Source organism: Crocuta crocuta, unplaced genomic scaffold (assembly GCF_008692635.1).
Source record: "Crocuta crocuta isolate KB4526 unplaced genomic scaffold, BGI_CrCroc_1.0 scaffold110, whole genome shotgun sequence".
In the NCBI taxonomy this organism is placed as follows: domain Eukaryota; kingdom Metazoa; phylum Chordata; class Mammalia; order Carnivora; family Hyaenidae; genus Crocuta; species Crocuta crocuta.
In genome coordinates this window covers 370,356-440,665 of record NW_027527386.1, presented here as the reverse complement: position 1 = coordinate 440,665, position 70,310 = coordinate 370,356, and the positions used below count along the sequence as shown (strand labels likewise).

The 70,310-nt window shown below is 47.0% G+C and overlaps 4 protein-coding genes across 5 annotated transcripts in view; all 4 read right to left on the bottom strand.

The window, feature by feature from the left end:
- CD70 (CD70 molecule) overlaps positions 1-2,031 on the bottom strand; it is a 2,349-nt gene extending 318 nt beyond the window's left edge. Inside the window, exons 1-3 of the mRNA XM_077751936.1 lie at positions 1,864-2,031; positions 1,140-1,173; positions 1-137 (exon numbers count right to left, since the gene is read on the bottom strand). The exon at positions 1-137 is cut by the window's left edge and continues 318 nt beyond it. Of these exons, the coding sequence (XP_077608062.1) occupies positions 1-137; positions 1,140-1,173; positions 1,864-2,031 (339 nt within the window). The remainder of the gene's footprint in view (positions 138-1,139; positions 1,174-1,863) is intronic.
- A 24,839-nt stretch (positions 2,032-26,870) lies between these two features.
- On the bottom strand, positions 26,871-31,685 carry TNFSF14 (TNF superfamily member 14). 2 transcript variants are annotated; one of them, XM_077751917.1, is made up of 4 exons: positions 31,363-31,685; positions 29,793-29,829; positions 29,487-29,528; positions 26,871-28,542 (listed from the first exon to the last, which is right to left on the bottom strand). In XM_077751917.1, exons 1-4 carry the CDS (start codon positions 31,582-31,584, stop codon positions 28,115-28,117), a joined length of 729 nt encoding a protein of 242 aa, XP_077608043.1. In that variant the 5' UTR covers positions 31,585-31,685; the 3' UTR covers positions 26,871-28,114. The 2 variants fall into 2 exon arrangements, with proteins under 2 accessions (XP_077608043.1, XP_077608053.1); XM_077751927.1 differs by lacking the exon at positions 29,487-29,528.
- A 4,724-nt stretch (positions 31,686-36,409) lies between these two features.
- LOC144241861 (complement C3 alpha chain-like) lies at positions 36,410-47,853 on the bottom strand. Its single transcript, XM_077776546.1, has 13 exons — positions 47,793-47,853; positions 46,793-46,891; positions 44,504-44,660; positions 42,660-42,823; positions 41,078-41,236; positions 40,875-40,934; positions 40,666-40,756; positions 40,499-40,550; positions 38,810-38,897; positions 38,639-38,728; positions 36,989-37,094; positions 36,709-36,798; positions 36,410-36,529 (listed from the first exon to the last, which is right to left on the bottom strand). The coding sequence occupies exons 1-13, from the start codon at positions 47,808-47,810 to the stop codon at positions 36,426-36,428; spliced, it is 1,278 nt and encodes a 425-aa protein (XP_077632672.1). The 5' UTR covers positions 47,811-47,853; the 3' UTR covers positions 36,410-36,425.
- A 459-nt stretch (positions 47,854-48,312) lies between these two features.
- On the bottom strand, positions 48,313-66,498 carry LOC144220143 (complement C3-like). Its single transcript, XM_077750345.1, has 12 exons — positions 66,394-66,498; positions 65,805-65,997; positions 65,304-65,466; positions 65,135-65,205; positions 63,856-63,985; positions 63,532-63,603; positions 63,195-63,392; positions 55,212-55,320; positions 54,847-54,932; positions 49,920-50,062; positions 49,608-49,820; positions 48,313-48,348 (listed from the first exon to the last, which is right to left on the bottom strand). Exons 1-12 carry the CDS (start codon positions 66,462-66,464, stop codon positions 48,313-48,315), a joined length of 1,485 nt encoding a protein of 494 aa, XP_077606471.1. The 5' UTR covers positions 66,465-66,498.
- Positions 66,499-70,310: the final 3,812 nt, after the last annotated feature.

The following is a 70,310-nucleotide window of genomic DNA, read 5'->3' as shown; positions in this document are numbered from 1 at the left end:
CACTTGGATGTGCAGCCTGTAGATTCCATCGCGCTGGACACACAGCTGCCCGTTGTCGTCCAGCCTCAGTCCATTCACGAAGGAGCGGCCCAGGGCTGGGCCTCCGAACCAGTGCAGTGTGATTTTCTGCCGCTGTCCTGGACGGAGGGATGTGGGGAGGACAGACGTTTAGGGAAACAGTGCTATCGACCAAATGTCTAAAATTGCTTTGTTGAAACCTAACCCCCAAGGTGATGGCGTCGGGTGGGGCCTTTGGGAGGGGATGAGACTGCGAGGCTGGAGCCCTCTCCCCCCTTTCCGAGCTGTGGAGACACGGTGAGAAGATGCCTGTCTAGAAACCAGAGAGCGGGTTCTCACCGAAGCTGCCGGTGCCTGGATATTGGGCTTCCAGCTTCCAGAACCACGAGGAAGAAACGCCTGCTGTTAACTACTCAGCCTACGTAAGCATTCTAGCAGCCAGAATGGAAAGTGCCAGAGAAGAAAAAGAGGAACAGGTTTCACTCCATTACAGAATGGAATGAACACGGCATCCAGACCTCTGGGGATGAGTGGGAAAGACCCCACGGTGGCGAGGCTTAGAAGGAGGACGGGCGGGAAATGATCTCCCCATGGGCCGCCAAATGGCGGGCTCCGTCACCACCTCTTTGCTCTAAGGCTGCCTTCTCAGGGACACCGTGCCCACGGTTGATGGCAAAACTAACCCAGGCGCTCCCGGATCCTGCCTAATTTTTCTGCAAAACATATCATAGACGTGCTGTACTCTGCTCGCCACACTACACATTTTCCGTGTTCATTCATTTACTGTCTGAGCCTATGGGCAGAAGGGAAGCACCCATCTCTTTTCTGTTGTGGGACCTAGAACGGTGGCTGCTCGGTTAGTGTCTGGGGTGGGTGGATGGAGGCACCTGGTGACTTTGATGAGAGGCCTTTTGGTTTCTTATAAAACTTGAGGAATTGAGAGAAGTAGTCAGGTAGCAGAGACCCAGAAACGCACTGCCTCACCTCCCTCCCTCCCTCCCCGTTCCCCCTTTCTCTCTTTGCCGTCCCCCTCCCTCCCTCCTCCTTTTTCTCTCCCTTTCTCTAGTTCTCTCTTTATCTCAATTTCTCTTTCTCCCGTCTACACATGCACACGGGGTTACCTGTGTGATTCAGCTGGAGCTCAGCCATGTCCCGCTGATAGANACGTTTTCTGCCCCCCCCCCACGGTGCCCCCACCAAGACCAAGACGTTTCTTTCCTCTGCTCATCTTCTCACCCACTTCTCAAACAGTTGGACTGAGTTGTGACTTTTTTAAAAAGATCTTTTAAAGAGGAAGTAACTTTGAACTAACTGCCTACACCTGCTCCCTTGNCTTGTGGTGGGTGCGCAGGGCTCCCAGGTGAGCCGTGCGGGTTGCCCTGCCCTTGGAGGCCCGGAGCCCACCCCTTCCCCGCTTTGTGAAGCCCCCAGCAGCGGCTGAGTCAGCCGGGTGGGGAACACCAAAGACGAGTCATTTTACATGCCCGCATCGGATGCTCCTTTCCTAGCAGCNCAGGGCCCCGCCGCCCTCCCCCCCCCCGCCCCCCCTCCAGCCCAGGGCTCCTGGGCAGCCGTGCCGAACAGCCGGCTAGGTCTCTATCCCTTCCCACCCAGATCTTCCGGGACGATTTTTATCCATCTCATTTTGATTTTTACTGATTTATTTTTGGGTCGGTTGTCCGCCTGCGCCCAAACGCACCGTCCCTCTGCCTGGATCCCAGTCTCTTCCTGGTTGTTCACCGCTCTCCGCTGCGCCCCCACAAAGCCGGCCGCACCCCGAGGTCCCCAGGCTCCGCAGAGCGGGTGGGAGGTTTGCATCTTTCTCCTCCTCCCCTTTCTACTCACCGCAGGTGACTCGGGCTGGCCGCGCAGCTGGATGCACAGGAAGCAGTATGCCACCACGCCGGTAAGGGACAGGATCAGGGCCAGGCGCAGCACGGACGTCCAGGGCAGGCGGGGCACCGGGCAGCCAGAGCCCTCCTCCGGCACCATGATTCGCAGCCAGCGCCGCATGGGCCCTGTGCGGGCGGAGCGCGGGGCGAGCCAGGGAGCCGGGAGCACAGGAAACCTCAGCGCACAGCCTGGAGGCCTCGGCCTGCCCGAACCTGCCGAAGACCCGCCCCACCCCACTCTGGGGATGTCCGGCAAAGGGGAGGGATTTCGTTGTTCACCGAGCAGGGAAATCCCCACCTCCGGCATTTGCTCACCCCCAGCTCGCGGAGGGGTGTGCCAGGGATCTGACCTCCCCACCGTGCCCTCCAGTCTTCTTGTTTGGCTTCTTATCCCCACCTTTCTCAGATTCATTCATTCATTCGTTGGTTCGTTCGTTCATTCATTCGTTCACTCATTCAACAAACCTTCATTGAGCATCCCCTATGGACCAGATGCTGTTCCGGGCACCAGGGGTCCAACCAGCAGCCAGAGAGATGTCAGGGAGGCTCCCCAAATATCCAGGTGCTTCTTTCGAGTTTCTCAGCCGCCCTGCACGGACGGGGCCGCGTGGCTGACCTGCCGCCAGGAAGAGAGTAGAAGCAGCTGAGTGGTCACTCGGGTGGCCGGCTCTCATAAACACCCCACGTCTCCCTTCAGTTTTCTCTTCCTCTCAGAGGTCGCCTGTGCCTGACGGCTGCGGTGGGTTGAACAGTGTCCCTCTCCCCCAAATTCGTGTCCACCCAGACCCTCGGTTGGTATGTGACCTCACTGGGGCACGGGGGGGCCTGCATCCAGTGAATGGCAAGTTCGTAAGGAAAGGAGAGGGCGCACAGAGACACAGAAGGATGATGGCCATGCGACCATGGCAGCGGACGTCAGAGAGATTGATTCATCTACAAGCCAGCGAGCCCCAAGGATTGCCCCGAAACGCCAGACACCGGGGAGAGGCAAGGAAGGATCCTTTCCGAAAGCCTTCAGAGGGAGTGAGGTCTGTGGACGCCTTCATTTCAGACATCTGGTCTGTAGAACTGTGACAGGATAAATATCTTTCGTTCTAAGCCGCCCCATTTGTGGTGCTTTGTTGTGGCCACCACAGAATCCAGTAACAATGGGGACCCCCTCCGCCCCGGGTGGCTCAGTCGGTTGAGCGTCAGACGTCGGCTCAGGTGGTGATCTCAAGGTTGGCGAGTTGGAGCCCCGCATGGGGCTTGCTGCTTCCCTCTTCTCTACAGTCGGCGCTGAGCCCACTTCGAATCCTCTGCCTCCCCTCTCCACCCCGCTTCTCCCCTGCTTGCGCTCTCTCTTTCAAAAACAAACAAACAAACAAACAAACATTGAAAAGAAAGAACCCAGTAATAATGGAACAGCCACAAGATGTTGAGAGATCACCTGGGCTTATACGATTGTGCCAATAGCAGTCCATATCGGTGACTCTGACCCCTCCCTGGCCCCGCAGGAAAGCGGCTTCAGCTGCAATTGACGAATGCCTGCGGCTGTGTTCTCTGAAGCTTTACCTGTAGACCCCGGAATTGGAAAATTTCATCCCAAAGTGAGGAGTCATGGAAGCCTGGTCTGGGGGATGAGGACAGGACAGATGTCAGAGCCTGAGCCAGCCGCGCAGGCTGATACGGGGCGGGGGTGGGGGAGGGGCAGGTGAAAGAAAGAAAGGAGTCAAACATGTCCAGAATCCTTGGGACGCAGGTGATTGGGGATCTTCAACTACTAAAGGAATTCCCTTCCCTGAAGCCCTAGGATTATGTCTGGCGGTTCAGCTGGCCCCCAACTCAAGCTTTCCTGAACATAGCGGCATGATCCTAGGAATTCTTTCCCACCTTCTTTCTTACTGTAAGATACCCCTGCTGGGTTCTAAAGTCTAGCTTCACCCACTAACTAACCGCATCTCCAGATCTTTCCAGTTCCCATTATGCATGTTCCCCTCAATGGACTTTTGATGGCTTCCTGCGGTCTGACTGTTGTCCCTTCCCCGCCTCCAGACCAGCCATGGTGGAAATAATTGCTACAGAGGGTGTGGTCAAGTACGTGGAGTCTGTAGTCCCCCAACGCACCTGGATTCCAGTCTCCAAAACGTTACATTTTAGCTTTGAGGTTTTGGGAAACTCATGCCGTCATTTGCTTTTAAGGCGAACGTTCCCATCCATAAGTGGGCCATGATAAGTTTCAAAGGAAAGACGTGTGAAGGCCGTAGCATCGTGCAAGCATATAGCAAATGCTCAGAGAAGGCCCGCTCCCGATTTGGTTATTTTCTCCTGTGAAATATGCATTAGAAGAACGACTGAGGACAAACAGATGATTCGCCAAGAAAGGAATTAAAGTGGCATATAAACACAGAAAAAGGGTATCAGCTTCTCTGCGCAATAAAATGCAAATCACATCCATCACTGATTGACAGAAAAGCTTAAAAGATGGAGTAACGTGAAGTAAATTCCAGCTGCGTCAAAGATTCAAGTGTAAAAACGAAAAAAAAACCCCAAAAACAAACCCAAACCATAAAAATGCCAAACGTGTGGCAAATGCATAAAAATTCATACTGGCACAGTGATTTGTCAAGAAAACAGCCGGAGTACCTGGGTGGCTCAGTCGGTTGGGTGACTGACTTTAGCTCAGGTCATGATCTCGCAGTTTGTGAGTTCAAGCCCTGCCTCAGACTCTGTGCTGACAACTCAGAGCCTGGAGCCTGCTGGGGGTTCTGTGTCTCCCTCTCTCTCTGCCCCTCCCCTGCTCGTGCTCTTTTTCTCTGTCTCAGAAGTAAACATTAAAATTTTTTTTTTTAAAAAACTAAGAAGGCATAAAAGAGAATGATGCTCTATTTCACATATAAGTGAATAATCCCTCCATTAAAAATACCAAGTTAAATGGCACACACATGGAAGATAAGGAGCAAGAGAAGAAAAGGAAAGGTTGGTAAGACATTGATGGTGATTGATTTCCTTTAAAGTATTAATATCTTACAAGCGATGGCTTTAAGAAATGACTAATATTTTCTAGAAAGATGAAACAGAAAAAGCAGCCAGCTTGTAAGAGAAATGCATGTGCACATGAAACAGCATCGAAATATACACTCTCTTCTCAGGACACAAAAATTTGGAAGTTAACAGCATGTGGAATACACTCTTTCGTTTTCATCTGTGACTTGGTAAAAGATCAAAGCACTGGATGATTTGCCGCATTGCGAGAGCGTGGCTGGGAAACATCCTCACCCCTGGACGCGGGGATGTGAGATGGATCCAATGTTTTGTAAGGACGGCAAAATTAGTCAAGATACCAGAATGCAACTTCCCTTTCTGCCATCAGTTTTTCTTCACAGATTTTCCTCCCTTATTATTTTTTAAATGTTTATTTTTGAGAAAGAGAGAGAGAGAGGGAGAGAGCGAGCGAGAGCGTGAGCAGGGGAGGAGCAGAGAAGAAAGGGAGACAGAATCCGAAGCAGCCTCCAGACTCTGTCAGCATAGAGCCCAATACTGGGCTCCAAACCACGCAAGAACCGTGAGATCATGACCTGAGCCCAAGCCGGACACTTAACCGACTGAGCCACCCAGGCGCCCCTTGAGGCTTTTCTTTCCTTTCGTTAAGTACGCTCTCACACATTACAAAAGCAGATGATCACACATAAATTAGACGGTGGTGCAATTTGTAATAATAAAAGGGAAAACACCACCAACCCAAAGACACATTGTTACCGAGGGCTCATGCCTGTGCGAAACAGGGTCACCTTTCTGAACCTTCACATGGCTGCAAGCGAGTCTAGCTTTGACTTCCATCTTCCACAGCCACAGAGCTAGAGAGGGATGTAGCCAGCTGAATTCACCAGTGCAGAGGTTGGGGGAGGGTGTGCCTGAGTTCGATCCTACATTTGCATTCACACACCCCCGGGCCCCGGGGATTTTCCCCCCCGGCTGCTCTGAATTACTGGGCTGGGACCTTTGGGAGGCTCCATCGATCGAATGCTGTCCCGACGGTGTAGTTGTGCTGGGGGTGGTGTGGGATGTTTGAGGAAGTTCTGAAACAAGAGCTTCCCTCTCTTCAAGCAAAAGGGTGGCTCCCTCCCCTCGCCAGCTAGCTCTCTACCTCCCGTAGCTACTTCTCTTCTGACTAAGCGAGGGAGGGAAGGGACTAGAGGCCTCCGGGAGCAGGGGGCGGGGGAACGATCTGGATGCTGGGAAGTAAGATCACTTCTGAGCTTTGCCTTTTCCAAAACGTCACGGAGTTGGAATGGTACAGTGTGTAGCCTTTTCAGGTCGGCTTCTTTCACTCCATAGCACGCATCTACGTTCCCTCCGTGTCTTTTCTCTTTAGCGCTAAATACTGTGACATTGTCTGGATGTTCCATAGTTTCTTTGTCCCTTCACCTCCTGAACATGTGCTTCCAAGTTTGGGCAATTATGAATAAAACTGTGTGCAGGTTTCGTGTGGACGTAAGTTTCTCAACTCCTTTGGGGGAAATACTAAGGGGTGTGCTTGTGGACGCGAATGGTAGGAGTCAAACGATCCTCCAAAATCACCCCAGGCTCCTTTCCACCGTGGCTGGATTCTAAGGAGGCAAAATGGGGAGCTGCTGTGCAGGACCTCAGCCAGGAAGCGGCACTGTGTCCCTTCCACTGTATTTTTTTGGCGAAGGCAAATCAGAAGATCAACCCAGACTCAAGGAAACGGGAAGTAGTAGACTCCGCGACTTGATGGGAGAAGTGACACATATATACAGAGATACAGGGACGGGAGAATGTTTGGGGCGCATTTCTTGAGGCGGGTCTACCAGAAAGCCAAAGCTTAAACCTGAACAACAAACGAATGTGGTTTTTAAACCTTTTTAATTTTTTTTACCAGCTTTATTGAGGTATGATTGACAACTATAAATTGTATTCATTTAGGTTGTATGATGTGATTTTTTAAAAAAGGTGTACAATGAGTTAATACACATTTACATTGTGAAATGACCACCACCCTCAAGTTAATAAACACATCTATCACCTCACAGTTACTATCTTTTTGTTTTTTGTGTGGTGAGAATGTTTATTATCTATTCCCTTAGGAAATTTTGAGCAGGCAGCACAGTGCTAGGCAATATGGTAATCATACTGCATGTTAGAGTCCCCAGAGCTTACTTATCTCATTATTGAAATGCATCCGGCTCATTTCACTTAGCATAACGTCCTAAAGATTCATCACCTTGCCACTAACAACTTGACCTAGTCTCAGTTTCAGTGTTCTGGGTCTGTGAAAAGCTGGACCGCCTACCCCCAGATTTCTTGAAGACTCTGAACAGGTGATTATACCATCTGTGTGATCCAGATGTGATCAGCAGGAGAGCTGTGGCATGGGGGGGGGTCACCCTCTTGTTTTGAAGATAGGTTTTCAGTGACAAGGAAATGGAAAGTTGACCATTTGATTACCTTTGTTGTGAAAAGTACTTTTCTTGGAGAATAAGATGTTTGGAAATGTTTGTTTGCTCACTTGGTTTAGGCACTCAGTGAAGCCATCAGGACCAGACCCAGACTCTGTCTTTTTGTTATTGCCACCATCGGTGTAAAGGTTTATTTTTATTTATTTGTTTGTTTTTACATTGTTTTTAAAATTTATTTTCTTATAGTTTATTGTCAAGTTGGTTTCCATATAACACCCATTGCTCATCCCAACAAGTGCCCTCCTCCATGCCCATCAACCCACTTCCCCCTCTCACCTACCCCCCATCAACCTTCAGTTTGTTCTCAGTATTTAAGAATGTTTATTTTATTAAAAATTTTTAATGTTTATTCTTTTGAGAGAGAGAGAGAGACAGAGACAGAGCATGAGCAGGGGAGGGTCAGAGAGAGGGAGACACAGAAGCAGAAGAAGGCACCAGGTTCTGAGCCATCATCACAGAGCCTGAGGCGGGGCTCGAACTCACAGACTGAGAGATCATGACCTGAGCCGAAGTTGGACGCTCAATCGACTGAGCCACCCAGGAACCCCAAAGAAATCTTATTTTTAATGGAGGCATGATACACACAATCAAATTCACCCATTTTAAGTGTACAGTGTGATGGTTTTATCAAATGTATAACGTCCTAGAACAATACCACGATCGAGACCTTGAACCCTTCTGTTGCCCTAGAAGGTTACTCCATGACCCTTCTGTATTTGCTCTTTCTAATCCACCCCTAGACAACCACCCATCTACATTCTGCCACTCTGACTTTGCTTTTTCTAAAATTTCATACAAATGGAATCCCGCAGGATGTACTCTTTTGTGCTTGACATATTTCTCTTAGCATAATGTTTTTGATTCATCCATAATATTATGTGTATCAATATTCTGTGCCTTTTTATTGCTGAGTCGTATTCCATTCATTTGTGCATTCACCAGCTGATGGGCATTTGTGTTGTTTTCAGTTTGGGGCTATTATGGATAACGATGCTGTGAGCATTGTGTGTGGGTCTTTATGTGGTCATGGAATAATTTCTCTAGGAGGGAGACTGCAGGTCATATGATAGGAGTATGTTCGCCTTGGTGAGGAATTGCCAAGTGTTTTCCTAAGTGACCATCTCATCTGGAGTTCCAGTTGTTCCATACTCTTAACGATACTTGGTCTGGTTGGTCATGTTTGAGCCATTCTAATGGCAACGTGTGTCATTTAAGTTTGTACTTCCTTGATGTCTGGTGATATTGGCCGTTTTTTCATATGACCTTTTGCCATCTGTATATCTTCCTTAAGACATTAGCAGTCCAAATTTTTGGCATTTTTTTTTTTTTGGCTGAGGTTTTGTCTTCTAATTATTGAGTTGTAACATTTATTGATATATGGTAGGTACACATTCCTTTCTAGACGTANGTTCCTTCTAATCCTCCTATACCTGCAAACATATGGTATTTGTCCTTCTCTGCCTGACTGATTTCAAAGAGCAAATGTTTTTAACTTTTGTATGTTCCACTGGATCTCTGTTTTGTGGTTCATGCTTTTAGTGTCACTAAGCATTTGCTATTTATTTATTTTTTTAACGTTTTTTATTTATTTGTGAGAGAGAGAGAGGGAGGGGGAGACAGAGAGAGAGACAGAGCATGAGTTGAGGAGGGGCAGAGAGAGAGGGAGACACAGAATCTAAAGCAGGCTCTCTCTGAGCTGTCAGCACAGAGCCTGATACAGGGCTTGAACCCACAAACCATGAGACCATGACCTGAGCTGAAGTCAGACGCTTAACTGCCGGAGCCCCCTGGCGCCCATGATGGATCTTGTCTTGGGGAACGTTCAGTCAATAACTATTTAATAAGCACTTACTCTGTGACAGGCACTGGGGATACAACGGTGAAGAAAACAAAGTTTCTAATCTATGGAATTTATGTTCAAGCATGTTTTAGACAAAGAGCATCAAGTGCTATGGGTGTCCTACTCACACCCCCTTTGCTAGGCCATGGCACTCAATCCCCAGCTGCTATGGGCATTGGCTGCTAACGACACCTTTGTATTTTTTTTCTCCACAGATTGACCTTGTCTGACAGATGTTGCTTTGCTAGAAGGTGCTATGAAAGTTGTTTTCACCCCACCTTGGGGACAGATCTTGGCCAAAACCCAAAAATTTAGGGATATACTAGCGCACACCTTCTGTGTGTCTGGGTGGGAAAGTCTTTGGGGGTTTGCCACGCTCCAGAGCTCCCTATGAGATCAGGCTGAGGCAGTCTCTAATCTCGCAGCCACATCTCTATGGCCAGCTTCTCCTCCTGCCCTATTCTGCTTCCTTCACACTTCTACAGGGTTTTCCTGAGAGACCTCCCTCCATAAACCATATGCACAAAAATTCTCACCTCAGGATATGGTCTTAGGGAGCCCAAGCAAAAACATGGGATGCCAAAAGTGATCCTAAAGAAGGACTCTGAAAGCGATTTTGGAATAGGGTACCCCGCTGGTCAGGTGTTGACGAGAACCCCACCACTGGTGACAGCGGCATTGCTGAGCTCCTCCCCCACTCCCGGCCTCAGGCAGTGCGTTAATACTCTCACTCGTGACAAACTGAGATGTGATACAGGAGGAAGGGGGTGCAGTAATTCGTGCCATGTCTCTGGTGTTTGAGAGGTAGGGGGAAAAATAACTAAAAAGACTGTGGAATTGGGTAGCTACTGCTGAGTAACACTGATGCTTTGAAGAGAGAGAAGAGCAGGCTCAGATATGTTAATGACCAATTCATGGTGCAGTGCAAGAGTCCGGGGGCCTCCTTGGCAGCTTTTGGAAAGGTCCTCACCTGTAGCGAAGGTCAGGTAGAGCTGGGCATGAAACTCACAACACACTGGTAAGGGTTGCAGAATGTCAGCGAAGGTGGTTTTGCTATTGAAGCAAGTTTCCAATATCAAAGTGAGCATCCTGATGGAGAATGAGTAGGACACTGAGACTTACAAATCCCCAGGCAGGTGGAGTCGCACATCAAACTCCACATTCCCCTGAGTCTCTGGACCCACAAGAGTGGTCCCATCCCTGTTGTTGCAGAGTCTTAAATAAGGCTGCTGTCTTGCAGGGCACCCTCTTTTAATATGTCCCCTCCCTTCGAAGAACCTTCCCCACCTTCTCTCCTGGCCACCGGGTCAACACTAGGGTCAAATGGTAGCCTCGCTTGAATGGGCCAGTGTGTTCCTGCTAAGGATGGAGATGGATTTTTTTTTTTTTTTTGGCCATTAAAATGCTTTTATTGAAGCAATATTCATGATAGCCAAGACATGGAAACAATCTAAGATGAATGGGTAAGGAAGGTGTATCATATAAATATTATGGAATTACTTCTCAGTCATCAAAAAGAAGTCGTCCTGCCATTTGTGACCACATGGATGGTCCATGAAGTTATTAGGCGAAGTGAAATAAGTCAGACAGAGAAACAGAAATACTTCATAATTCCACTTATATGAGGTACCTAAAATAGTCATAGAAACAGAGATTAGAATGGGGGTTGCCAGAGGGAGAGGGGAGGGTATAGGAAGATATTTGTTAAAGGGCACAAATTTCCAGTAATAAGATGAACAGTGCTATCTTAATGTGTTAAACATTTTTTTAACATTTATTTATTTTTGAAGCAGAGGGAGACAGAGCACAAGTAAGGGAGGGACAGAGAGAGAAGGAGACACAGACCTCAAGCAGGCTCCAGGCTCTAAGCTGTCAGCACAGAGCCCAACGTGGGGCTCGAACTCACAGACTGCGAGATCGTGACCTGAGCCGAAGTTTGATGCTCAACCAACTGAGCCACCCAGGCGCCCCTGATTTGGGTTTTAGATTGTCTTTTCCTGATGCTCAGTGAAGCTGGACACCTTTTCAGATGTTTATAGGCCATTTGGATATCATTTTCAGTGAAACATCTGTTCTAGTCTTTTGCTCATTTTCCAATGGATTGTTGAAGGACTAGGGAGTGTGGTGCACTCAGATAGGTCACAGAAGCCCCAGACCCTTTCCACACACCTTATCCTGTGGATCTCTTCCATCTGGCTGTTCCCAAGTTATGTTCTTTTACAATAAAGTAGTAGCCTAATAAGTAAACTATTTCTTCGAGTTATGTGTGAGCCACTCTAGCAAATTTTAATGGAACCCAAGGAGAGGTCACTGGAACCTCTGATCTATAGCCAGTAGGTCAGATTGGCATCTGAAGTTAGGGATGGCCTTGCGGGATGCTGTCTTCAGGTAGATAGTGTTAGAATTTCGTGGAATTGCAGGACACCCAGCTGGTATCTGAGAATTGCTTCGGAAGTGCCATGAGTGTGGTAGCAGGGTGAGAGTAAAGGAGAAACATAGGACGAAAACCGAGTTTTCCCAGAACATAGACATGCATATGAAGAAAGCCAGAGATTGAAGTGAGGCATCTATAAGTCAAAGAAAAACCAAGGATGGCACAAGAAGCTGGAAGAAATTAGGAAAGATCTTCCCTTGCGGTCTTCACAGGGATCGCGGCCCTGCTGAGACTTGGGCATTGGATTTCTGGACTCTACCACCGTGACAGAACAAATCCCTGTTGTTTGAAGCCACCGAGTTTGTGGTCCTTTGTTATGGTGGCCCTAGGAAACAATATAATGAACAATATGGTGGAAAAGGCATATTTATAGCACAATCGGTAGCAGCTATAACCATGTGAATTTGCATCTTCACAGGGCAGGATTCAATGACAAAATCAGTTTCTCTGTAACCAGCAGAATTTCATGTTACATGTTTCAAAGATTTCAGCTAATGAAGGGATCATTAATATTTGTCTCCTTTGATACAACTTCATGGCCTGTTTTTGGATCTTCAGTATCACAACCTCTTTGTTTTTCTGAATGAATCCCGAAACTCTCCCTCTCCCCTCATGTTACGTTGCAATCTTTGTCAAATGTATTAGGCTTTGAGGTTGACTTGTGAGTATAAGGCAAATCTGAGAAATAGTGTTGAAGGGAATATTCAGTCCCTGGGAATAAACAGCTTCTGGTTTGAGTTAAAAAACTCATTTGTGAGGTTCTCAGATTCCTGGTGAAAGGGCAGCCTTCTCCTTTCTTCCTGCGATGCACTGTAGCTCTTACAGATGGCACATTCTGGTTTCAAAGTTTTGATATGATCTCTTCTTTTTTCTTGCCTAATTGCTCTGGCTAGAACGTCCAGTACCATGTTGAATAGAACTGGCAAAAGTAAGCATCCTTGTCTTATTCTTGATCTTTCACTATTAAGGATGATATTAGCTGTGGGTTTTTCATAGATAGCCTTTATTATGTTAAGGGCATTCCCTTGTATTCTTTGTTTATTGAGTGTTTTGGTCATAAAAGGGTGCTGGATTTTGTCAAAAGCTTTTTTTTTTTTTTTTTTGGCATCACTTGGGATGATAATACATTTTTCCTTCTTCGCTTTACCAATTTGGTATATTACACAGCTTGATGTTTCTGTGTTGAACCACTCTTGGATTCTGGAAATAAATCCCATGTGTTCATGGGTATGCAATCCTGTTAATATGCTGCTGGCTTTGGTTTACTAGTATTTTGTCGTGGGCTTTTACATCTATATTCACAAGGGATGCTGGTCTGTAGTTTTCTTTTCTTGTGATGCCATTGTTTGGTTTTGGAAGCAAGGTAAAGCTGTTCTCAGAATTAGTTAAGAAGTGTTCTCTTCTTTTCAATTGTGATTTTGGAAGAATTTTAGAGAGATTGGTGTTTATTCTTCATTAAATATTTGGTAGAATTCCTTTTATTTTTGTAAAATCAATGACCCCACATTCATTTCTGATTTTGGTAATTTGAGTCTTTCCTCTCTCTCCCTCATGAATCTAGCTAACTGTTTGTCAATTTTGCTGATCTTTTCAAATAATCAAGTTTTGATTTTATTCATTCTCTGTTGTTTTTCTATTCTCTATTTTACTTATGTCTGCTCTAACCTTTATTTTTTTCCCTTTCTTCTGATAGCTGGTTGTAATTTGCCCCTCTTTTTCTAATTTCTTAAGGGATGCAGTGAAGTTATTTAAACACATTTTTTTAATGTTTATTTTTGAGAGACAGAACATGAGTGGGGGAGGAGCAGAGAGAGAGGGAGACACAGAATCTGAAGGATCTGAGCTGTCAGCACAGAGCTCCACACGGGGCTCAAACTCACGACCGTGAGATCATGATCTGAGCCGAAGTCAGACGCTCAACCGACTGAGCCACCCAGACACCCCTGCAGTAATGTTATTGACTTGAGATCTTTTCTTTACATCTATAAATTTCCCTCTTAGTACTGTTTTTGCTGCATCCTATATATTTTGGTATGTTGTATTTTAATTTTCACTTATTTTGAGACATTTTCTAACTTCTCTTATGATTTATTCCTTGACACATTAGTTGTTTAAAATTGTATTGCTTAGTTTCTACATATTTGTGAAATTTCTAGTTTGTCTTTTGTTATTCAATTCTAGTTTCATTCTATTGTGATTCAAAAAGAATACACGGTTTCAATCCTTTAAAGTTTATTAAGATTTGTTCTGTGGTATAACGTATGGTCTATCCTGAATAATGTTCAATGTGCACTTGAGAAGGATGTGTATTCTCTTAGTGTTAGGCCAAGTGCTCTGTATATGTGTGAGGTCTAATTGGCTTATTGCATTAAGTCTTCTATTTCCTTATTGATTTTCTATCTGCGTGTTATAGTTATTGTTGAGAGTGGTGTGTTAAAGTCTCCAAATGTCATTGTCAAACCATCTAGTCTTGCTTTGATTCTTTCAAAATTTGCTTCATATATTTTGTGTCTCCTCTTTAAATCATTGTTACATTGTTTTGCTGTTTTGAACCTTTACCAATTTATAATGTCCTTCTTTATGTCTTGTGATCTTTTTGATTTGAGGTCTATTTCGTTTGACAATAGTATAAGCCTCCCCAGCTCTCCTTCAGAACAACTCGGATGAAATATATTTTCCCTTTTACTTTCAACCTTTGTATGTTTTCGCATCTAAATGGAGTCTCTTGTTGACAGGTGGACTGTGGTTGTTTTTTTTCTTCTTCTTTTTTGCAAATGTGCCAAACGCCGCCTTTTAATAGGAAAGTGTAATTCATTTACATTTTAAAGCACTTACTGATAGGGAAGGATTTCCTTGTTTTCTGTATGTCTTATATGTTTTTTTCTCATTTCCTCCTTTTTTGAGTTTCAATTAATTTTTTTGTAGTGTACCAATTTGATTTATCTTATTTTCCCCTTCTTCCTTCCTTCCTCCCTTTCTGTTTCTTTTCTTAAAAATTTTATTCTCTTAATGATTATCTTGGGGATTACAATTAACATTTTAACCTCATAGCAACCAGTTTTAATAATACCAACTTATTTCCAAGAGTATAAAAATACTTTGCTCCTACACATATCTGTCCCTCCCTCTATATTGTTATTGTCACAGATTGTGTTTTTACTTGTTGCGTTCTCTCAACAATATGATTATTGTTTTGTACATTTGCCTTTTAAATGAGAATTTGGTTTAACATTAAAAATAAATTATTATAATTCATTACATGAGTATAATAAAGGGAGAAAAACATTATCTCAAAAGATACAGAGGAAGCATTTAATAAATTCAGCATTTTTTAATGATAAAAACTTGCAGCGATCCACAACTAGAGTATTCTTTTTGTAAGTTTATTTATTTATTTTGAGAGAGAAAGCACGAGTGGGGAAGGGGCAGAAGAGAGAGGGGGAGAGAGGGGATCCCAAGCAGGCTTGGAGCCTGATGTGGGGTTCGAATTCATAAACTGCGAGATCATGACCTGAGGTGAAGTCAGACGCTTAACCTACGGAGGCACCCAGGCGCCCCTAGAACTAGAGTATTCTTAATCTGCTAAAGAATATCAACAAAATATCTAAAACATTATACTTAAAGATGGGTAAATGAAATTGGGATTGCTATCACCACTTACTAATATTGCACTGAGGCTCTAGCCAGTATAATAAAACAAAGAGACAAAAGGATTGAAAAAGAAGAAATAAAAGTCATTACTTAGATTACATTATTGTGCGGGTAGAAAACTGAAAGATCCTATATATAGATTTAATTAATTAATTAATTAATTTAGTGTGTATTATTGAGAGACAGAGAGAGACAGAGCATGAGCATGGAAGGGGCAGAGAGAATGGGAGACATAGAATCTGAAGCAGCTCCAGGCTCCAGGCCCTTAGCACAGAGCCCGACACGGAGCTCGAACCCACAAACCGTGAGATCATGACCTGAGCCAATGTCGGACGCTTAACCGACTGAGCCACCAGGTGCCCCAGATTTAATAAAAGAGTTTACCAAGATCACTGGATATAAAATCAAAATACAAAAATCAGTGGCATTTCCATGTACAAACATCTCTAAAAAAAAAGACACTTAAAAATTATGCCATCTACAAGGACATCAAAAAACATCAAATACTTGTGACTAAATCTAAGGAAAGTAGTGCAAGAATTCTACACACAAAAGTCTAAGACATTACCGAGGAAATTAAGTAAAGTCTAAATAAAAAGAAAAATACACTATGATCACAGATTGGAAAACTTCATATTGTGAAAATATTAATTCTACACCAATATCTATTGATCTAGAGATTCAGTGCAATCTCATCAGGGTGTGTATGTGTGTGTGTATGTGTGAGTGGGTGATACTGATTCAAAAAATACACAGAAATGCAAATGACCCAAAATAGCCTGGACAGGAGAACCTGGGTGGCTCAGTTGGTTGAGCGTCCAACTTCAGTTCAGGTCACGATCTCACAGGTCATGGGTTCCAGCCCCACGTTGGGCTCTGTGCTGATGGCTCAGGGCCTGGAGCCTGTTTCCCATTCTGTGTCTCCCTCTCTGTCTGCCCCTCCCCTGCTTACACTCTGTCTCTCTCTGTCTCTCAAAAATAAATAAACATTTAAAAAATGGCCTGGATGATCTTCAAGAAGAAAAACAAAATGGAGAGATAGCCTTTCAGATAGTAAGACCTATCAGGAGGCTACAGTAATCAGACAATGTGTTGAGCATAGGAAAACCCATTCCTAGGTACCCACTCAGCACGAATGGCCACTAAAATGCACAAGAATGCACTAATTTTACTTATAAACTCATATGCAAAAGTTCTAAGAAAAATGCTAGTGAGCATCCAGTAAAGATTAAAAAAAAAACAAAAACAATGAGCATAAGGAAAAGGTGCTGAGTGTCACTAATCATCGGCGAAACCATCAGCGAAATGCAGATCAAAGCCACGGTGAGATACCATCCCCTAGTGTCAGGATGGCTACAATCATCCAACATAAAACCCCAGAAGAAAGGTAACAGTCCCTGTTGAGGATATGGAGAAGTTGAGACCCTTGCGCACTATTGGTGGTGGGAATGCAAAATGGCGCCATTGCCACGGAAAGTGGTATGGAGGTTTCTTAAATACTGAACGTAGAACTACCTTACCTTCCAGTGATCCTACTTCTGGGGGTATAAACCCCCAATAATTGAAACTGGGATCTCCAAGACACACTTACACTTCCATGTTCACTGAAACATTATTTACAGAAGGAAAGCCGTGGAAACAACCCAAGCCATGAAATGGATAAAAGACAATATTTTTCAGGCTTAAGAAAGAAGTTGGTTCTGCCACTTACTGCATGAAATTAGGCAGACACAAAAGAACAAAGATGATTCCACTTACACGAGGGATCTGGTAACCAAATGTGTAGAGATAGAAAGTAGACTAATGTCACCAGGTGCTGGAGGGCAGTATGGGGAGATGGTGTTTAATTATAGAGGATGAATAAGTCCTAGGAACCTAATATAAAGCATAATGCATATAGTTAACAATACTGTAATGTTTAATTAAAAAATTTTTAAAGAGGACAGATCTTATAGTGACTGTTATCACACACACACACATGCGCACAAACACACAAAGAAGGAAAGAAGAAACTTTTAGAAGTGGTGGTTAAGCTTATAACATTGTGGTGACAGTTTCAAGGGTGTTTACTTGTCTTTAAACTCATCAATATGTACATACATACATAGCATTTTTGCATGTCAATCAGACCTCAGTGAAAAAATAGATGTAGGGTTTGTTTAAGCGACTAAAAAAGAAAGTGGACTCACAATTCTTTGTTATTGTTTGCTTCTTATGATGCTTGAGTTGGTTTTTGTTCTTTTGGTGAGTAATTCCACTTCTGGAAGAGTAGAAAAATATTTTTATCGAAACAAGGTTTGTGATCAAATAAATGTTTTTACATCTGTAAGGTTATCTGTGATTTTAAGTAAACATTGCACGTTAAAAAAAAAAAGTTACCCCCAAATCTTACTTGACTGCTGTGCAGAGAATGGCCTGTAGGAGGCGAAAGTGGATACAGGCAGCCTGTAAGAGGCTTCTGGAGATGAAACACCCAAGAGCCTTAGACTCTGACAGATTAAATCTCTTTATTAGGATGTTTAAGAAAATGGCCAAAAGAATAAGAACAGGATACGTTGTTTCTGAACTAAGTAGAAGAAAAACTGTACTGAGGGAGGAAAAAAACCAACCCAAAGTAAGGCAAGGAGGAAGAGTAAAAGAAATATAGAAAAGGAGGGACAGTCAGAAATCCCAAAATAAATCCAAACCCATCAGTAACTGGAATGAACACAGATACTCTATATCTCCATCACCTGATAACAGTGGGCATGAGCTGGCCAGCGCTGTAGAAAACCTGAAAGGTAGGCGGTCTGGGTCGAGATTCGTCTGGTGCCAGTGGGAAATCCACGGCAAGATTTGGAGACCTGGAATAAAAAAGAGTGTAAAGTATTTTACGAATCACTTTATGCTGATTACACTCTGAAGTGATTAACATTCTGGATGCTTTGTTAAGTGAAATATATTATTAAAATTCACCATGCTTAAACTCTTCATTGTGGCTGCTAGAGAAAAATTATAGAGATGCTCACATTATGTTTGCATTGGACAGCATTGGTCTAAATACTCAAATTAAAATAACAAACACTGTTATTTAAACATAAAAGATGTAACAAGTGGCTAGTTAAAGGACATGAACAGCTAGAGAGAAAATTGATTTAGCCCCATTAGTAACAGACAGCACAGAGTTTAATGTAAAAAGAGTTCAATGTAAAAAAAGTTATAACTAAGTCTCTGCCATGGAAATATAACAGTTTTAATGTGCATGCACCTTAAAACAGCCTCAAATAAATGAAGCAAAACCTGACAGAACTACTCAAACGTGGATGGAATGAATTGAGGTGTGCTGTTAGTGTAAAATGCTCCGCCAAAAACTGAAGACCTGGAGTGGGGGGGAAAAAAGACAGAAGAATGTGAAATAGCTTGTATTGATAATTATACCACTGAAGCGGGAGATTTTAAAAACACCTGTCTTGTCCATTGATAGCTCAAGCAGACAAAAAGTAAGAATATAGATTTGGATAACGCAACGAGCAAGCTTGATCTCATGGTCACATATATGGAGCATGTACTGAGCCACTGCAAAATACACTGTAAAAAATCCTTAGGGAGCTGGTAGGAACGTAAAAATGGTCCAGTCACACAAAACGGTATGGTGATTCCACAAGAAAGTAAAAATAGAATTACCATTTAATCCAGCAATTCCATTTCTGGGTATATATCCAAAAGAATTGAAAGCAGGAACTCAGATATTTGCACATTCATGTTCATAGCAGGATTATTCACAATGGCCAAAAGGTCGAACGACCCAAATGTCCAGCAAGAGATGAAAGGATGAACACAATGTGGTCCATCCACACAATTAAGCGTTAAAAAGGAAGGACATTCTGACACCTGCTAACATGTGGATGGACCTTGAGGACATTATGCTCAGTTACATAAGTCAGTCACAGAAAAATCAAATACTATATGATCCCACTAAAACGAAATATTTAGAGTGGCCAAATTCATAGAGACAGAAAACAGAATAAAGTTGCCAGGGTAGGGTTGGGTGGGGAGTTACTGTTTCATGCGGACAGATTCTCAGGTTTGGGAGGATGAAAAAGTTCTGGAGGGGATGACGGCACAACATGAATGTACCTCATGCTGGTGAACTATACACTTAAAAATGGCTTAAATAGTAAGCTTTATGCTGTGTATATTTTACCACAATTAAAAATAAAAATAATTAAAAGTGCTTAGAGAATCTCTCTCTCTCCTCCTTCCCTCCCTTCTTTCCACCTCCTTTTTTTCTTTTTTTTAATGAGTCATTAAGAAGCTTTGTAGTTTTCAAGGATGATTGTGGACATATTTTTCATTGCTACCAACAGGCGATAAGCAGAAATGAGAAGCCCCAAAATTATGGAAAAGGCAAAAGGCAGAAAATGTTTATTAACCAAACAGGACACATGGAATGCAGTGTTTTCATATCTAGGTGAAAAAAGTTAACTTACATGTTACAACATGTAAGTTGTAATTTACCAAAGGAAAATTTTAGATGAAAATCTGCAGCCTTAAATGAAAATCAGTGAGCTCGATATTGAATTGAGAGTCAGAAAAGAACAGAATAAACCTATAGAAAGCATAAGGAAGGAAATAGCTAAAATAAGGGTAGAAACTTTAGAAAATAAACATAATAAAAAGGCCAAGATTTAGTTTTTTGAAAAGAAGAAAAGATGAACATCTGGTGACACTGATCAAGGAAAAATCAAGAAAAGAAATCAGAATTATTTATGATGAAAAAGTGAACATAGTGACAGAGGCTACAGAGGTTGGAAAGGCAATAAGAAGAAACGAGGAATGATTTTATTCATCAGTATGACATCTATTCACCCATAATTGTGAAAATGTAGATAAAATACCCAAATTTCTAGAAAAATGTAACATAAAAAACCAAGTCAAGAAGAAATACGAAGTCTAAAACAATTAAAAGTCATTAAAGAAATTGGATAACAAACTAAAGCCTTCCTCCTCCACACATACAAACCCTTCTCACAAATAAAATGCCAGATCCAGATGTTTTTACAAGTGAATTCTACTGAATATCTGTGTGACTCATAATGCTAACTGTGGGCAATTCAATTCCAGCATGTAGAACAGAAACATACCCAGTTGTTTTTTTTTTTTCTAATGAGTCCAGCATTGCCTTAATACCAAAACCTGACAAGAATAGTATGAGTCAGAAAAATCACAGACCATGGTCCTCCTAAGCACAGATGCAAAAATCCTATTTAAAATATCGGTAAATTGAATCTACTAATATGTTAAAAAATATATCCTGATCAAGTTGGATTTACTCCAGGAATAAAAGGTTAGATTAACGGGACACCTGGGAGGCTCAGTTGGTTAAGCATCTGACTCTTGATTTTAACTCAAGTCTTGATCTCAGGGTCATGAGTTTAAGCCCCATTTTGGGCTTTGCACTAGGCATGGAGCTTAGTTAAGAAAGAAAGTTAGATTAACTTTAGAATATGAACGTAATTTACCACACTGTCAGTCTAAAGGAGAAGAATTATGTGAGATAGAGAAAGCATTTAATAAAATTCAACATTTATGTATGATTTTTGAAAAATCTCTTAGCAAATTAGGAATAGAAGGGGATTTCCTTAATTTGATAGGAGCTACCTAAAAAACCCAACAGCAGATTCATCCTTAATGGTGAAACATGAAAAAATTCACATAAAAATTTCACTTAAATGTCAGAAATAAGACAAGGATGAGGCGCCTGGATGGCTCAGTTGTTAAGCGTCTGACTTCGGCTCAGGTCATGATTTCACAGTTAGTGGGTTCGAGCTCCGCGTCGGGCTCTGTGCTGACTGCCAGCTCAGAGCCTGGAGCCTGCTTCAGATTCTGTGTCTTCCTCTCTTTCTGACCCTCCCCTGCTCACACTGTCTCTCTCTCTCTCTCTCATAAATAAATAAAAAACATTAAAAAATTTAAAAAAAAGAAATAAGACAAGGATGTCCAGGTTTTCAATGTTGTTGTGACAGATACTGACATCTATCTCATTGTATTTACCAGCAACAGATGTTGGAAAATATCATTTCCAAAAGATATGCCACTTACAATAGCACCAAGAAATGTAACACACTTAGAAAAAAATCTAAAAATGATGTAAATTCTTTATGGAAACATTCTTGAGAAACCCTAAAGAAAACCCTAGTGGAAAAAGAGCTATACTATGTTCATTGATTGAAAGAATCAGTGTTAGGAAGATAATCATTCTTTGCAATTTGATCTACAAATTCAATGGAGTTCCAATAAAAATCTCAGCAGGATTTTTCGTGGAACTTGACAAGGTGAATAGAGGGCCTACATAACCGAGATAATCCTGAAGATGAAGAATAAGAAGGTCCTACCAAATAGCAGTACTTATTGTATTCATTATATAATGAATATACCAGCGAGGTACTGGTATAGGTGTAGTCGGATAGGGTTTATCTGCCTGGTTTCTTCTTGGGAAATGAAGAATGCTCCCAGACGACTTTCTTGTCATCAGGATGATGACAACATGACAACCTATTACTTCCTCTAAGTTGGATATGTTTGTAATACAGATTTTTTTCTTCTTAGTTTTACAGATTTTAACCTAAATTTTGAGTATATCCTACCATGCGTGCCTACATTATATGAGTTAGTATTTCTTTACTTTCTGTCAAAATAAATAGGCTGTTACCATATGTAAATTTGATTTAGAATGTGTGTGTGTATCCATCCACTCATCATTCATCCATTTACTGTTCTATCTATACACCCACCCATCTATCCAATTGATTACCCAACTATCCAACCATCCAACCATTGATCCATACATCTTCTCACCCACCCACCCATACTTTGACCCATCTACACATTCATTCATCCACCCCCTACCCATCTATCCACCTCTCTGTTTGCCTACCTGACTATCTGTACAATGATAGAAAAGAGCTTGCAGGGTCCCTGTGGCTCAGTCATTAAGCATCTGACTTCAGCTGAGGTCATGATCCCATGATTCATGAATTTGAGCCCCTGAACAGGTGAGCTTGAGCCCTGGTGAGCTCATGCCCCGCTTTGGGTGAGCTGAAGCCCTGCTTCACATAAAAAACACAAGCCCCAGTTCGGGTGAGTCCTGCTTCTCTCTCTCTCTCCTTCTCTGTCTCTCTCTACCCCTAGTGGGATTCTCTCTCTCTCTCTCTCTCTCACTTTCTCTTACTCTCTCCCCTCACTGACTTGCATCCTTTCTCTCTCAAAAAAAAAAAAAAGAAAAGAAAAGAAAGAAAGAAAAAAAAGAGCTTGCAAACTCTGTCAGTTACCTACTGATGCGTAACAAACCACTCTAAAACTTAGTGGTTCAAACCAACATCTGTTGTATTTGCTTACAATTCATTGAGATGGCTCTGCAGGGTTTGGGGGGTATGGTTAGCCTCAGCTCCACAAGCTGGGGCAGTTCATCAGGGGCTAACAGAACTATTATGGCTTCACATCTATATCTGTCACCCTCTGTCTGGTGTCTCTGTCTGCCTCACTCTTAAGATAGCCATATTTCTTTGCACTCAGGGCTCTGAGAAGGCAGAAGTGGAAGCTATTGTCTCCTAAAGCTTAGATTCTAAATTAGGGTAATTCACTTCTGTCACATTTATTGTCAAGGTGAGTCACAGTTAATTTATTCAGTCATTATTGTTTGAGAATTTACTGTGTATTAGGCACTGTTCGGGGTTCTGGCAATTAGAAGGGGAACAGAACACAAAACACAAGAGATAAAGTCTCTGTCCCCACAGACTTTCTGTTAAGTAGAGACTCTGTACTCACCCACATGTTGAGCAGGTCTGAGGTCTTGATTTCTGATGGGTGACTTTCTCCCCATTCATAATAGATAGGGTTTTTCTAGACTCCCTTAATTAGAGAGGACTGTTCTTTCAGGTTCCAGGTTCCAATTCCAGCTCCTCTCCTTGGCTTGTCGATGGCTGCCTTCTCCCTGTGCCCTCACGTAGTCATCCGTCTGCATGTGTCTGTGTCCTAATCTCCTCTTCTTATAAGGACCCAGGTCATATTGGATTAGTGCCTACTCTAATAACCTAATTTTACAGGTTTACAAAACCTAGTTTTGACTGGCTCAGTCAGTAGACCATACAACTCTTGATCTCAGGATCGTGACTTTGAGCCCCATGAGCCCCGTGTTGGGTGTAGAATTTACTTAAAAAAACAACAACCCTATTTTACTTAGTTTTCTCTTTAAAGGCCCGCTTTCCAAAAGCAATCACATTCTGAAGTACTGGGCATTAGAGGTCAACATATGAATTCTGGGGGACACGATTCAGTACCCATAGCAGGAGGGAGCTCCTGTGTCCTGCTTTTTGGAACAAAGAGGCCTGGAGTAGAGAAAGCTCCCCAGAGAAGTTCTAGGGGCACCGCAAACTAGAAGAGCCTTAAGTCCTTCATTGCAGAGCTCAGAAAAGTTGCAGGTCCCTAAAAAGGAAATGACTCGATGGTGTCTCTGGGCAGTTGAAGCCACAGACAGCCTCAAAGAGCTTCCGGTGCCTCCACCTGGCTGAAAATCAGCCTCGTGAGCAAGGCTCAGGAGCAGCAGAGAATGCACCAGGCTTGATGGGTCACAAGCATGAAAATGGAGGGCTGATGGGTAAGAAGCAGACTGACAGTGGGCACCTGCGTGGGCAGGTTAGAATCAGATGGATCCCTCCATCACCCTTAAAGCTGAGGCATTGGCTAGGCTCCCTGAAAATTTTGCAGTCTTGGGAAAGGAGCATGTGAGAAGGATGGTTCTCAACTGACTGATAGTTTCCAGCATCCTGGTGCAAAGGGATCTTTGCACAGATTAAGTTTGCATTAGGAATAGAAAGAGAGTTACGTTATCTGCCTTCCTTGCAAATTGTGACTTATATATGCTGCACATGTGTTGTAGTTTGGGATCCCATAGAGGCAGACCCTGATAAAAAGATTTGGAGTCATACTTTTCCTCCAGAAGGCATAAAGCCACGCTGACACATTGGTTTCAGTCCTGTAAGACTCATTTCTAACTTCTGACTTCTAGAGCTAAAAGATCATCAATCGTACCAGTTTAAGCAGCAGCAGCAGGAAGTGAATAATAACACGATGAACCCTCACTCTTCTTGAAACTCGTGGTCATCTCAGGCTGTCATTTATTTTCCCACCTTCATCTCTCTGTGCTTCGATTTCCCCACAAGATGGGTGTTACAACACTACCCACCCCACGGTCATTATGAGGATTGGGTGAGTGACTGTGAATTAATGCACTTAGCGCAGCATCTGGCAGTCAGGAGGACATTAGAAGCATGACCTGTGATTGATTATCCTTATTACTTTAAGAGAAACAACCAACCACACAAACACGATTCTGAAGGGCAACTGACCTTCAGCCTCTGTATGGGAGACAACAAGGAGTGAGGTAGCCTGGTGAGGTGGTGACCCCATGCCCCATCAACAGGGGCAGCCACTGCCCAGCCTGGGTTGTGTTCACAGCTTCCAAATTTCCAAGAAAGTCCAGAAATTCAGATTTGTCCACACACAACATTTTGTTGTGTTTAAATATTGGCTACTAATTTCCATTTTAAAAACACACCCAGTGACTAGATGTGGCCTGTGGATGTAAGGTCACCTTTCATGTAATCACTGAAAAGAATTCCAACTTTAAATGTATTACATTAATACAAATGTATTACATTGAAAAGAATTCAGACTTAAATGATCACAGCTATGCTTACAAAAAGAATATCTACTGGAGATTAAAGAGCTCACTGTGGGCCAAGCTCTGGAAAACTACTTAAACACTCAAGTCATTTCATCTCACAATAACCAAGGTAGGGTAGATGCCACTATTAAACTCTTTTACAGATGAGGACACTGAGGCCCAGAGAGGCCAAGGATGGATCCTGAGATCACCCAGCTGGGAAGTAGCAGAGTGGGGATTCAAACCCTGATGGTCTGGCTTCCCATTCTGTTTCTCAGAGTCCATGCATTCCAGTATTTGAACACAGTGATATTTAGTAGGATGGACACAGCATTATAATGTGAGGTTAATAAATGATTTATCATGATTATTTTTACTTCTACCACCTCTGAGTCTTGGCAAGAGATGAAGGGAGAGCTTTCCAGGGGCTGGGGGAGGGCAAGAATGCAGACTTCAGGTCTGGAGGAAGAGCTGACTGTGGGGGAAGGTGATGCCTGAACAGATGCCAAGCATGGGAGGTGAAAGCGGAAATCAAATAGATAAACTTCTCAGAAGTTGTAAAGTAGGTCAGTGGCCTGGATGGGGGGCTTCCCACCCCATGCACTATCTGAAATCAAGCTGGGGTCTAGGTCTCCTAGAGCACCAGCCTTGATGCCTGCCTGTGGGGCTCTCTGCGCCTCCTCCCTCCTCCCTCCCTTGTCTTTCCCTTCCCTCCCCTCCCCTCCCTCTCTTTCCATCTCCCTCCTGCCCTACCCATTCTCTTACCCACCCTCTCTTCTTCCACTTGCTCCTCTACCTCAGGGCTGGAGGCCCCTCCCAGGAATGATCTTTGGAGGCTAAACTTAGTGACAGGTTCCATCCCCAGGCGGAAGTTGGTGGCTGCTGTAGGCTTTGTAAATACCTTGTCCCCACACCTTGGTCTCATCAAAGCCACGGAAACAGAAAAATGGTGATAAGAGTAAAGGAAACTCCAGTGGGGGCTGGGGCTGGGCATTAGGGGCTGCCCCACCTCCCACCAGCCCTCAAAGGCAGAGAGGTGTGAAGTCGCAATGGAGGGGGAGTCCAGCATTCCTGCCTCTACGAATGGAACATGGGAGCAGCCATGCCCAGATATGTGTATGAGGCATGTAAGGTTGCAACTCATTACAAGATGCCTGACATAGGGAATGTGCCTCACAAATGCTACAATGGCTTTTTCTGTGTCTGAACTGATTCCATCCTTAAAACAGACCTATAGGCAAGAACCAGTGTTACCTCCCATTTTACAGATGAGGAAACCTAGGCACCGAGAGGTGCTGGGACTTGCTCAAGGTCACACAGAAGCAAGTGGCAGAGTGGAATTGGAACCCAGGACCATCTGCCTGCAAAGCCAGTTTCCCTCCCTCCCCATTCTGGGCAGCGATGACAACAGTATAAACACCAACAACAATAATCATCTACTTCTGGGGTCTGAGCCCTTGACTTTGGGTCCTGGGCACTAACAGCTCCCTCCAGCCACACCAGGGCACATGCTCATTTGTACGGACTGTCTGATTTGTATGCATATTATTATCTGTCCCTCTCTCCTCACTCTTCCCATGCTCTCACTTAGTTCAAGCTTTCAGCTGGCTGAGTAGACCGTCACTCTGCGTGGATGTCTGCAATCAGGGTGCTTGGTGGGTGCAGCCTCCATTTCATCAGAAATGGGAGATTTGAGGGGGAGGGGCAGACCTGGACATGAGGTTCCCAATTTCTCCTGCCCTTCCCCCGAGCTTGCTACATGGAGTTGGGCCAGCCACGTTCAGTTTACTTATCTGTAGAGTGACCAGGCGACTCTGTCTACCCCTCTGCCTCTACAAGCCACCCTTCCCCTGAGAATAGACAGACCCAGGTGCAACATTTGCTATTTATTTCCAAGACCCACGGTCAGGGAGCCCAGGGCTTCAGACAGTGTCTGGTCCTCATCCAGGATGTATTCGTCTTGGCTGGGAGGAGCCTCAGGCTGTGTGTGTTTGTGTGTGATGTCGTGTGTGTGTGATGGGTGTGACCATGATGCAGCATGTGGAAATCTGATGTGATGGGCATGGCGTTCCACGTGTCACAACTGGTGTGACCACATGGCCCCTTTGGGTCACTGTGGCTGTGATGATAACTTGTGTGTGATTGTGTCATACGTAGTGGTCACATAAGGTGACTTGGTTGTGGAGAATGTGATGCTTTGTGTGTATGAGTGCAGGTGTGAAGGACACATGGAGGCTTGTGATTTTCTGTGATGCTGTAGGCGTGTCTGCGTTCTCTCTCCATCTTCCCTTCCCTTCTTCCTTCCCCTCCTCCCTCCTTTCCTTCCTTCCCTCCTCCCTTCCTCCCTTTCCTTCTCTCTGCAAACATTTTCCAAGTGCCTGCCACAAGCCAGGCCCCGACCTGGGTGCTGAAACACAGCCGTGGTGTCCCGGTGGGATGTGAATGCTCAGCTGCGCTGAGGTCCAGTCAGCCGGATGCTGATCCATTGGTAGCCAGAAACCAGCCGTGATGGGAATATTTACATCGAGGAAATCACAGACACTACAGAGCCTCCCCCCTCCTGGGAGAGCTGGTGGCCCCGGCGGTTGCCGCACATCCCTGCGCGTGCCTCAGGGTCTTACGCAGCCAGGAGGAGGTGGAGCTGCACACCTGTGAGCAGGTCTCCTGTGTGTGACTGTGGCTGTAGGTGGGACTGGCTGGGCTGCCCGTGGGTCCTGGTGATGACGACTCCCTTCCTCCAACCACCCACACTGGTGAGAGTGGGGGAGGCTGAGGTTGTCTGACCTCTGGCCGCGTCCTTGGACCCCCAAGTCTTACTCTTCTCTGAGTCAAAAAGATAAATACCCACCCCTCACCCCTTCTTCCTGAATATCAGGCAGATCAGCTTTCCCCCGCTTGGGGGTCTGCAGACCCTTGGTCTCTGGGTCTTGGCCTTCAGTATTGCCCGCGGCGGGGTCTGCGGTTTCCTTTGGTGCCTCAGAGGTGCCTGCTGGGTCTTCAGCCTTCGGGGGTGGCTGGCTTGTCGGCCCCGGGTGTGCCCGCTGAGCTCTTTGCTTGCTGGGTTCTGGGTTCCCCAGGGCACCCTCTGAGGGGAGGCGTCACCGTCACTCCTTCCTTTCACACCATGAAAGCCCCGAAGTAGGAGCGGGTCCCGTCACGGAGCCGGACCAGGCGCTCATCCGGCACCCGCACGACCACCTCCTCGCCCGCGTCCAGGTGCACCACCCCCCCCAGGAAGCTGCTGTCCCACCAGACGCGGGAGCCGGTCGCTCGCCCGCAGGGTGACCGCCGGCTCACCAGCAGCTCCAGCTCCTCGGGGTAGCGCGGGGTGCGTTTGTAGAGGCCGTGCGTGATGGGCAGGCCGCCGGTGAGGCCCTGCGGGCAGCCCACGCCCCCCAGCTGCACCTTGGAGTAGATGTAGTAGTAGCCGGCCTGGGCAATCACCAGGGAGCCGTCCCGGTAGCTGAGGCCCCTCAAGAAGGCCAAGCCCAGCTTTGTCTCCCAGAGCAGCGGCCCCCCGCTGCCCGTCAGGCTGGAGTTGGCACCTGGGGACGGAGACAGAGGGGTCTGGTCAGTATGTGTCCCTCTGCGGGTGGGAGAGGGTGACGACTCCTCTCTGTTTTAGGTTGAGAACTTGATACATATTAATTCACTTTATTCTCACTTTGGGGTGGGGGGGGACTGAGGCACTGAGAAGTCAAGTCACTTGCTGCTTATACGTTTTAAATCACTTTTCTCCCCCTCCCCTTGCAGGAGGGGAAACCGAGGCGTGAAGCCATTAAGTGACCCGCCCAAAGCATCAAAACTTGTGAGCGGAAGAGCCAAGGAATAGAGACCCAGCAGAGCCCGGTCCAGAAGCCTTAGAATCTCCATGCTCCTCAGTTTTTCTCTCAGTAAAAGGGACATGTGAATGGTGCCTCCTTAAGATTTAATGANCCCGGTCCAGAAGCCTTAGAATCTCCATGCTCCTCAGTTTTTCTCTCAGTAAAATGGACATGTGAATGGTGCCTCCTTAAGATTTAATGAATTAAGGGGCACCTGGGTGGCTCAGTCGGTTAAGCGTCTGACTTCAGCTCAGGTCATGATCTCACGGTTGGTGGGTTTGAGCCCCACATCGGGCTCTGTGCTGACCCCTCAGAGCCTGGAGCCTGCTTCAGATTCTGTGTCTCCCTCTCTCTCTGGCCCTTCTCTGCTCATGCTCTCTCTCTTTCTCTCTCTCTCTCTCTATTTCTCAGAAATAAACAAATAAATAAACATTTTAAATAAAAAAAGATTTAATGAATTAATATGTATAGAGCGCGTGACACATGGTGAGCGCCTTGTAAGGGGTTATTCAATAATATGAGAAATGCACCGACATAGGTAGTGGGCCAAGACTGTCAACAGTGAGTGGGTGACTGAATGAATACTCGGACATGCTGGATATCTGTCTGGTCTCCCCAGGACACCCTGCCCCTCTCCCATGCTAGGACCGCGGGGTCCCCCTCACCTGTGAGGTGTGCTGCTGGGTTGGCCTGGTGGGACCTTCGTTCTGGAGAGAGAGGGTGAGTGGTTAGAGGTGGAGGCGGTGAGGGGTGAGGGCCAGCCTCCAGCCAGGGTCATCACGGCTACCTCCTGGTGTCAACCCCACCCTTTCCGGAATGCCCCAGACTTCTGCTTCTCAGGCTCGGGGGAGGGGCACCTGTGGAGCTCGGGCCAGTTGTGTAAATCACATTGGGCAACGGGCTGAGGGGGCGGGGGCAGCGTGGGAACCATCCCACCTCCACCCTCCCCGGGACCCAGGACTCTGACTCACCTTCTGTCAGCTGCTTCCAGGATTCTGCTTCTCCATCCTGAAAATGCAAAGGAACCCACGGTGAGGACCTGCGTGCCCCACACCATGGGCATCCTCAGACTCACAGCTGTGAGACACACACGGACCACAGACACCGCCCTCCCACGAGCGCCCAGGGCCATGTGCACACACACCCCTGCCCCACCCAGCAGCCTGGTAACCACCCGGGGCCTCATTTTCCCCCTCTTCAAATAGACATGTGAATGGTGCCTATTTAAGATTCAGAGAATTCATGGGTATAAAAGCATGTTCCGGCACCTGGCACACAGTAAGCAGGATATAAGGGTTAATTAAGTAAGTAATATTTACAGATGTGTAGACATCAAGATGGCAGGACACGTGGACATCAATGGCAACAAGTGGATATGGACACGTGACAGGGCCTGGACACTAATGTGACACACGGGCAAGGCCCACGTGGACACAGATATGTGGGTATGTGGCTTACGGATCCACGTGTGTCTGTGCACAGTGCCAGCACAGGGGCTGCAGACAGGCCAGTACGTGCGCATGTGGAGACACGTACGCAGGATGACAGTTCAGGTTCACCCGGACGACACGCCCAGGCGGCCATCAGGTTCAGTCACAAGGAGAAATGACTTGGAAACACAGGACATGAAGGGCCAAGAGCACATGGCCGTGGGTGGGATGCGGAGGCTCACAGGTGTGGCAAACAGACAGATACACCCACAGCCGACCGTAAACTGAGGCAGAGAGAGATGCTCGCAGACTTGGACAAAGTGAATTAGCGACAGTCCCGAATAATGGTGATCAGGGTATGGCTAACAATAATCAGCAATGTCAGAACGTCCGTTCTGGGGGTTACAGACGAGGCTGTATTATAAACGTGAAACTTGTGAAGAGACTTGGTTTTATTTGTTCCCACTGCTAGAAAAAATGGTAGCTGTGTGACCCCACAGCACTGTTAATGCTGCGATTTTTGGCAATCATATTGCAATATAAATGTGTCAAATCACTATGCTGTACACCTTAAACTGACAGAATGTTACATGTCATTTATACCTCAATTAAAAAACATATCCGTGGGGCGCCTGGGTGGCTTAGTCGGTTAAGCGTCCGACTTTCGCTTAGGTCATGATCTCGCGGTTCATGGGTTCGAGCCCCGCGTCAGGCTCTGTGCTAACTGCCAGCTCAGAGCCTGGAGCCTGTTTCAGAGTCTGTGACTCCCTCTCTCTCTGACCCTCCCCTGCTCACGCTGTCTCTCTCTCTCTCCTGGAAATAAATAAAACATTAAAAAAAAAATTAAAAAACATATCCGTTCCGGTTGGGTGAACTCTTCCCTTGTGCAGTCACCGCTGGGCACCACACACACAGTGTCATATTTCCTTCCCTGTGAGGTGGCACTCTTATTATCACACCCATTTTACAGATGAGGAAACTGAGGTTCAGAGAAGTGAACTGACTTGCACTGAGCTACTGTAAGTCGTTTATTGTGCTGCACTCACGCGCACAGAGACATGCACAGTAACACAGGAGACCCACCAGCCATGAGCCCCGAGGCCCCACTCACCAGCAGGGGTGTGACCATCTCCCCCAGGCGCCAGTGCAGCCGTAGCAGGAACCAGCCCTGGACGGCCAGCCCAGCCGCCAGCAACAGCAGCACAAGGCCCAGGCCCAGCTGCGCTGCAGTGCAGGGCGGTCTTCGGCGGCGGCTGTGCCCCAGCCTCGTGAATGGGATGTCTGTCTGTCCGTCCACCACAAACACTGAGGGCCGCACAACCGTCTCCTCCATGCCTGAGCAGACGAGGTCTCGAGGCGCCTCGGGGCTGGGCTAGCACGGCTGGTCCCTGAGGGCAGGGAGGAAACCACAATTGCCCAACGCTCCTGGGCTTCGCACGCTGCAGACAGGCACCCGCGGGTCCTGGGGTTCAGCCTTTAGAGCAGGGATTCAGCCCCTCCCCTTTCCCCACTGGCCCTCCTCTTCTTCCTGTCCCCCCACCCCCAGGCTGGCCCCATCTCACTCTCACTCATACAGCCTCTCACACTTTCCAGGGGCATTTGAAGATGTGACTCAGGTAGGGATGGAGGGGGGAAGGCCCCAGCTTTTCCCTGTGGCTGCTTCATTCACTCCATGACCAAATATTTACAGATCATCTCTGTGTGCCAGGCACTGTTCTAGGTTTGAGGCCACAGCGTGAACAAGAGAGACAAATGTCCCTGGTCTTAAGGGGCTCGTGTTCTAATGAGGTGAGAGACGAGGAGCCCAGTAAAGAAGAAAATACCGTATAGGGTTTGAGATGGTGGTTAGGGAAGCGCAAGATACAGGAGTGCTTTGTGTGTGTGTGTGTGTGTGTGTGTCCATGTGTGTATACTGGGTCTAGTGTGTGTGTGCGCATGCGTATGCTCTGTGTACATGTGCATGGAGATGTGTGCAGGTGCAGGCATGTGTGTATGTGCACCTATGCACACATGCGGGTGTGTGTAGGTGTGTGCAAGCGGTGCATGTACATGAGTGGGGTGCATGAGTGTGCACGCACGTGGGCATGTGAAGGTGTGTGCATGTAGGTGCATGTGTGTGGTATGCATGAGTGTGCACGCACGTGGGTGTGTGCATGTAGGTGCGCGTAAGTGTGCATGCATGTGGGTGTGTGCATGCAGGTTCATGTGCATCGGTGTGTGAATGTGTGGTGTGCATGAGTGTGTGCAGGCGTGCACATGTAGGTGCGTGTGTGCATGAGTGTGCAGGTGTGTACACGCAGGTGTGTGGTGTGCATGAGCGTGTGTAGGTGTGTACAGGTGTGTGCATGCAGGTGTGGATGTGTGGTGTACATGAGTGTGCATGCATGCAGGTGTGTGCAGGTGCAGACACACACGCACCTGCATGTGTGGATGTGTGTGCGTGTGGATGAGTGTGCCTGTGAGTGTGTGTGTGTGCATGCACGCATGCAAGTTTAAATTGGAACTCAGTCAGGTGATGGAACCACCAGCCTCTAGGCTAACTAGGTTAAGTCCAAACTTGGAAGGCGTCCTGGGGGCACCCGGAAGTGGCCTGAGCAGCCCTCTCTTTTTCTTCTCGCTCACATCCCACCTTTCAGCAAGCCCTGGCGATTCAATCCCAAAGTCAGATCTTACCCCAGCCACCTGTTTCCATACCCACTGCTACCACTCCCCCCGTTCAGTTGGTGATGTTCTAATCACCTGTGTGACGTATTTGTAGGTGGAGCCTTGGGAAGGAGGTTAGATCACAAGGGTGGAGTCTTCCTGAGTCTGATGAGTGCCCCTAAGTGGTGGATATAATCTCTCTGTCTCTCTGTCTCTCTTTTTTCTCCCTCTCTCTCCCTCTCTTTCTCTGCCACTTGAAGATGTTTGAGGACCCAGTGAAAGGGCCACTGTGTCTGCAAGCCAGGAAGAGAGCCCTCACCAGAACCCGACCAAACTGGCACCTTGGTCTCAGACTTCCAGCCTCCAGAACTGTGAGAAATACATGTCAGCTGTTTGGGGTCCCCAGCGTAGGGCGTCTTTTCCCTTCCCTTCCCGTCCCTTCCCTTCCCTTCCCTTCCCTTCCCTTCCCTTCCCTTCCTCTTTCCTTTCCTTTCCTTTCCTTTCCTTTCCTTTCCTTTCCTTTCCTTTCCTTTCCTTTCCTTTCCTTTCCTTTCCTTTCCTTTCCTTTCCTGGGTGAAATTCACATAACATAAAACCAACCATCTTAAAGTGGGCAGTTCAGTGGCATTTAGGACATTTCCAAAGTCAGACAACTCTGTATGGTCCCCAGACATTTTCAGGACCTCAAAAGGTAAGCCCATACCCATAAAGCAGTTCCCATCCCCCAGGCTTCCCAGCCCATGGCAACTACTATCTGGCCCTTTATAGAAAAAGTTTGGCCTTCCCTTGAGCTTAGAGTAGACACTAAGTGGTCTTCACTATCTTAAAGTCCATACGCCAATGCTTACTTGGCCAGGGGTCTTGGGGCCTTTGCGCATACTCTTTCCTTCATCTGGAAGAGTCTTTTCCAGATCTTCCACTGCTGACTCCTCCTTGTCATCCGTGTGTTAAGAATACCTCATCATGATAGCTTTCTTTGTATTCCCCAATCATCTGCATTAGTCAGGGCTCTCCAGAGAAAGAGAACCACTAATATATCTCCATCTCTATCCATCTGATGATCCATCAATCCATCCATCCTTCCATCCATCCATCCACTTGGCCACACATCCATCCATCAATCTATCTACAACTTACTATCTATCATCTATCTCTGTGTCTATGTATCTATCATCTATCTGTCTGCTCTCTCTCTCTCTCTCTCACACACACATACAATTTTTTTTTTATTTTTTTTAATGTTTTATTTATTTCTAGGAGAGAGAGAGAGACAGCGTGAGCAGGGGAGGGTCAGAGAGAGAGGGAGTCACAGATTGAAACAGGCTCCAGGCTCTGAGCTGGCAGTCAGCACAGAGCCCGACGCGGGGCTCGAACCCACGAACTGCGAGATCATGACCTAAGCGAAAGTTGGACGCTTAACCGACTAAGCCACCCAGGTGCCCCCCTCCCAATTTATTTATTTATTTTTATTTTTTTTATTTCTAGGAGAGAGAGAGAGACAGCGTGAGCAGGGGAGGGTCAGAGAGAGAGGGAGTCACAGATTGAAACAGGCTCCAGGCTCTGAGCTGGCAGTCAGCACAGAGCCCGATGCGGGGCTCGAACCCACGAACTGCGAGATCATGACCTAAGCGAAAGTTGGACGCTTAACCGACTAAGCCACCCAGGCGCCCCACACACAATTTATTTTAAGGAACTGGTTCATGTGAATGGGGTTTAGCAAGTCCAAAATCCATAGACAAGTCAGCAAGCTGAAGATTCCTTTAAAGTTGATTTTATAGTTTTGAGTCTAAAGGCTAGAAACTCAGAAAGAATTTCTATGCTGTTATCTTGAATTCCTTCTTCCTTAGGAAACCAATTCTTTTCCTCTTCTGCCCTTCAACTAATTGGATAAGGCCCACTTACATTATCAACCTGAAAGTCAACTGACTATAGGTGTGAATCACATCAAAAAACTACCTACTCAGCAGCATGGAGACTGGTGTTTGACTAAACCATAGCTTAGCTAAGTTGACACATAAAATGACCATTATTTTATCTAAATGACCATAGTGGTGGACCCAATGTAGGCATGTTTCTCATGTTGCCCTTTCTCCTTTCCTTTTTAGACACCTTAACTGTCTGAAATCAACTCCACGCTGTCTTTACAATGTGAGTTCCAAAGATCGTGTCTGTGCCATTCACAGTCTCTACGTGCCCAAACCAAACAATACCTGATGTGTAAAAAAAAAAAAAAAAAAAAAAAAGGAAGAAAATGAATCCCAGGGCAAAAGAAAGAGGAAATTGGCATGAAAACAAAAGACAAGAAGGACATAAAGGCGGGTGGGCAGGCATCCTGCCGCATGTCGGCTGCAACACCTAGTATGTGATGAGGATTTTTGAGTCTCCCCTTGACAATGGTGCCAGACAACCCAGGCCTGGAGGGAGCACAGGTAGCTGTGAATCTATTTCCCTCATATTCTTGGAATTGGGGTGTGGGGTTCACAGGACCTAGGGGCCATAGAGGATATGGGTTGAAAGGAGGTGACTGCCAGACTCAGGGCTTTTCCCATGATGACCTCATTTAGAGCCAGAAAATGGATCCCACCCTCGATAGACCTAGAGGTACCAGTGGTGTTATTAATCAGAAGAGGCATCCAGGGGCCAAGGTCCTCTAGGCAGCCAGTGAAACCATTTGCCTGTGGCTGCTGCCCCCATGCAGCTCTGGTGATGCTGTGACCACATAGCCCACACCCCCACACTCTGCCTAAGCGCTGACTCATGCTTTCCCCTCACTGGCTCACTCATATCTACAGTGGAAACCTCTCCCTGACCTGCCCATTAACGCCCCCTCCTGGGCACAGCCCACGTGGAATGCAGGACAAGTAGAGAATAGAGTTGTAAGCGAGCTGCATATGAGTGGCAAATGGGAAGAAGGTGAGGAGGTGGAGGATCCAGGTGGGCATGCAGTTGAGGATGGGAGGGTCCAGGAGGGGATGAAGGTGAGGAGGCGGGGGATCCAAGTGGGGATGAAGGTGAGGAGGTGAAGGATCTAGTTGGGGATGAAGGTGAGAACGNGCGCACCTGGCCATACGGTGTCTCCAAGCAGATACACGCAGGGTCACAGCCAGACGTGCCCCAGTCCCTGCCCCCAAGTAACACACCTACCACGCATGGTCCTACAACCACCATCTCACACAGCCACACACAGAGCCACGTGCACCTCACAGTCACCCACACAGGGAGTCCTAGGCATAACCTCCCATCCACTGTCACCCGCAACCACTGTCTCATCTCTCCATGGCTCGGCACAACTACAGTGTCACACACACCACGGGGCATATGACCATGTCCACTCACACACTTGCACACACCCAGCACTCATTACCATGGATCCCCATGCAATCATGGCCCCTCACAACACATTTACACACGCGCGCTCACACACACACACACACACACATCATCCACAACTACAATCTGAAGTATAGCCACATGCACCCATGGGCCCTTACAGCCAGTCACTCTCACAACCACGGCCCCACGTAGTGTTGCTCACACACGCGTCCACTCACCGTAGTCGACTCCTGGCTCACAGGCCTTGTCCAGACGGTCATCCAGGGTGACCTTTTCATCCACCTGGTGCATGAAGCAGTTCTCTGCGCAGTGGATGAGTGGGGGACACGGTTTCACCACACGTCTTGTCCAGGGCCCGCCACCCCTGGGCCCATCCCTCTGGCTGTGCACTGGGTGTGGGCTCAGAGCCCACTCGGGCCACCCCCATGGGAGGAGGATCTGGGGGGGGCTGTCCACCCTTTCCTGGCTCCTTTGCACCCACCCTCAGCACAGCGGCACACATCTCTGTGACAGAGCTTGTTCAGTAAACCTCCTTCTTTGTCTGGGTGGTAGAACTGGATGCAATTCTCATCTGCGGGCAGAGTGGCAGGGAGGTGTCAGAGGGCTGGGCCCCCCAGCCTAGAGAACCCGGGGGCTCAGATTTCCCAACTGCAGTCCCTCAGACCTGGAGAGGCCAGGTCCCCAACCCTGGGACCCTCAGACCCCCGCTTCACAGAATCCCTGGATCCCCAGGCCCCCCTGGCCCTAGGGGGGCTGCTCACCCAGGTTGTAGTAGGAGTACACCTTGACCGACCCGGGCTGGATAAGCTCCACATTGAAATACTGGTGCACTTTGAAGGTCAGACAGTCCTCTTGGTCATGTGAGATCTGGGGGAAGGAGGCTGGTCAGTGGGGTACACGGAATGGAGCCCAGCATAGAGTACTAGAGGTTGGAGCAGTGGTGGAGAAACTGAGGCAGCAAGATGGGATACGGGTAGGGAGCAGGAGTCTCTAGCAAAAGATTTATGAGCACTTCAACACAGCCATTTCCCGTTTCTCCAAGGCTCGCAGCTAGATTATACCTGTCAGCTTCCTTTCCTAGTTCAGTGTGGCCGTGTGATGGAGTTCTGGACCAATATGCACATACATCAAATCATTACATTATACACCTTAAACTTAGTGCTGTATGTCAATGACATCTCATTCAAGCTGAAAAAATAAAGTCAAAGAAAGAGAGAGAGAGAGAAATAGATAGCATAGGTACATATATGTGGCAGGTAATTTTGGAGGAAAAGACTAATGGTGAATTTGGGTACAGCATATCCAGAAATGTGTTTTACTGTGCTGCAATTTCCCTGTAAGGCTGGAATCTTATAAAAATTTAAATCTACAAAAATTCCAATGCAAGAGAATGTCAGCCCCCAGATCATGCACTGTCCTCTTTTCTTCTAGACAAGAGGGGTCCAGCAGAGGACTCTAAGATCCTAGGGATTGAGGAGCCCCAAGAAGGAACGTGCACGGATCCCTGAGCGACTGTGTGGAGCAGAAAACCCTTTCCATAGCCTCCCAACTGGACTTTACCTGAGTGGGAAACACAACACTCTTGTGTTGGGACCCTCATATTCTCAGGAGGTTTATTACAGCAGCCAGTGTTACTTCTGCTGACTAATATGGGGTGAGGGGCCTTGGGGCCTATTGGGAGTTAGCAGGGGGCATATGAGGATAGGAAAATGGGCAGGTGTAAGTAGGGGAGAGGAGGAAGCTCAAGTCTAAGTTAGAGAGGAAGGCAGGGAGAGAAGTTCAGATGGAGAGCAAATATGAAAAGAGAGAAATGCCAGGGGGTGCGGAGCAAGAAGAATGCTTTTCAGCTCTGAGCACACTATTTATTTGTTTGTTTGTTTGTTTGTTTGTTTATTTATTTATTTATTATGGTTATTTATTTTTGAGAGTGAGAGTGTGAGAGCGAGAGTGAGAGAGAGCGCGAGCGCATGAGTTGGGAGAGGGGCAGAGAGAGGGAGACACAGATTCCAAAGCAGGTTCTAGGCTCTGAGCTGTCAGCATGGAGCCCGACTGGGGGCTCAAACTTACAAACCACAAGACCATGACCTGAACTGAAGTTGGATGCTTAACAAAGTGAGCCACCCTGGTGACCCGAGCCCTTTATTTTTTAAACTCTATTGGCTCATTTTGATGGTTGTTTAGGACTCTGATGAGAAGAAGGTGGAGGAAGCAAGTGTACAGTGAGGTTGGAACGAGAATGGTCAGAAGGTGAGCTGCTTAGAAAACATTAGATGACCTGCATTGACCACCTTATTTTATATGCCCTTTCCTCCACCACCCAGCAGCACAGACCCCATATCCCCTAGCCTGTGCCTGTTGTGACCAGAGGGAAGCCAGCATGGTAGAGATCAGGTCCCAAAAGGAAGCTTTACCTTGTCCAGGTAGATGATGAGGGTGTTCTTATTGGAAAAGGCCTTGTTCATCTCATATTTAGAGATGTATCTGTCGATGCCATTGCTCAACTGGGGAAAGGTAGGACTTGTGAAAATCCTCCTGAGGCCTCTGCCCACAGATGCCAGCCCCCAAGGCCAAGCCCTTCATACCAGGTCAAGGTCACCAGTGTCAGGAGAAAAGCCAGTCATCATGGATATATCCAGGATTGACATGGTAGCATCCTCCTCTCCCAGGTACCTGAATAGGGAAGGGAGAGGACAGTTGGGGCCAAGGATAGGGTCAGCCCTGGGGTCAGTGTCTGGGCAAAGAGGTCTGAACAGAATGGGGTTCCTGGCTCCCACACAGAGGACAGAAGGATATTAGATTGTAGGAAACATTCCCCAAAGGGAATAAATGAAATGCAGGTCATGATCAAGGTGACTAATAGCTCAGGCTCTGGAGCCCATTTGCATGGGTTCAAGTCCAAGCTCCATATGACAACTGATGAGTCACTTGACCTCTCCATGCCTTAGTTCTACTAGAAAATAAAGACAAGAAAATGGTACCATGGTCTAGCTCAATAACGCCAGGTCCCCAGCACCAGGTTATAGGAGTTGTAGTTCCATAAAGTGCAATATAAGTCTTGACTCTAGTTCTTGAGTCCACCAATCATTATGCAAATCACAGACGCACATCACAGTCAGTGACCAATCACACCATGTCTTTCAAAGTCTGTGTTGACGGGCCACTGAGCAGCCTATGAAGTTCATGCACAGACAGCAAGGCCTGTGGTTGTGGCACTTCCTTATACCCAGGATAAACCACATGACATTTTACAAAATTGGTCAGTTGGCAGAGGGAACAGGCCAGCCAAGATGAAGCACAGCAGTGAAATGAAGATGCTGGAGGTAAAATTTGAATAGCACATAAACGGAGTTAGAGAAGAAACAGCAGACTGTGTGAATGTCACCCTTGCTGCCACTGGAGAGACTGGCTGCCTTGTGACATTGACAGCTCAAATGATTAGATGTCAGAAGCTGGTGTAAGTTAGAAGGTCGCATGACAATTCACTGTCGCAGGAAAAGTGCTTGCTCCGTCCTTATCCCAAGTGATACAAACAGAAGGAAGAAGCACAGTACTTTGGTAAGTGTTTTACAAAGGAGAACAAAAAATTACTCATATCTCCATGTTCTAATGTTCCATTTGACAGACTAGTAAGCAAATTCTCATGTTCCTGTAATTTTCATTTCTCTGTACCTTTCTAACTGGCAGGATGAGTTTTTGAGGTTGTGATAAAATGCTTTAAAGTTCATGGAACAATTGTAACTTCTCCCATTGATTTGGTAGGATTGCTTGTATCGTTTCAGCTTATGTGACCAACGCTAGTCTCAGGTGCCGTGCAGACTGAGGACTGCCTGGGGTATCCACCTCCTGGCAGGTACTTCAGACAACACCAGATGCAAATGTACTCTTAAGTGGATTAGGTACCAAAGATGTTATTAGTTATTTTTTTCAAAGATTCACTTTCTTTTTAAAACGTTTTTACTTATTTTTGAGAGAGAGAGAGTAACAGAGAGACATATAGACAGACAGAGACAGAGCACAAGTGATGGAGCACAAGTGATGGAGGCACAGAGAGAGGATGACACAGAATCTGAAGCAGGCTCCAGGCTCTGAGCCATCAGAGCAGAGCCTGACGCAGGGCTCAGACCCATGAACTGTAAGTTCATGACCTGAGCTGAAGTAAGAAGCTCAAAACGATTGAACCACCTAGGTGCCCTACCACAGATATTTTTTGTGAGAAGCCTTGTTACAGACTGAGGAATTGCCAAGATGACCCCCAGTTATCCCTCACTTACCTGGTACAGATGTCAAGGACCATGGTGTCCAGGGCATCCTGAGGCCTCTTGACTAGAAACATAGAGACAGAAAATGGGAGGGGGTGTCTCTGGGTCCCAATGCAGGAAGGGGGCAGACGAGAATGAGGGTGGGGGAAGGGTCACATGTAGGGTCTTTACTCTTTTACCGTCTTCAGGAGCTCGTCGTATAACCACCCTGAGGTCAAACTTCTTGCAGGTGTGTTTGGTTTTGAGCTTGGCGTGGTACATTGTCACCACCTGGTGAGACAGCAGGACGATGACGTGTCAGCCCACTTGAGTTGAGAAGAAGATGGTCCCTCTGGGCCAGAGATGCAAGAGAAGGTGGGCCAAGCCAGTGTGTGTTCCTGTTCCTTACCGACAAGGTGCCTTGTCCTTTTCCCTTAGCTGTTACTACAAAGTCCTCATTTTTCTTGGTCTGCAGGGAGGAAGGAGAGAGGAGAGAGGTGTTGGGAACCAAGCCTTCCCCTGGCTGCAACAGTCATCTGCCATATCTCTTGCCTCTGGGAAACCCTGGCTGGTGTGGAGGGAGACAGCAAGGGTTTGGCTACACAGTTGTACCTCTGCTGACCGCTGGAGGCTAGCAGATTCCCAGAGGATGGTGTATTTGATGGCAGAGCTGCGGCTGGGTAGGTCAATGGATACATCCAGGTTCAGGTCCTTGTGGTCAGGGACATCCTTCTCGTATTGGGCCAAGGCTTGGAACACCATGAAGGTGGCCTAGAATCCATGAAAAGAAAGAGGGTGAGCCAGTAGATGGAGAAAGTGGTTAGAACCCACTGGGAAGGAAGAGATTCCGATCATAGGGAAGGCGGTATGAGACTATAGCCTAGGAACCCATGCCCCAGAGAAGGTGAGCATAAGATTGGGGATTGTTGACACTGAGGACATGTTCTAGATTCTTCAAAAGACAGAGGCTTAGCCAAGAGCTTGGCCACACTGAGAAGAGGTCTAGAATCCACCAGAAATTGTAGGTATAAGACTGAAACACTAGCACCACTGAGAATGTGCCCCAGCCCATCCAGAGGAGAGTCTAGGACAAAGGTTTGGAATCACTGAGAATGTGTTTAGAACACATTTGTGAAAAAAGAATGGAGTTGGAGCTTGGGGACACAACATATGCCGTAGAATTCAAAGGGACACTGAGACTGGCAGCTTGCCAGGAAGAAAGGGGTCAAACTGGAGCCTGAGGCTATTGAAACAAAGTCTTAGAACCCACTCTCCAGCTTCAGAGAGGCTTAGATGATGTCCTAGAGTAGCCAAGGACATGGTCTAGAACCCAGAGTAATATGAACTAACAGTGGGAGCTGGGTGGAGCTGAAAAAATAGTCTAGAGCCCACAAAAAGATATGAGCTAACAGTGGGAGCCTGGTGGAACTGAGAACCGGGTCTAGAATCTACAGGAAGATATGGGCTAACGCTGGGAGCCTGGTGGACTGAAAACATGGTCTGCAACTGACAGGAAGACATGAGCTACACTGGGAGCATGCTGGATCTGGCAACATGATCTTGAATACATGGGAAGATATGGGCTAGTACCGGGCACCAGCTGGGACTGAGAATATGGTCTGGAACCCATGAGCTGGCACTGGGAGCCTGGTGGACAACAGAAGCTGGTCTAGAATGCACGGGAAGATGTGAGCTAACACTGGGAGCCAGATGCAACTGCGAACATGGTCTAAAACCCACAGGAAGATAGGCACTAACACTGAGAGCCTGGTAGGACTCAGAAACTGGTCTAAAACCCACAGAAAGATATGAGCTAACACTCTGAGTCTTGTCAAAATGAGAACATAGTCCACAACCCACAGGAAGGTATGAGCTAACACTGGGAGCCTGATGGAATTGAGATCCTGGTCTAGAACCCACAGGAATATATGAGCTAATATTGGGAGCCTGGTGGAGCTGAGAACATGGTCTAGATATCAGGAGGCTCAAAACATTGCTTGGGCTTTCAGAATGTGGTCTGGAATCCACAACTTGGTTCAAAACTAAAAAAGCCTGACCACTCAACTCCATTCTAGCCACTCTGGCTTATGGACAGAAGGGCTGCCCCTCTTGGTCTTAGTGTCTTCTCTTGGAGGCCCATGGGAGGTCAGAAGAGGTATGCATGCATGTGCCTGGGGGATATGGGGTCACTTGCCTGGGTGGAGCCATAGCTACCAGCGTAGTATCTCTGCTCATTGAGCCAGCTGGCGATGGGACGTACAGAGTCAAAGTCTTTGAGCACTAGCAGGGCCAAGAGGGCATAGGATGTGGCCTCCACGTTGTAGAGATGCTTGCCAGGCTCCTCCCAACTTCTCTTGTCTGCAGAGAGAACCCCCATCCCCCATATTCATTGCACTGTCCAGCGAGGAGATGCCTCAGAGAAAACTCAGAAAAGGACTCACAATAGACTTCTTGGTGTTCAGGTGTCCTGAGTGACATCCAAGGCCCTCACTCTGCCGGCTCCTGACTCACTCTCTTCTTTCAGTAACTGTCACTCCTCCATTTCAATTCTCATTTCCCACTGATCTACAGGAGATTCCCTAAAGTTTCCATGCTCATTCTTACTTCCTGGGCCTTTTCGTATTCTGTACCCTCTACAGGGAGCACCTTTTCTCATCTATTCCTGGTTAATCCCATCGTGCACAATTCAGCTTCAATGACACCCCAAGAGTGGGCGAAGCCCTCCCTCTATCTCTCAAAACATCCTGTGCTGTCCTGTGCCAGCACTATGATGCTCTATAGTAACCTATTAACTCATTTCTTTCCTCAACTGGAGCGTGAGCCATGATGGCAGGGACTCTGCTATGGTCACTGTGATGTCCCCAGTGCCCAAGAAGGCACTTGTGACAGAGCTAGGTTGTCACTAAAAAGCATTTCCTCCTCTGGGGAACCTGGGTGGTTCAGTCGGTTGAGTGTCCAACTTTGTCTCAGGTCATGATCTCAAGGTTCATGAGATTGAGCCCCACGTCAGGCTGTCTGCTGTCAGCCCGGAGCCAGCTTTGGATCCTCTGTCTTCCACTCTCTCTGCCCCTCCCATGCTCACACCCTCTCTTTCAAAATTAAAAGAACATTAAAAAAACAACAACATGTTCCCTCTTTCCTGGGTCATATTTGGACTACATCTCCCAGATGTCTTTGCATGCAGGTCCAGACCACATGACTGAGGTCTGGATGATGGAATGGACACTAGCACTGTTAGGGGGCCTTTCCATGTCTGGTCTACCTCCCTTGCACAATCCACCTGACTGTTTCCCCTTCTGCTTAGATGTAGTGGATCCCAAGGACCCCGGGGTGGCAGAGCCATGAAAAGATAGAGGCCGGGATCCCTGCATGAGTGTCTGGAGGAGAGCTGTTCTCCAACAACAAACTTCCATTGTGCAAAACCACCTCAGCCTATGTGTTACTTGACATATGTCACATCAGTGAGTGGTGCAAAACTGATGCAGTATATTCACCTGAGCCAATGATTAAGTGTTCACTATGTGCTAGGTACTGTGTTAAATTCCCTGTGGAATTATCTTATCTAATCCTAATTACCCTTGAGATAATGATGACAACATCAGTGATAGAGCTCTCACTCTATGCTAGACCTTCTACCTACATTACTCCTTCAATCTTCTCAACCACCTATGACGTAAATATCATCTTCAGATGTGGTCCAGGGAGGGTCAGTGATTTTTACAAGGTTACACAGAGAGTATGGCAGAGGGGATTTGAATTTGGGTCTGTCTGACATCAGAGCCCATGTCTTGTTCCTGTGTCAAAGCAAGTGCTCAACACACAGTTGTTGAATGAATGATGCTACCTTCTTGTGTAGCTTAATGTGAGGACTGATCACAACTCAAAGCCATTCACCCAACAGGGCTTGGCACCGTGCACTCCAGCTCATCTTGAAGCTTTCCATCCCAGTGCAGCTTATAGCCACACATTCCAGCTCAAGATAACCACCTCCAAACCCTGGCCATGCATTCCTCTTTACCTCGCCAGGCTGCCCCTCACCTTTGGCTGTGCTCAGAAATTTTCTGAGGAGATCTTTCTCCAGCTTGCCTAACTGGGCCAGGGCATAGCCTGCAATGGCCACAGAATATGGTCTCCGCAGGTTCCTGTAGTGGGATTCAAGATAATTTCCTGACTTATTGATGTTGTGCTCCAGGTTCTGTAAGAAAGAGGATTGGGTTCTCTGGTAAGGTGGATATTGCTGCCACAGAGAGCTGGTAAGGATCACACAAATGCCAATTCTTGGAAACAAGGATGTTTCTGGCCTTGGGACATATTTGTTTAGGATCTGTCTTTTCTTTTTCTTTTTTGGATTTTCCAGACATTTTAGTCTCCGTGAACTGCCTTGTTGATGAGTACGTCTGATGTGCCTGGGACAATTTATATAGCCAGTGGTGTACTCGTAACAGTTTAAACTCCAGCTCTCCAGACTGCAGGGGGGCAGAAGGGGGCTGGATTATTGCCTGCCAATTACTGTGGTGTAAATGCTCCCACTGTGGCCAATTTCAAGCTACCAGCGTAATGGCCCTGAACACGGATATGAGAACATGGAGGGGAGAACATGAGATAAGCACTCATGACTTAGTATGAACCAGCTTCAGTACCCCACTGGGAATACCTCTTCTCTAATCATCAGCTTCATAACTAACACTTACTATATGGCAGTCACACTTGCAATCAATGAACTTCAGGATCCTATGGAGTTGGCATTATTTTCATCATCATCTCTACTGTACGGGTAGCCATATTGAGACCCAGAGGAATGACGGATGGAGGAAGACATGATTTGTAGTGTTTGAGAACTTTCTTGGTACAAATATTACCATGGCCAATTTCAAACTATGTGGAGTCAGTGAATGCACAGTTGGTAGAAGGTAGGCAGTAGCACAGAATTAGACAGCATTTCCACCATATAGGTAATAAATAACCTCAACATAGATAGATTTGTCATACATAATGAAGGAAAGTAATAAAACAGTTAGGAAGTGATGCATTTTGAGTGTTTATTACCTTCGTTTCTAATGCTTAATGCTTAGTCTAATTTAAATTTACATAATTTGATTGAAAAGAATGATTGTGTTTAACAACTAGCTTGTGAACGTCGGGATCACAGACTGATCCCAGCACACTGTTTATCTGCATTCCAGCAATCTGGTTCTACAGCCCATGCTGTACTCGGGAAGAGTGTTGTCATTTTGTAGCAGAAATTAATCATTGTGCCCGTCCAGCTGCCTGTCCTCCATCTACTTGTGACTTTTGCAGAAACTTCCGTGTTTCATTCAGCCGGTCACAGAGGAAGCAGCCATGTTTGCCCAGAAAGAGCTACTTCCAGGCTTCAGCAGATTGGCCCAAGTATGATCACCTGACCCTGGGCGGGCCAATTAGAATCCCACACCCATGGGAATCTAAAAGCTCTAGCTTCGGTCTGGCTGTTTACCCAAGGAAGGCAGCCAGGTTCTGCCAGGCAGGCTGGCTGGCCGGGAGAGAGGAATTATTGGACCCAGATGGCCTGGGTCTCTCTAAGGCCCTAAAGGTAACAACACGTTCCCCTCTATCTTGAATCTGATGAAGGGAGAGGCAGCTGGCTGAAGGTAAGATGCTGGGGTCCCTTATTCGCAAGCTAAAGGTCAACAAACAATTCTCAAACTCCAGGACAAAGCAGAAGGAGCAAGTACAGTGACTCTCAGGAGCCCGTCTTTCTAAGCTTCTCTACCTCAGAATCAAAACCAGAGGAAAAAGAGACTGCCATGAGACAATATTTGTAATCATTTCCTTTTTGGTGTCATGGGCCCCTTGGAAATATTCCTAAGATCTCCCAAACTAAGAAAATAGTCTTGATGTGTTCTTGGGTCTGGGTTGTGCCTTTTCTTCAGGGAAGCAGCAAGGTACAATGCACTGATCATGTAGCAGTGATGGGGAAAGCAGGGTGAGATGCTTTAGTTGAAACTGGCTGAAAGTCTCTGGACATGGCAAAGCAGGCAGAAAGGACCCAGTCTTTGATCTCCTTGTGTCTCAGTTTTCTCTTGTATAACTTGGGGATAATAAGAGTCCCTACCTCTTGGGTTCTTACAAGGATTAGAGGACTCAACATGTGCAGCTTTTAGGAGAGCCATCTTAGCTAATTGCTCAAAAAATGCTGGGAATTACTATGCTATTCTGGGTATTATGGCCACTGTGGTGGCTTTTATTGCACTGGGATGACTGGGAATCACCTGAATGCAATATTTCACTCTCCGAGGTGGGTGTGCCCTGGGCAGGGGAGGGGAGAAGGAGAGGGTGGAAGACACTTACATTGACCCTTTGCTCGCAAATATCTGTAGCCTCTTGCAGCGCAATGAGAACAAACGCTGTGAGGGACACATCCTTCTCCTCATTCTCCTGGTATCCACCCTAGAACAGGAAGCAGGAAACAAGGTTAGTATCACCAGTGTGTCCCCCAGTGCTGACCAGTCCCCCTGTAGGTCAGCAGGTCAAGGCAGGGGCAAGTCTCTCCTCAGTGTCTCCCTAGGTGGGCCCCACTCTTCAGTATTCATTCACTCAGCAATTGTTGCTGGTGCTGTGGATAAGATGGTGGGCGAGAACCAGACACCAGCCCCACCCCCACAGTGCTCCGCATCTAGGGAGCCAGACATGAACCAGTTGGCTCACCAGTAGACACATCATTACAAATTGTTGAGTGCTGTACAGGAGGAGTGGTGGATGTGGCCGTGAGCATGGACAGTGAGAGTGTGACTCAGTTGGGGATATCTGGAAAGATTCCCTAGGGGATGATAGGGGGTGTCATGCCAGGCAGTAAGAATAGCATGTGCAAAGGCCGTGTGATGAGATAGAACATGGCTCCTTGTAGTACAGATAGTGTGTGGATGAGGGTGGGGGACGATGTGAGACTGGAAGCCTGAAAGTCAGGCTAAGGCAGGGATTCTCCACCTTATACATGCATCAGCATCACATGGTGGGGGGAGGAGGGCTTGTAGGTACTGATTCCTAGGCGCCATCTCTGAAGTTTCTGATTCCTTGCATCTAGAATCTGGCTTGAGAACATGCATTTCTAACAAGTTTGAAGGTGATACTGATGCTGCTGACCTGGGGACCACATTTGTAGAACCACAACTGTGAGGGGTTCTATATTTTCAGACCAAAGGGGTAAGGACTTCAGTTTTTCACCAGACTCTGTAGGTCTCTGGTCTTTGCAATGTAAGAGAGGCACAATGGAAGGGGTAGCCTTTCTCGTGTCTATCCTGTGACTCCCAGGCACCCCTCTCCCATCCAGCTCTAAACCCGTGCTTCTTACCGTCATTGCTTGGGACATTACAGGCGCATCTTCCCAGAAGACCCCGTCAGGCTTCTGCCTCTGCAGANGGGCATGGGCACAATGGCATCGCCCATCCTAGCTCTGTGATGTGAGTCAGTTTGTCCCCCACTGTCTCTAAAATAAAAGAATGTGCAGAAAGTACTGTGTATAATGCTTGGCACATAGTAAGTGCTTAGTTAAACTAGGGGCTATCTCAGCATCACAGTCCCCAGTGAAGCTCTCCTTCCATGGTGGTTTATCCCTTTCCATCATCCATTCTCCTTTAGTGTGATAACAACGCAAACATTTTCCTTTGGAGACCAAGTCTCCTCCATGGCATGCTGGTAAATATTCGACATCAGCTCCCCAGGAAGAAAAGAACCTGATTTGAATCACTGGCATTTCCCGTCCTGTGAATATCCCTGCTATGGCAGACTTCAAGCTTTCATCATGAGAGTGTGCACAATTGGGAAGTTATGGACACACAGGCTCTGGGGTGTGCCATGCAGTCTCCAACGCCCTACTTGGGTTTCTTCCCATTGGTGCCACACTGAGCCTAATTGGGACCCCCGACAAAAGGGATAATTAAGATTATGCTCCTGTGGGCACCTGTCTGTCTCGGTGAAAACGCATGTGACCCTTGATCTTGGGGTTGTTGGGTTTGAGTCCCATATTGGGTGTAGAGATTACTTAAAAATAAAATCTTTAAAAAATATATGAGGGGGCGCCTGGGTGGCTTAGTCGGTTAAGAGTCCGACTTTTGCTTGGGTCATGATCTCGCGGTTCGTGGGTTCGAGCCCCACGTCGGGCTCTGTGCTGACTGCCAGCTCAGAGCCTGGAGCCTGTTTCAGAGTCTGTGTCTCCCTCTCTCTCTGACCCTCCCCTGCTCACGCTGTCTCTCTCTCTCTCTCTCTCTCCTAGAAATAAAAAATATGTATATATGAGTTTGGTGTCATTAAAGTCAGCAAAGAAAAATTATAATAAATTCTGGTTTGGGTATAAATAAGATATTTCACTGTAAAATAACAATGTCAGTGTTAAAGTATTTACTTTGTAATGTTTCACTATTATTTCAATGACTAACATTACAGGGGAAAATTAACCACGCAACAATTTTAACCATTAAAAAAACACATGTAGATGGGGGCCTTTATTTTTCCTTTAACTTCAGGTTCCAATTATGGTTTGACTTGCCACCATCTCTATTTAAAATTTTGTTCTTTTGTTAATCATGTTTTTAAAAAATGTTTATTTTTGAGAGACACAGAATGAGCAGAGGAGGAGCAGAGAGAGAAGGAGACACAGAATCTGAAGCAGTTCCAGGCTCTGAGCTGTCAGTCCAGAGCTCGACGTGGGGCTCAAACCCACGAACCATGAGATCATTATCTGAGCCGAAGTCAGTTGCTTAATGAACTGAGCCACCCCGGTGCCCCCATATGGGGTTTTCTTTTTTGGTGTTAATTCTGACTCCTTACAGCATTGCATTAAAATATTATTGCTCTTATGGTCTCACATTTTGCTTGAAAATATTAATGAGAGTTGATGCGTGACTTTTATTTTTATTGATGACTTGATCTCCTATTTTATTTGAGAATGTTCATCACTAGGAAAAAGTAGAAATGTAGCTGTTCCTCACTCACTCACCCTACTAATCTCCACCTTGCTTCCAAACTTGCAGGACTCCCGAATTTCCTAAGCTGGACACTGGACACCCCTGGTGTCTCAGGGTCAGGGTCTGCAGCCTGGGTTGACAGCATGGGGACACAGAAGCCTCTCCCGAAGGACAAGAGACTGCAGGTGTCCCCATGGACTCACCACGACCTTCAAGGTCTTCTTGACACCATCCATGAGGAAACGATTATAGACAGCAGCCTTGACCTCCACCTCATGTAGACCGACCTTCAGAGGCACGATGAGAAAAGGCACGGCTATTGAGGACTTGGCTGGGATTTCCAGAATCTGCTGGTAGGGCTTCTTGGCAGTGGCCTGGCTGCAGAAGGCTGGGTTGTAGAGCAAGTTCACCCTCACCTGCCAGGGAGAGAGTATCAGGCAGAGGAATGTACCATGGTTCTGCCATGCACCATTATCCAAGCTCTCCATCATACCTCTGCCACCCCAGAGACCAACCTTGAGCTCCCCAACATCCTCGTAATTGTAGAGCACGGCTCGGATCTCCACTTGTTCATTGCGCACCACAGAGTAAGGTAGCCGCAAGTCGATGAAGAAGTCTTGCATCACCGTGACCTCGTAGGGGTCAGCCACGCAGATCCCTGCCCAGGAGTGGAGTGTCAAGGGGAGGAGGTGGACAGGGTCTCACTGCTTACCCCTGACTGTGGGAGCTGTGTCAAGCTCAGCCTGTGTTTGTAGAAGCCCGTGGGCTAAACAATTGTAAAGGTGATACATTACCGATAGCAGTGGCAGCTGGGAGTCACTGTGATATACGATTTCTATTTTCTTCTTGCAGTTTTATTCATAGGTAGGTGTGCAGGGGGGAAGAGCTAAGGCATACCTGAAGGGTCCATACCTGTGCTCTCCAAAATGGTAGCCTGAACTCTCTCTGGTCCCTGGGCACTTGGAATGTGACTAGCTCAGAAAACTTAAAAAAAATTTTTTTTAATGTTTATTTATTTTTGAGGCACACAGAGAGAGACAGAGCATGAGCAGGGGAGGGGCAGAGAGAGAGGGAGACAGAATCTGAAGCAGGCTCCAGGCTCTGAGCTGTCAGCACAGAGCCTGGTGCAGGGCTCGAGCTCAAGAGTCATGAGATCATGACCTGAGTGGAAGTCAGATGCCTAACCAACTGAGCCACCCAGGTGCCCCATAGCTCAGAAAACTTTTAAACATATGTTTAGAACAACTTTAATATGCTAATCTGCCTTTTCAATTGTACATTTTTCAAATCTTAAAATAGAGATCAAAGTATTTCCAATGAAAGTCTATGGGTGCCTTTCCACTGATGGCTCAGTCAGTGGAGAGTGCAACTCGACCTGGGGCCAGAAATCGAGCCCCATGCAGGGTGTAGAGATGACTTATAAATAAAAATGAAATGTTAAAGAAAAAGGTTAGCACCCTCCTTGAGATGCCTGCAGGTATAAAATATGTGCCAGATTTCAAAAGCTTAGTACAAACAGGAGTAAATTGTATCTTTCATAATTTTGACATATTAATAGATTATTCTCAAATATGAACAGATGATTATTATAACATTATTATGATTGCGATTTTTTTTTAAACATATTTTTGAACTTTTTTTTTTACCATTTACCACATATTGAAAGAATAATAGTTTGGAGATATTTGGTTAAAGAAAATGTATAATAAAATTGATTTTACCTCCTCTTTTTAATGGGGCTACAAGAAGATTTAAAATGATGAACAGCTATATTGTATTTCTGGTGGACAGTGCTGATCTACAGGGAGTGAAAACGATGGCAAAAGCAATGGTTAATTTGTGATTCAACAGCTACGAGGTTATATTCAAGCAAAGGGTTGATGCAAGCAAAATTTATAAAAGCATTATCATATTACAAGTGTTACCCTAAAAAATAAATAAAAATACTATTGCACCAAGAAGTGTAAAAAATTTGGGGCACCTGGATAGTTCAGTTGGTTAAGTATCCAACTGTTGATATCGGCTCAGGTTATGATCTCTGGGTTTCTGAATTGGAGCCTGGCGTCAGGCTCTGAGCTGATGGTGTGGAGACTGCTTGGGATTCTCTTTCTCTCTCTCTGCCCTGGACGATTTCCCTCTCCCTCTCTCTCTCAAAATAAATAAACATTTAAAAAAGACAGTTAAGAAAAAGAAATCTATAAAAGTTTAATAAATTTTTTGCTTATTTTTCAGTGGTGGAAAAAAATAGAGGCTTAAACAAAATCCTTATTTCCTAACCTACAGTCATTATTCATCATTCTCAGGGAGTCTCTTATACTCACAGGAAGTAGTTACCATTTCTTTTCTACTAGTCATTTTTACAGTTTTAAAAAAAGTTTATCTTTTAGCCATTTCTACACCCAATGTGGGCCTCGAACTCACAATCCCAGGATCCCGAGTTGCACGCTCCTCCAACTGAGCCAGTCAGGTGTCCCTGTTTTCGCATTCTTAATTTTTAAAAGAATGTCTATTTGTTTTTGAGACAGAGAGACAGACCACGAGTGGAGGAGGGGCAGAGAGAGACACACACACAGAATCCAAAGCAGGCTCTGGGCTCTGAGCTTTCAGCACAGAACCTGACATGGGGCTCGAACTCACGAGCCATGAGATCATTACCAGAGTCAAAGCCGGATGCTTAACCAACTGAGCCAACCAGACGCCATCCCCACCCCCCGTTTTCACATTCTTAAAGTCATACTTAATTTGAAAAACCAGCTTTTGCACCATAAATAGGAGACTACCTCCAGGGAAACAAAACGGTTTTGTTAAATACTGGCTAGCTTGCGCTGTGCCTGCGCAAAGCGGGACCTGCTCTCTCCTTGCTAATCAAAGTCGGTCGACAAGACCTGGAGAGGAGATGAAGGCACCTGTGCACCAGGCTTCGCTGTTCCCTTGAACAAGACGGAAGGACCGAAAGAGAACCAAAAACGGAGTGACTTCTGACACACCATCCGTGTTATGTTTAAGGCAGAGAAACGACTATTCTCCGTGATCCTGGAAGGACAGCTACATGTCGCCACTGGTTTGTCCAAACCCACGGAAGGTACATCACTGAAAGGGAACCCTAAGCTACTGACTGCAGTTAATGATAATGTATCAATATTGTCCCATCAAATGTACCACCAAATGCAGAAAAGGGTTAGAAAGGGAATTTGGGGGAATTGAGGAGTGAGTGGCAGTTCTCTGTGCTTTGTGCTCAATGGTTTCTGTAAACCTAAAATTGTTTAAGAAAACCCGTTAATTGAAAAAAAAAACAATCAACTGGGGCACCTGGGTGTCTCAGTCAGTTAAGCGTCCGACTCTTGATCTCAGCTCAGGTCATGATCTCACGGTTTCATGAGTTCGAGGTCTGCATTGGGCTCTGTGCAGCCAGCAGTGCAGAGCCTGCTTGGGATTCTCTCTCTCTCCCTCTCTCTGCCCCTCCCAGATCACGCTGTTTCTCTCTCTCTAAATAAATGAATAAATAAGCTTAAAAACATCGTACCTGGTAAGACAACAATATTGGGAAGACGTCACAAGGGTACAGAGAGCAGAATAGAAAAACCACAGGACCCTTTACGATGCTGCCCCCATCACACCCGGGGGGCGTTGGACAACTTCTGGGGATATTTTGGGGACATGTTACAACCGGGGTGGGAGTGCCCCCAGAATCTAGCGGGTAGAGGCCACGAATGCTGCTCAACATCCTATGTTGCACAGAGAGCCATCCGTAGAGAGCCATCCAGCCCTGAATGACGTCAGTGATGAGGTGCAGATGCAGGACAGGCTTCCTCTAGGCTCCAGACACATCCGACCCCCTCCCCCTCAACCCTGTGGATCATATTAAAATGCAGGTTCTGAGTCATCAGGTCAGGAGTGGGGTCCAAGATTCTGAATTGCTACAAACTCCCAGGTAAAGCACCTTTGCCAGATGACTAGTGGTTCAGGGCACATGCTTTCAGTAGCTGAGATCTAAACTGTGGCTTTCAACTTTCTCTTTTCAAGCTGCAAGAACTTTTCTGATTTTAAGGAAGCCTCACACAGGACCTTCATATACACACACGGACCGTGAGGAGATATGAAGATACTCTGATCTGAAACACGGGTGGGGGCCACAAACCGGAAGTGCGCTGAGCTGTTTCTGGAGTTTCAGGCAAAAGGAAAATCATGAGCCCCTGTGCCCAGAAATCCATGTGCCGCCCTCACTCGGTCAAGAGAAACTGCCAGTTTCAGTTCCTTCCGTTAAAACGAAACAAGCAAAGAGGCAGATTTTGAACATCTTGAAGTCAGGAAAGGGAAGTGATAATAAAGTGCAATTTATTATAAATGGTAACAAAACAAAATTATTAAACACGTTGCTTTGGCACGAATAAGAAATTTCTACTTCCCCTCCTTTTTAATGTTTCAATATTTTTTCAACTCCTTTAATGCTCAGGGGGAAAAAAATAACCTTTAAAATGTACCTAAATCATGGGGCACCTCAGTGGCTCAGTGGGTTAAGTGTCCGACTTCGGCTCAGGTCATGATCTCACAGGTTTGTGGGCTCGAGCCCCACGTCGGGCTCTGTGCTGACAGCTCAGAGCCTGGATCCTGCTTCGTATTCTGTGTCTCCCTCTCTCTCTGCCCCTCCCCCACTCATGCTTTGTCTTTCTCTCTCTCAAAAATAAATAGACATTAAAAAAATAAAAATAAATAAAATGTACCTAAATCAGGCACACGGGACAGGGGCACACATTTCCCCTCTAGCCTCAAACTCCAATATGGCTCTGACGGTGCTGGTTTCTATTTACAATGGAGGTATTTTGTTCATCATCGATTTTTGTTGTTAGAGTCACGTTGATTTTTTCAAAATGATCACGTGAAAATATTACTCATCTATTCTTAAAGTTAGTGCCTCTCTCGCCTCACCCTGCTTCCGGGCCTGCCCGAGGCCACCAGTGTTAGACCAGGGCTTGCCAGCTCCCTGTGGTCGCCTCCTCCCTGTACCTTTTTGCCAAGATTCACAATCTGACCATCCATGTTCCAATCATGCATTTCATCCTGCTTCCTCTTTTATATTTTCTTAATCAATTTACCCATCACCCTGTCAACGTGTCAATATTACCCTTTGAGGGTGTTTGTTCTTGCAAATCTGTGCTGTCAGCATGGGGGAGACTGTGTACGTCGGGGGTGGGCAGACTGGACGTATGTGGGAACTCTCGTACCTTCCCCTCAATTTTGCTGTGAATCTAAAACTGCTCTCAAAAGAAAATCTATTTACAAAAAGCACTGCCTTATCATCCACAGAGTAGGACACCCCTCTTGTCACCTGGGAGCAGTATGTCAGCCACCCAGACATAGGGGATCTCTCTGGATGGGATGAGAAAATGCCCAGTGGCCCTGGGGTGCCTGCCTGCTGAGCTTGGGGCCACCACCTTCTCTCACCTTTCTTGTCCGACAAGCTCACAGCCAGAATCTCCCAGGTGGTGATGGAGTCTTTCAAAAATATACTTATGGACTTCGTGGAGATTCTGGATGGGGGAGAAGTAGGGGTATCAGGAGGAGGCAGACGTCAGGGGTGTGGGGGAACAGCTGGTGTGGAGGGGCCCCAAGGGGTAGGTTGGAGGTGGGTGGGGGTGGGGCACATGAAAGTAGATGGACTCTTGACTTTCTTCTAGGCTTGATTATGGGGTTGCATGATGATTCCAGAAGAGAGGGGTATGGGGTACATGAAAATGAAGTGGTCCAGCCTGGGCTGCTATAGGAGCTGGCCTGGAGGATGGATTGATTTGGGGGTATCTCAGCCTTACCCATCTTTCGCAGGTTGATTGAGATCTTCCATGCGCCACAGCCAGCTCTCAGGGAACTGGCTTCTGGAAATGATGTCTTCTTCTGGGATTATATCCTCATCCATCTCACCTGGGAGGCACAGGGTGAGGAGTGGGTAATCTGGGTTTAGAATAGACCCCTTTCTCCACTGAACCCGAGATACTTATCTCTACATATCTGAAGGGGTTCCCACCAGCAAAACACACCACAGTCCATGATGGCGGGAGGGGGGGTTGGCGGGGGGGGNGGGGGAGGTTCACAGGCATGTTTGCCTTATTGCTCCTCCCCAACCCCCAACACTATTAAAAATGACATTTTGCAACTGTATTGGTACAAAGGCAAAAATAGTCCAGGCTGGGTCATATTATTTCCTCTCATCCTATTTTCACAGGAATGAAAGCATTTCCATGAGTCTCTGAGCATGGTGGCTCCCAGGATCCGTGCCTGCTGCATCTGTTGGTTGTGGTTCCCAAGCAAACAGGTGGCTCATGAGACTCCCCAGACCTGTTGGTGACCCCTGGCGATGGGGTGGCCTGACACCATCAGCGAGTAGATGAAGTATGGCCAGAATACGGTTCAGCCCTGTCTGAGCTTTCCTCAAAACACGAGGGGCGATTGTAACGTGGCTCTCGGTCTGCCTAGTAACAAAGTAGGTGAAATCCACTGAAGCCTAAATCCACCCACATTGTGGAATAATCCATCAAAGTGCCTGTGGGATACACACATGCAAGTAACTCTGTCTCACCTCCAACCGACTAAAGAAATCATACAACACGAGACACCTGGGTGGCTCAGTCCATTGAGTGTCCAACTACTGTTCAGGTCATGATCTCACGGTTGGTGATTTGGAGCCCTGCATCAGGCTCGCTGCTGTCTGTGTGAGCCTGCTAGGGATCTTCTGTCCCTTCCTCTCTCTGCCCCTTCCCTGCTTGCACGTGCTCGCCCTCTCTCAAAAATAAATAAATATTAAAAAATAGATAGGAGTCGGGGCGCCTGGGTGGCTTAGTCGGTTAAGCGTCCGACTTTCGCTTAGGTCATGATCTCGCGGTTCGTGGGTTCGAGCCCCGCGTCGGGCTCAGTGCTGACTGCCAGCTCAGAGCCTGGAGCCTGTTTCAGTCTGTGACTCCCTCTCTCTCTGACCTCCCCTGCTCGCGCTGTCTCTCTCTCTCTCTCTCCTAGAAATAAATAAAAACATTAAAAAAAATTTTAAAAAAATAGATAGGAGTCAAGATTGCAGAGAAGTAGGGGGACTGGGATTTCCCTTGTCTGTCAAACATAGCTGTCCTGAGGTCAGAACACTTGGACTGAAGTGTCCTGTGATTTCAGCGTGACTTTCTTCTGACCCAGCTGGCCTGTGCGTGTGGCTGTGGGGAGGGAGCCAGCCCGGGGGCAGTAGCGATATTTGGGGTCACTGGGAGAGGGCAGTCTCCTCCCTCAAGTACTGTGGGAGGAGGGTTTAGTGACACCCCCCCCCGGACAAAAGACCCTGCAGGCACCAGCCATGTTGGCTGGGGGGAAAGGCTCTACCCCGGAACTCGGTCCGTGCTGTAACAGGGGTGGGCAGGGGGAATCCTTTAAGACATCAGGGTTTGCATCTCAGCTGAGTGCCTAGGAGGCTCGGGAAGCTGTGGACAAACCGGCCCCCACCCCGTGGGCAGCCTGAACAGCATGGTTTGACACAGTCAGTCGGGTGGGGGGCGGGGGAGGAGAGACTGGGGTGCCGCCATTTCTCCCCAACATCAACACGGTGGGGCTTCAGGGAACAGGACAGCAGTTGAGTATTGTTCAAACAGATATAAAGAATATTTCTGAACGAGAATTTAGAATAACAGTCATAAGACTGGTAGCTGGGCCTGAAAAAAGCCTAGGAGACAGCAGAAATCTATTGCTGAAGAGACCAAATACCTATGAAATAATCACGATGAATTAAGAAATGCTGTAAATGAGATGCAAAATAACCCAGCTGCAGTGATAGCAAGGATGGAAGAAGTAGAGTAGAGGATAGGTGAAATAGAAGATAAAATTATGGGAAATGACGAAGCTGAAAAAAAGAGGGTGAGGAAATTACTAGGCCATGAGGGGAGAATCAGAGACCTAAGTGATTCCATAAAATGAAAAAGACCTAATGGATTCTTCTTCCATATCACGGAAGTTCTAGAAGAAGAGAGAGAAAGGAGCAGAGGTTTATTTGAATAAATTATGGCTGAGAGCTTCCCTCATCTGGGGAAGGAAATAGGCATCTAAGTCTAGAAGCAAAGGGAACTCCTTTCAAAATCAACAAAACAGGTCAACACTATGACATATCACAGTGGAACTGGCAAAATACAAAGATAAAGAGAGAATTCTGAAAGCAACTAGGGAAAAATGGGCCTTAGCCTACAAGAGTAGACACAAAAGGGTAGTAGCAAGCTGTCCACTGAAATTTGGCAGGCCAGAAGGAAGTAGCAAGAAATATTCAATGTGCTGAATAGGAAAAATATGCAGCCAAGAATCCTTTATCCAGGAATGCTGTCATTCAGGATAGATGGAGAGGTAAAGGCTTTCCCAGACAAACAAAAACTGAAGGAGTTCAGGGCGCCTGGGTGGCTCAGTCAGTTAAGCTTCCGACTTTGGCTTAGGTCATGATCTTGCGGTTCATGGGTTCAAGTCCCGTGTTGGGCTTTGTGCTTACAGCCAGCTCAGAGCCTAGAACCTGTTTCAGATTGTGTGTCTCCCTCTCTCTCTGACCTTCCTCTGCTCACACTCTCTCTCTCTCTCTCTCAGAAATAAATAAAACATTAAAAGAATTAAGAAAAAAACCCAAAAAACTGAAGGAATTCATGACCACTAAATCAGTCCTGTAGGAGAGCCTAATGGGGACTCTGTGAGTGGAAAGCAGCAAAGACTATAAAGGACCAGAGACAGCACCGTAAGTGTGAAACCTGCAGATAACACAATGACACTAAGTCCATCTCTTTTGATAATCACTCTAAATGTAAATGGACTAAATTCCCCAATCAAAAGACATAGGGTAACATAGGGTATCAGAATGGATAAAAAACAAGATCCATCTATATGTTGCCTACAAGAGACTTATTTTAGACCTGTGGACATGTGAAGGGATGGAGAGCCATCTGTGATGCTATTGGATGTCAAAAGAAAGCCGGAGTAGCCATACTTGTACCAGACAAACTATATTTTAAAACAAAGACTGTAACAAGAGATGAAGAAGGGCATTATATCATAATTGAGGGTTCCATTATCAAGAACTAACAATTGTAAATATTTATGCCCCCAAAATGAGAGAACCTAGATATAGAAATCAATTAATCACAAACATAAACAAACATATAGGTAATATCATTGCCTTGGAGGAGACTTTAATACTCTACTTACTGCAATGGAAAGATCATCTAGGCAGAAAATTAGTAAGGAAACAATGGCTCTGAATGACACATTGGACCAGATGAAGTTAACATATATTCAGAACTTTTCATCCCAAAGCAGCAGAATATACATTCTTCTCAAGGGCACATGGAACATTCTTGAAAATAGATCACATATTGGGTCACAAAATAGCCCTCAGCAAGTATAAAAGGATTGTGATTATACCATGAATATTTTCCAATCACACTGTGAAACTTGAAATAAACCACAAGAAAAAAAATGGAAAGCCCCCAAACACTTGGACATTAAAGTACATCCTACTAAAGAATGAATGAGTCAACCGGGATATTAAAGGAGAAATTTAAAAATGTGTGGAGACAAATGAAAATGAAAACATGACAGCCAAACCCTTTGGGATGCAGCAAAAGCAGTTCTAAAAGGACAATGCATTGCAATTCAGGCCAATCTCAAGAAGCAAGAAAGGTCCCAAATGCATAACCTAACCTCACATCTAAAGGAACTAGAAAGGCAGCAGCAAAAAGAAAGCCCACGGCCAGCAGCAGGAGATAAATAATAAAGATAAGAGCAGAAATAAATAACATAGAATCCAAAAAAAAGACAACCTAGTAGAACAGATCAATAGTTCTGATATAGTGTAAGAGATGGTTTTGTGAAAGAATAAATAAAATTGATAACCCCCTAGCCAGGCTTCTCAAAAAGAAAAGCGAGAGGACGCAACAGATAAAATCATGAATGAAAGAGGAGCAACACAACCAATGCCACAGAAATAAAATTATTTGAGAATGCAATGAAAAATGATATGCCAACAAACTGGACAATCTAGAAGAAATGGACAAATTCCTAGACACCCATGCACTACCAAAACTCAAAAGGGAAGAAATAGAAAATTTGAACACACCCATAACCACTGAAGACGTTGAATAGGTTATCAAAAATCTCTCAACAAATAAGAGTCCTGGGTAAGATGGTTTCTCAGAGGAATTCTACCAGACATTTAAAACAAGAGTTCATACCTATTCTCCTGAAGCTGTTCCAAAGACAGAAATGGAATGAAAGCTCCAGACTCATTCTATGAAGCCAACATTACCTTGATTGCCAAACCAGACAAAGACCCTACTAAAAAGGAAAATTACAGGCCAATATCTCTGATGAATATGGATGTAAAAATTCTCAAAAGATATGAGCAAATCGAATTCAGCAGTATATTAAAAGAATTCTTCACCGTGATTGAGTCTGATTCATTCCTGGGCTACAGTACTGGTTCAATATTTACAAATCAATCAACATGATACATCACATCAATAGAAGAAAGGATAAGAACCATAGGATCCTGGGGCACTGGGTGGCTCTGTCAGTTAAGTGTCTGACTTTGGCCCAGGTCATGACCTAGCAGTTTGTTGGGTTCAAGCCCCAAATCGGGCTCTGTGCTGACAGTTCAGAGCCCGGAGCCTGCTTCAGATTCTGTGTCTCCCCTTCTCTCTGCCCCTCCCCTCCTCATGCCCTGTCTCTCTCTGTTTCTTGATAATAAATAAATGTTTAAAAAATTAAAAAATAAGAACCATAGGATCCTGTAAGTAGATGCAGAAAAAGTATTTAACAAAATACAGCATCCATTGTTAATAAAAATGCTCAGTAAGATTGGAGTAGAAGGAACATACCTTATCATCAAAGCCATATATGAAAGGCCCGCAGCTAATATCCTCAGTGGGGAAAAAACAGAGCTTTCCCACGAAGATCATGAACATGACAGGGATGCGAACTCTCACCACTGTTGTTAAACGCAGTGTTGGACATCGTAGCCTCAGCAATTAGACAACAAAATGAAATAAAAGTCATCCAAATTGGCAAAGAAGAAGCCAGACTTTCACTCTTCACAGATGACATGATACTCTACCTGGAAAACGCAAAAGACTCCACCCAAACTGCTAGGAACTGATACATGAATTCAGCAAAGTCGCAGGATGTAAAATCAATGTAGAGAAATTGGTTACATTTCTATACACCGATAATGAAGCAGCAGAAAGAGAAATCAAGGGATAAATCCCATTTACAATTACACCAAGAACCATGAAATACCTAGAAATAAGCCTAACCAAAGAGGTAAAAGATCTGTATGCTGACACCTATAGAAAAAGTTTATAAAAGAAATTGAAGAAGACACAAAGAAATGGAAAAACAGTCCATGCTCATGGATTGGAAGCACAAATATTGTTAAAATGTTGATGCTACCTGAAGCAATCTTACACATTCAATTCAATCCCAATGAAAATAGCACCAGCAGTCTTCACAGAGCTAGAACAAACAATCCTAAATTTTTATGAAACCCCAAAAGACCCCAAACAGCCAAAGCAATGGTGAAAAAAACAAAACTAAACAAAAACCAAAGGTGAAGGCATCACAGTCCTGGACTTAAGTCTGTATTACAAAGCGGTAATCATCAAGACAGTATGGTATTGTCACAAAGACAGACACATTGACCAGTGGAATAGAACAGAACCCAGAAATGGACCCATAAATGTATGGCCAACTAATCTCCCACAAAGCAGGAAAGAATATCCAATGGAAAAAAAGACAGTCTCTTTAGCAAAGGGTGCTGGGAGTACTGGGCAGCAACGTGCCGAAGAATGAAACTGGACTACTTTCTAACACCACACAAAAGTAAATTGAAAATGGATGAAAGACCTAAATGTGAGACAGGAAACCATCAAGATCCTACATGAGAAAACAGGCAGCAACCTCTTTGTCTTCACCTGCAGCAACTTCTTACTTAACATGGCTCCGAAGGCAAGGGAAATAAAGGAAAAACTAACTATTTGGGACTCCATTAAGGCAAAAAGCTTCTGCACAGCAAAGGAAACAATCAACAAAACTAAAAGGCAACCAATGGAATGAGAGAAGATGTTTGTAAATGACATAGCAGAAAAGGGCTAGTATCTGAAATCTATAAAGACCTTACCAAACTCAACACCTAAAAAACAAGCAATCTATATCTACTGTCATACAGGCTACGTAAAAATTGATTTTGGGGGAAATTTCCCTTGGCTTAAATTCTGCCATTATCTGTCAGCACAAAGAGGTTTAAACATTGACTATACAGGAATAAAGAGGAAGTCCACAGTGGAGGGACCCAGCAGACGGCCCCTTAATCATGTGATCAGGGCTCAGGGAACCACAATGCGCGAATCAATGTCTTTAGGCTCCTGATATGATGCACTGAGAATCCAAATGTCTCTTCTGTGACAATGCTGCCCCCAAATGCAAAGCCTGGAGGTCACTATGAGGACACATGGAGCCAGCCCAGACCGCGGGACAGCCCCCCAACAGCTGGACGTGAAAGTCACTAAGACGGATGCACTGCCAGGGGTTGAGCAGATCCAAAGACACTAAGGAGAACCCACCAGTAAATATGACGTCTGTTCCTGGACCAGAACCTTTTCCTATAAAGGACCCAAACCAAACCAGACCACCCAAGCCAAAGGGAAACCACTGGCAAACCTGAGTGGGGTTGGAGGGTTTGGAGGTGGTAACAAGTCACCACTAATGTCCGAACTCTGATGACTGTGCTGTGGTTTTGTGGGAGAATATCTTTGCTTCTAGAAATTCCACATGGAGCTAATTGGGTTTAATGCCCATTTCTCCCTTTTCTGTTTGAGACTCTTTAAAGACCAAAACAACAACAACAACAACAAAAATCCCAACCCAAAAGAGATGAATATGTTTGCTTGGATCGGGCAGCCTGCGGCTGTGATGTTTCCGCATCTTCCTTAGTTTTTAAACAAAGGGGTTCTGTGTTGTGACTTTTCATCCTGTGGTTGATAAGGAAATTTCCCTCGGTTTCACGAGCTGCTCACACTGGCCTTTGTTCTCGGAGCCCAATTTGGACGACACCGTTTCTGGTCCCCCACGGAAACGATGTGCAAGAGAAGTGTTCAAACGGCCAGTGAGAAGGGTCAGCGGAGCAGCCGCCGCTCTGCACACAGTGGTTAAAGAGCAATCGGGACCAGTTGCCTGAGCGGGGGACCTCCCAGGGTGACCCTCATGCAAAGTGCCGTGACGCCCCCGGCACGGTGGGCTCCCTGTGGGTTTTCTTTGGTAAGGAGAGCTAAAAATCCATCTCAGACAGAAGCATCCTCCCCCTTCAGACAGGGCCCCCTCTCCCCTCAGACAGCTTCTGCTTCCTCCACAGAGGGGTGCACACTCCCCTCTCTGGCCCTCCTCCCCCTCAGACAGAGGCATCCGACCCCCAAACAGGCCCCTTCCCCTCAGACAGGTCCTGTCCCTTCCCACTACGCCCTTTTCCGTCAGACCAGGCCTCCCCTCCTTAACAGAGCCTCTCCATTCTAGCTGGGCCTCCTCCCTCAGACCATGACCTTCTCTATCAGACCAGGTCTCCCTCCTCCCACTGAGCCTCCCAAGTCTGGGCTAGCCTATTCCCCCCAATTGGGCGTCTACACTCAGATCAGTCCATGTCTCTCAGGCCAGTTCTCCCCCGTCTGGCTGGCCTCCCCACTCTGACCAGGCCCTGCCCCCTCTGACCAGGCCTCCCCCTCAGGCCGGCCTACAGGCAGGGCACTCACTCCGGGCCAGCCCCAGGTGGGCGCTGCGGCTGTGGTTGAGCCTCAGCTGGGTGATGTAGTTGCAACAGTCCAGGAAGGCCTTCACGCACGAGGCCCCGAGCTGGATGTACCGGGCCCTGCGCTCGCAGGGGAACTTCATGGGGTTCTCCCGCATGCCGTGTTCACAGCACTTGCGCACCTCCTTCGGGTACTGACCCACTGTGGGGACACGACAGCCGTCAGGCCCTCAGCCGCCGCTTCGAAGCAGGTAGGACATCCCCACAGCCCAGCCCCGCCCTCCTCCCTCCAGGGCTGGGCCCCTGATGGGCAGGGTTCGGGGGAGGGCGGGGACCCTCACCTTTGTCCATCCTCTTCTCCATGAGCATCACGGAGCGGCGGCGCCGGGCAGCTGGTTTGGGGCACTCCAGCTCTGAGGGGAGGGGGACACGCAAACAAGACGGATTAAGCCCTGACTGTGGGTTCCTGACGTACCCCTCTCCGTAGCCTTGAGGGAGGAGCGTTGGTGCTCCCACTTGACAGATGAGGAAACTGAGGCTCCAAAAGCAGTGATCCGCTAGATGGTGGCTGGGGCAGGACTTGGAGCCAGGGCCTGCCGCCTCAGAACAGTGCCCTCCACCTGCTCTCAGCGACTGGGGGGAGGCCCCCCCTCCCCGGCCCTCACCTGTCCTGTCCGGAGTCTGCAGGTCTTTGTTGGTCCTGAAGGCCAGCCCTGCGTCCGTGAAGACGCCGGCATAGTCCTTCCCGCTGCCCGCGGTGCAGCCGATGTCTGCCTTCTCCACCACGTCCCAGATCTGTGGGGCGGGCAGGGGTCACGCGGAGGCCTGCATCCCCAGGTCTACATGCCCCGCCGCCCCTGCGTTCTGGTCCCAGGACCCCCTCAGAGCTGCGTGCGCACCTCCACCCCACCCCCCCCAGCGCGGCTCCTCCACGTGCGCCCCCATCCGCNCACCAGTGATGACCTCCAAAACCACCTACCTCTTCCCTCGGTCCTTCACTTCCTCCTTCCATTCTCCCTCCCCCCCTTCCTCCCTCTCCTAGTAAATTTTAATGAACTTACTATATGCCAAGCACCCATCCTGTATGGAATTTAGGTTCTGTGGAGGTCTGGGGAGGGGGCGGTTAGCAAATGAACAAATCCAATTTATAGGATGCCTAAAGGAGATGACAGGAAGAGAAGAGAGTGGAGGATGTGTGTGTGTTGGGGGGGGTGGGGCGCTTGAAATTTTACAGGATGCTCAGAGAGGCCTCTCTGTGAGATTGGGCCATCAGTGGCATCTGAGCAGAGACGTGAATGAAGTGATACAGCAATCCACACGGCTATTTGTAGGAAGATGGCTTTCTGGTTAAGGAGGAAACAGCCTATGCAAAGGTCCTGGAGCAACTCACCCATGGAAGTTGGAGATAAAATAAGGAGGCCCATGTGACTGGAGCAGAGTGAGTGAGGGGAAGAGAGGGAGGAGGGGAGGACAGGCAGGGGCCAGGGTAAATCCTACAGGGCCTTGGGGACTGCCAGGTAGACTTAGGCTTTTACCCCAAGGAGGTGGGAACTCCTAGAGAGCTCTGGGTGGAGGAGGGGGGGACCTGCTCGAGCCTGCCCCCTGGCTGTAGTAGAGTGATTGTACTACATAGAGTTTTTAATCTGTTATCCCAATCTTCAGCTGAGAAAACTGAGGCCCAGGAAGAGGAGTGACCTGTCCAGAGTCACACCGTCCCCAGAGGTTTGTCCGGAGCCAGAATCCACCAGCAGAAGCCTCACTGCACTGGCATCCCTGCATCTCTGCCTTGTGTCCAGGGCTCTTTCTGTGTTTGTGACTCTACACATTTCTGTGCCTTTAGGCCTCTGAAGTCCTGCCTTTTTCGGAGTCTCTCTCTGTCTCTATCTCTTTGTCTCTCCCTGAGTCTCTGCCTGGGGCGTGTCAGGGGCCCCGGCTGGCTGGTACCTGGATGGTGACGATAACGGTCCGGCCCACGGGAAGTAGATCATTGTTGACGGTGAAGATTCGATAGAGGACTGGAAGATGGGGGGAAAGAAAAGAGGGGGTGGGTGAGGACCTGCCCCCCCCCCCCCCAGTCTGCCCGGCCCTCTCCAGCCACCGCCCAGCCCCTCACCTGTGGAGCCTGGGGTGTAGATGGGCTTGTCCGTCTGGATGAAGAGGTACCCACTTTGAAAGCTGACCAGTACATTGTTCTCCACCACAGTGCCCCCGAAGTCCGCCTGGACAGTCACGAATTTTTTCCCCTTCCCTGATGTTAATTCCTGGTTGGCCGGGATCTAGGCATGGCCCAGAGAATCGTTGAGATGCCAACTCGGACCCTTTGCCCACATTCAGCCCCAGCCTTTTGGTGGGTCCCCTCCTGCCTGCCCCTCCTGCCAGTAGCGCCCGTCCCTCCCTGGGGGTCTCCCTCGTGTGCCCAGGTGGGGGCAGAGAGGTGCTGGGGGGGGAGTAAGGGCAAGAGGCGGGTAGGGATCAGAGGGGGGATGAGAAGGGGGATCAGATGGGGGCTTAGAGGACTTCAGGCAGGAGAGGGGTCAAAGCTAGGGGCTCAGGATGGGGGGGTAATTGAAGGAGGAGTCACAGAGAGGGGAGGGACATCAGCAGGTGCACCCACATTGATGCTGACTGTGCTCAAATGGTCGTTCTCCCTGATCAGAGCAATGGTCTCGCTGAACATCCTTTGCTTCTTGGCCGGGAAGTCGTAGACGCTGACCGTGACTGCAATGTTATTGTCCAGGTCATGGGCCTGCAGCAGTACCTTCTCCTCATTCTCCAGCCGCAGGACATTGGGGGTGATCATGGAGAACCTGCAGGAGCCGGTGGAGCGCAGGATGGAGCTGCCCTCCTAGGGACCCAGGGTCCCACCCTCACCCACACATCACGGAGCTCCCAAATCCTGTGAAGTCAGAGTACGAGCCCTCCAAATCACCGCAGGCACAGAATCACTGAACACACCATATGCACCAGACCTCCAGACCCCTGGTTCTAGAAACATCCGCCTCCCGTCACTACCCCGAATGCCACAAACACCCAACCCACGAAACCACGAGCTCACAGGCAGCCGGAATGGATTCACATCCCAACCCGCTGACCCCTGCCTCCACAGACCCATGTGCACCCTGGATTCTACTGGGACCTGAACCCATAAATGCCACTCCCACCTCACAAGTAGCCTGGTTTGGGGAAGGGGCATGACCACTCACATGGGGTCCCCCAGTGCCAGGGGCAGGCTGGTGAGCAGCAGCAGCAGGCTGGGGCCTGAGGCGGGCCCCATGGTGCAGGGAAGGTGGAGGGACAGAGGGGTGAGGGAGAGGATTGGGAGGGAATGAGCAGAGGCTGTTGGAGGCTGCCTTTTATCTGGCTCCCGCCTCCCCGCCTCCGGCCTCAGCCCCGCCCACAGCTCCGTGGCCTCCCCCTCCTGGAGCTGCCCCAGATTTCTCAATACCATTTCCCAAGTTCTTCAATCCCTGGGGCCAGTGTGTCCTGAGGTAACTAACCCGAGGGCATGCCCTCCAGCAGCATGGACACACCTTCCCCCTGCCATGGTCTCCTCAGGGTCAAGGTCAGTTGGTGAACAAAGACCTTTCCCTGTTACACATACTTAGTGGTGAAGGAACACTGAGGGCCAGAGAGCTCCCCACCCTAGATAGCTGGGCCTGGCGCCCAGTCTGGTTTTGGCCGTACATTGTTTAACCAATCCCTTCTGAGGGGCCCATCTCAATGCTGGTAGGTAGAGCCCCTCTTCCATGCTGTGGTCAGGCTGGGGGACAGAGGCAGCCCAGACACTCCAGTCCCCGTGCTGTGTCTTCCCAGTGAAGAACTCTGCTTTGTGGAGTGTCAGGAAAGACTTCTGAGAGGAGGGGACATTTCGGCTGGGCTTTGAAGTATGTGTTGAAGTTCACTCTCCCTGTGATCATGTGTTTTAATACAAGCGGAACCTGGAGATCCCTTCATGTACCCTTGTCAAGATGCCTGTGAGACTAGAATGGTTAAAAAAAAAAGGTTTCCTCATCAGTGAGGCAAGTTCCCATTGCTGGCATATTTTCTGTCTAAATCAATGTTGGAATATTATTGTCATTAATATTATTAAAATTATTACTATTGGTATACATTTGTATTTAATTTTTTGTATGAATAGCAAAGACAGTCATAGGATATAAACACCTAAAGGGTTCAAGTATATGTACAAGGAAAAGGCAATTTGCCTTCTCTTCCTGTTGCCAGCCACTCTGGTCTCACATGCCGCAGTGCCACCAAATCCCTTGTTTCCTTTCACAGATATGCATTGTTAAGTGTTTGCAAGTTTTAAACACAAATTCCCAGGGTTCTCTGCATGCTCTTCTTCCTGGTCTTCCTGGGTCACACCTTGCTTTCTTCATAAACCATATCCCTTCCAGATCCTTTACTATCAGTGCCCAGAGAGCTTCCTTGTTCTTAGAGGCAGCTGCCTCCTGTTACATTGTGTGCAAGTAACCGGCCTCTTCCCAATGGACAGACTTCCCTGGTTACAAGCCATGCCCTCTCCAGTGAGTAGTCTTGAGCCTGCATCACTTTCCAGCTCTGAACTTATTAGTGGTATACTTTGGGCACTTGATTAATAACCACTCTGCACCTCAGTTTCCCCACGTCAGATGAGACTGTCATAGCACACACTTCACAGCTGTCATCGCCGTGAAAGGGCATGACCCTGGACCAAGTGCTACTTACATTAGTAACCCTGCAAGATATTGCTGTCTTTCCCTCCGTGATTGTACTGAATTACATACTTTCTGGCCTTGCAGGAAATTGCTGGATTTCCCCACTGCCTCATCATGACAGCATGTTGTCAAAGCTTTGCATTTTTGCCTCGGTGTCATTTTGATGTGCACCTGTTGGATTCCCAGCAAGGTTGTGCAGTGGAAGAAGGGGTGTGCAAAGTCCATGTCACAGGAGGCAACATGTATGTGGGTGGGGGTGTCCCGATCTCTGAAAGGCCTGGTTGCCAAAGTCCCATGGTGTTAATGGGGAACCAGGCTCTGATTTCCTGTAAACCATGCCTTTTCCCTGGCCTAGGCTGCATGCCTGGAGTGGGGGAGGTGTGCAGACACAGAACAAACCTGGACCCTGTCTACTTTGATTGCATCACCTCTTCTTTGGAAGGAGTGAGGCGGCAAGCACCTGCTTACTGTCCAGAACTGAGATTCGACTTCTCAAGCAGGGGTTGGTGTACCTCCTAGGGTCCCCCAAAGCTCCCTGACTCCACTTTCCTCCCCCACCCCCTTTCCTGGTTTCATTAGAGCTNATACTCTACAGCAACTGGGGACTTGTAAAAACACACCTTTGTGACCCTACAAAATTATGGTGTGGAATACATGCATGCATGCTGGTGAGCTGGTCTTCATAAGACTCAGATGTAGCACTTAAGAGAGGGGCAAGATGGCGGAGAAGTAGGGAGCTCCGTACATTGCACTCGCCCCCACATCTCACACGGAGAAATCCTGAAGCTATAGAAACCCTTACAGAATCGAGGAGTTTGGGAGGAAAAGGAGACAGAGTCCACTCCAAAAACCTTCTAATGTGAGTGCGAACTGGGGAAGATAAAATTGGGCCAGCACCAGAGATGCAGAGGGATGGGGGCGATCCCCCTCTGAGGGGAGAGAGAGGGGAAAGAGAGAGGCTGAAACTGCTCAAGACACAGTCCCTGTCACTGGGGAACAGAAAGACCTCCGCTCGGGACACAGAGGGACCCGGTCTCCGGCTCTCCAGGAGACGCACTTATCCCAAACAATCTCCGAGAAAATAATTGCGTGTGCGCCAACTCCCCGCGCCCCAACTCGACCTGGAGTGGCCGGGCGTCGACTCGCTTTTGTGCTTCTGGCTCGGCTGGATCCCTAGAGGGGAGGCGAAAGGCTTCAAACTGGGAGATTTTCCCGCAAGTTCGTGTTTCGGGTGTCGAGACACAGAGGGACCGGTTTCCCGCTCTCCAGCGGACCCGAGGCACTCCCAGGCGAACCCCCATCCTTGCTCACCACCCTGACCTGGAGGAGAAGGGAGCAGCGATTCTGGCTCCATCCCCAGGTCTAGGCAAGAGGCTTGGAATTGCCCTGAGGGTATCGCCTGCGAGTTTGTGAATACAGCAATTTCAGTCGGGTGCTCAGACTGGGATTTGGAAACGAGGCCTGGCCTGGGATATAGAGCGCGACCCACCTTAGCTGCGCCCCCAGCACGGGGAGTTTACACACCCAAAAAAGTAAGGTGCGGCGCTGGGCTCAAGAAGGGACTGGAGCGCCGCCAGTCTTCTCCCCACTGCTGTCAAGGCAGAACTCCCGCTGGACGCTTTGGATCAAACCATGCCCATCATTGCTAGAGAGCTGCCCTCCCCCCTTTTTTTTTTTTTTAAATCGGAGCACTGACCTGATCAATTCTGGTCACTGGCTTGCTTAAACAGTCACATTTAATCCATTCTGTAGATGTAAATTCTACACCTACCTACCTTTTCATCTCTTTCTCTCTGGAGTAATCAGACTATATAGTTTCTCTGGATAACACTAGCGTCCTTCTCTCACCTCTGCAACCATATTCTACCCTTTTGCTCTTTGAAAAAAGCTTCTTATCCCTTCTGCCTGTTCGTTCTATTTCCAATTTTGCCTCATCCCTGCCCTGTCATCTCTCTGTTTCTCTATGCTCTTCAACCAGCACTGCATACACCCACATATTTAATTGTAGCTGGGAAATCTGGTTATATGCTTTAAACTGTTCTTTGTCTATTGGCTTTCTTCTTTTTTGCTTTTTCTTTCTTCTTTTTGACTTTTTTATGTATTTTTATTTTCTATTATTCGCCTTCCCTCCTCCCTCTTTTCTCCTTACTTTTTTGTTTTCCCTCTCGGTTGGGGTGTTTGTTGGATTTGTCCGTGCGTTTGTGTGCCTTTGTTCCCTGTGTGTTTGTCTGTCTGTTTTCTTCTCCAGGGCTACCTCAAGAAACAAGCCAAAGTACACATGGTGGAGAATCCCAAATACCACTATGAGTAGGAAAATAAAATAACCAAGGTCTCAACAAAAGAGACCAAGAGATACCATTCAAAGAACACTTTCTGAAAGGATAGGCCCTGGACAGTCAAAGACTCCTTTTGGGTACAGCAGC

Coding starts and splice junctions, on each gene's coding strand:
- TNFSF14 (XM_077751917.1), bottom strand. CDS start 31,584: ATGGAGGAGACGGTTGTGCGGCCCTCAGTGTTTGTGGTGGACGGACAG. Junction 29,830..31,362: donor AGATGGTCACACCCCTGCTG/GTGAGTGGGGCC, acceptor TTGCATTTTCAG/GATGGAGAAGCAGAATCCTG. Junction 28,543..29,486: donor CCCAGCAGCACACCTCACAG/GTGAGGGGGACC, acceptor CTCCGTCCCCAG/GTGCCAACTCCAGCCTGACG.
- LOC144241861 (XM_077776546.1), bottom strand. Junction 44,661..46,792: donor TTTGCGAGCAAAGGGTCAAT/GTAAGTGTCTTC, acceptor TCTTTCTTACAG/AACCTGGAGCACAACATCAA. Junction 38,898..40,498: donor GTCCTTGACATCTGTACCAG/GTAAGTGAGGGA, acceptor TTCCCTATTCAG/GTACCTGGGAGAGGAGGATG.
- LOC144220143 (XM_077750345.1), bottom strand. CDS start 66,464: ATGGGGCCCGCCTCAGGCCCCAGCCTGCTGCTGCTGCTCACCAGCCTG. Junction 54,933..55,211: donor AATCAACCTGCGAAAGATGG/GTAAGGCTGAGA, acceptor TCCCCCATCCAG/AATCTCCACGAAGTCCATAA. Junction 48,349..49,607: donor AGAAGACCTTGAAGGTCGTG/GTGAGTCCATGG, acceptor GGTCCCAATTAG/GCTCAGTGTGGCACCAATGG.